Source organism: Diceros bicornis, chromosome 25, assembly GCF_020826845.1.
Source record: "Diceros bicornis minor isolate mBicDic1 chromosome 25, mDicBic1.mat.cur, whole genome shotgun sequence".
Classification (NCBI taxonomy): domain Eukaryota; kingdom Metazoa; phylum Chordata; class Mammalia; order Perissodactyla; family Rhinocerotidae; genus Diceros; species Diceros bicornis.
Genome location: NC_080764.1, coordinates 31385685 through 31457773, shown reverse-complemented (window position 1 = coordinate 31457773; position 72089 = coordinate 31385685).

The window sequence follows — 72089 nt, the reverse complement described above, 5'->3', positions numbered from 1 at the left end:
AACAGGTAGACTTAGTAAAGAAGACTGCCTTCACCAATGCAGGTGGGCATCTTCCAATCCGCAGATAGCCTGAATAGAATAAAAACATAGAGGAAGGGAGAATTTGCTCTCTGCTTGAGTTAGGACATCCATCTTCTCCTGAACTCAGATGTTTGTGCTCCTGGTTCTTGGGCCTTTGGACTCAGACCAAGTTATACCATAGGCTTTCCTGGTTCTCTAGCTTGCAGACAGCAGATGGTGGGACTTCTCAGTCTCCATAATCATGTGAGCCAATTCATATATATCCCTATCTCTGTCTCTGTCTCTATCTCTATCTCTATCTCTATCTCTATCTCTATCATATCTATCTCTATCTCTGACTCTCTCTCTATCTGTATGTCTTTCTCTTTCTCTTTCTTTTTCCTATTGGTTCTGTTTCTCTGGAGAACTCTAATACAGCACCACTATGCTGAGTTTTCCCTCTCTTGTATAGATTAATAACCATTGAGAGAGTACAGATATTCAATGATTGGGACTATGAGATTTTGGTCATTAGATCAATTTAAAAAAGAAAAGAAAAACTAGATCAATGAATATATAATGTCCTTCATAGATGATTTATAATGTAGCAAATGCACTTTAGCAAGGGTTTGATTAGTGACCAAGGTATTTATTAGTGAAATACTCAGAGGTATGAAAATTACTTCTCTTGTCAGGACCACTTAAGTTCAACAAACCAGATGTGCACGCGGTCGCACGCGTTTGTGTTGCTTTACTTGTAAATTTTTTCCTTGCAGTTGATTTGGAGTTATAACTTTAATGAAGAGATAAGCTGCATGTAAGTGTGTAGTTCTCAGCCACGGGTAGAATCGGGTAAGAATATCACATGGTTGCAGTTTTTAGGAAGATTTTAATGTCAATGACAAGGAGTGCCTTCTCACTATTGCCACAATGAACACTGTTGGAATTCAGAGGAATTTATGGAATAATAATTAATTTCTACATTGATTAGGGGAAAATCTCCTTAGTGTTTGAAAACTTTAACGCCATGGTAATTTATTGCATCTTATGATATCAAATTGACCACTTATTAAACTTTTTACTGGAAAAAATTTTCCTAGTCTTTTTAGCCCTTCTGTAGATAATTTATATTTTTGAATCCCTTGTGAACATTCAGAATTAGAAACTTAGTCAAAAGGCTTAAAAACTTGCATCTGAAGGAGCAGCTTCTTTGGAAAAGGAATGAAATCAAAGTTATCCGGCATCAACATTGGTACCACAATTTGCAAGAGCTGATAAAACTCTCTTTCCTTTGGCTGAAATTCATCTCTTACTAATTGTACAATACCAGATTGGTACCTTTGCTCTCTAAGAAAACCTACCTCCGTTTTTAGCGCTTTATTGGTATAAAGCCAGTCTGACTTTGGCATGTTGCCAACCAGTTTGACAAATGCACAAGTCTGAGTGAAAATACTCCAGGAACATTGGCAGATATTTAAATTGCCTAACATCCACTAGTGGGTCTTTCAAAATGTCTCCCAAGTTTTGATTACACAAGTGTAACTGACCAAGTCAGGAATTAATCATTTGCCACTTTTCACATTCTCACTTACAAATTAAGAATTGACGTTTTACGCTAATATATTCCTGATAAACTGTTAGTCACTTTTCTCTCTAATAAATCAAAAATATCTTTTCAATTAAATGACTATTTGAAGATGAGAACTACCAACCCATAGACCCATAGAGCTAGTGCTTTATCTGTCACTATTATTCAGAGGCAAGAAAAGACCTTGCTGGTGTGTTTGTTGAGAAGGATGTACCTATGACACTGCTGGCCCAGTCTACCCACAACAAGTAGTGTTGTGTGGGAAACAGCTGTCAGGCAATGGGCCAAGGTGCCCTTCAAATGGGAGAGCAGTATTAAGGGTATAAGAATGATCCAGAGCAAATTATATTTTATGAGTTTTCTTGCTGCCCTCCATTGCCTGAAATTTTATACAGATGACATCAGGTTAGACCAAACCTTAAGGCAGCCTAAAGGGGAGGAAATAAATCACATATATGAATGGGTAGGATTACTCTCTTCTCCATACTCCCATAGCTTTCTAAAAAACTCACAGTTTACTATAACACACTTCACTTTATAATCAGGCATGTTTACTTGCCTAACTCTTCTATTGGATAGTATTTCAAGATTCAAGAGGGTAGACCATGGCCTCATTTGTTTTTTTGTCCTGAATATGGTTCAGCACAGCATCTGGAGCTTTGATGATGCTCAGTAAGGGTTTATTGATTGTGTAGGAATTGAGGGGGCAGTACCTTCCCTTTGCCCTTTGCCCTGGTCATCATGCAAGTCAGACATTTCTTATAAGAGTCTCTATATAAAAACCACCACCACATATCTACAACCTCTGTTTCTTCTGCATCAGATGTTCCTCCCCCCTCTACCCTCTCTGAAGCTACTGTCAAGCTGCCATGTATGTCAGGGCATTTTGAACCATTAGACTAAACGTATTCACCTAAATTTGCCATGTTTTAGTGGAGTAGACTCCAAGATTCGGGTTAAGAGGTGAAACTTATGGCTTGTATAAGACACACTGGTAAAGAACAATTCAGAAGTACAGGGCAAGAGAAGGGAAAATTAACTGCCAAGGATTGGTTGGTAAAGTGATTGACAGTGGGAAATCAGTTAGGGAGGCACAGAAACAGTGAAATCCTAAAACTGAGAGATGGAAAGACAGAAATGGATGTTCCAATACACATGCACACCACCCCCTGCCTTGCTCCGGCCCCCCAGCATTCCAGTTCCAGGCTGAAACCGTGAGCATGTTCCTTGACATGGCCTCTTCATGCTCATTTTTGCCCCCCACCCCCAGCCTTTAAAAAAGAGCTTACTTGTGCTTTCTTTGAAGGAATATTTTTAAAAATTATTTATTAAAAATAATAAAGATCCTGCCAAACACTATGAGCTCCTCAGAGATAGAAATCATACCTTCCACCTATAAAGTACTTACTTATAATTATTATAAGTGTTAGATAGTGGTCAGAGATAGATAGACATCTAGATAGAGTCTGGTCACTTATAGGCCAAATAAACAACCATCAGCTCCCACATGAGCTGCTTTTTTATGCTTTTAAGATCCCCCCATACTCACTCCCTCCTCCCCACCAGCTATTTGCTGTGACTCTTTCTCCTTAAAAAATTCTTTATGAAGGAACTGAGGGTGGGAGGAGGCCAGATCAAAAGAGGAAAAGGTTTCTTTTACGATCCAGATTTACAAGTAACACATCTTTTGATAAAGCTGTTTATTTAAGGATAAAAGGGTCCATGGACATCTATGAAATGTGAATCTTGCATAAATGAATAAATAATGACATGTGGCTGCTCTGACTAGGAGTATCATCATATGTAAGGGAGAAAGAAATCCTACTGTTTTGAAATAGGTTCTTATATGTGATTTTAAAGATTTATTTCTAAGTACTTTTCATAGGAAGAAAATGTTAGGGTTCATTTTAGAAATTTTATTGTGGTCAATTTTATGATTGGTTAATTTTTGTTATATTTAACACAAATATTTTATTGGAATAAAAAGAAAGGAATATGTGAGCATATACACAAAAAACAGTAAATTCTGAAATGTAAACAATTATGAAAATATTACCATGTATTAGTCTTTCCTAGATGATTACCAAATAATTTTCATTTTAATGCTTTAAGACTACAGTTCTTTTTAAGTAATTGAGACACTTGCCAATTCTCATTTTAAGTGATCCTTCTACCACTATCAGAGGTAACAAACATCTTGTAAACATCCTCTGCACACATTTAATGAAATAAGTCAAATGATTTGGGAAGGGGAGAAGCAAGTTGCTACACATGTCATTTAGAAATGATGTGAAATCTCAATCGGAATACAGTGATTCATAGTTTGTCATTGATGATGATTTTTTTAAAGAATGGGAAAAAGTCAAATTAGGGATTTTACCATCATCAATAGACACATAGAGCACTTCCTATGGGTTCTGAAAAGCATTACTGAGATCAGAATATGTCCTTCGAGTTCATTTTCAACTTCTTTCACTTGCTACATCAACATCTTTGTCACTGATCAGTTAATTCATGTTAATGATCTTGGCAAAGAGGCACCAAAATGTCCTCAAACACTCACAGCCTCACTTACACACACACACACACACACACACACACACACACACACACACACACACACCAAGAATCATAGGTTCAAATATCTACAAATCTAGCACTCTTCAGAGTCCAGAATTTCTTATGTTGGAAAAATACTGCATTATTCTCAGACCATAGTAAGTGTATTAAAGCAAGAATGATAGTTCCTATAATTTTGAGAAACTTTACAAACAAAGATGTTTACATAAAAATTTCCAGATATCCCTCAGTCCATCATAAACGCACAAAGGCACCAGGACATACCATTTTGCAAGCATTGAGGTTTGATTTGACTTCAATTCAATCTTCTGGTTTAGTCATGAAATATGATACAAACAGAAGTAGCAGCAGTATCAAGAGCTGCCACTTTTTGGGTGCTTAATACACGCCAGGCCCCCCCTGCACACATACCTCGTAATGTTCACAATAAGCCAGTGAAGTTGGGGTTATTAATCTGATTCTACAGATGGAGTCAGAGATCCAAGAGGGAGCAGAGCTGAATTTGAACCGAGTTCTGCTTCCCGTTGAGCCTGGGCTGTGTGGTTTCAGAACTGTGGTTCTAAACAGCAGAGGCAGTCATGCCCTATTTACTGAGATATTTGTGCTTTAGCCAACTTTGTTATAAAAGCACATTTTCCCAAAGGAAACTCTACTTTGCCAATAATTTATATTATACAATTTGAGACTGTTCACCAGTACACAAGTTTCATGAGGGCTGGGACCATGTTTGTTTTTTTTTTTATTGCAGACACAGTACCTGGCAGATAGGAGGTATTCAATAAATATCTGTTAAAGGAATTAACTGTGGAAAAAAATTTTCATGTATCTGTAATAAAAGCATAGTTAAGAATTCAGAAAAAAAATTTAGTGTGCATTTTTGGTTCAAGAAAAAGTTTTTAATAAAACAAATATTACTCCAATATGGTTACATATTCAAAGTATTGGTAAAATTCTTTGCTATATGCTAAATAAATAATAAAGTATTTCTGATAATCAAATATAATATATATTGGGAATTTGTCTCTATCATGAAGACTTGCTTTATGATTTTCTTCCATTATAAAGTAGTCAAGCCTTAAAAAATTGAGCGATTTTGATAAGTTTTCATCAGCTTCAATTTGTTTGAACACATATAACTTCAAATTCAGAATAAATTTTTTTACTCTTGCTACCATTGAAATTTGCTGACATTTTTCTACTCTGGTAATATTTTATAAACTCCTTTAATCTCTGCAGGTAATCAGTGACTTACACTCTGAATTTCATCTCTTTTTATGTTGTGCCACCGTCATTTTTTTGTAAGCATCTTAAATTCAGGGACATTATAACTATAGTGTTCATCATTGTACCATGAGGGTTCAGCATGGGATCTGGACTATTGCAGAGACTCAAGAAATTCTTGTGGAGGCCGGCCCCATGGCTTAGCGGTTAGGTGAACGCACTCTGCTGCTGGCGGCCCTGGTTCGTATCCCAGGCGCGAACTGACACACTGCTTCTCTGGCCATGCTGAGGCCGAGTCCCACATACAGCAACTAGAAGGATGTTCAGCTATGACATACAACTATCTACTGGACTTTTGGGGGAAAAAAAAATAAAATTAAAAAAAAAAAAAAAGAAATTCTTGTGGAAAGGGAAGAAGGAAGGAAGTGAAAGATGGAGAAGGGAAGGGAGGGGGAGAAGAAGAGAAGGGAGAAAGGGAAGGAAGGAGAGAGAGAGAAGAGAGGGGAAGATGAAAGGTAATTAGTTCTTGGATTAGAAGAGATAAAGCCAAGGTTCAACAATGCTGAATCCTTGCTTAGAAAGAGAGACCTACTGCAACATCTACTAAGATGTTTATATGTTAAATAACTACCCAGAGTCGAACAAGGATAGTCCATTAATAAATGCCACTGTTGACTAAGATTTGTGTCCTTACTGATACTTCATATAGGACTAATTGAGCCTAGGGAAATGCTCATCATTGTCTGACATTTCCCTAATACCCATAAATTGCAGGTTAGCCAAATCATTCAGGTGACTGTTGCCACAAGAATACATTTATTAATTGGTGGTAATATCCTCCAGATTCTCCAGGTTCTTGGGGATATAGTGAAATATTTACGAGTTCCGTTACACTAATTTTGACTTCGTATCATAGACTCATACTACATGCAATTTGGTAATACTTTGTTCATATGCATCTTAAATACTCTTATCCTGCCAAATCTGAACTTCTGTGTTTCCTATATTTGGATATTAGCAAATATAAGGAAATTGTTCAGAAAAAAAGAAAGGGAATGAAAGCAGAACACAGGGTCTGTGACAACCAGTTCTAATGTTTACCACTAGTTAGAGAATCTTTCTATTCCTCAAAGTCAATCAGGCAGCAAGCATTTATTGAACACCCAAAGGATGAACTGTATTAGGTTCTTAAATAAGAATAATCTTCAGGACTATAGTGTGCCAGGCAAATACTTATTTTCCATGTCACTCAGAAAGGAAGATATATGATGCGTTTCTGAACAGCTGATTAAAATACTTAACACTAATTCACCTGTTATCTAAAGATAAAATAAATTGAATGGGGAATTACTGAAGAGCTCTTCTCCAGCTGAGATTATGCAAATGTCTAGTATTCTTATTTTCACTTTCAGTGTGAAAACAAACAAAACAAGAAATTACTATTACTATTTTACTGAGGAACATTTGCCCTGAACTAACATCCATGCCAATCTTCCTCTACTTTGTATGTGGTTTGCCCCTACAGCATGGCCACTGATGAGTGGTGTAGGTCTGCACCCGGGAATGGAACCCGGGCTGCCAAAGCAGAGTGTGGAAAACTTAACCACTAAGCCATGGGGCCAGCCTCCAAAACAAGAAATTATTGAAGAATCCCTTCCTCAAAAAAAATCGAAGTACTATGTAAATTATATATCATTTGTTGTTTATTCAAGAGTCATTTATTGAGTGCCTAATATGTTGATTGGGGATGTGGGACAGGGACGTTGCAAATTTCACAAGCCCAGAAATCCATGTTTCCATAATACTCTAGATTTTGATGTCAAGCAAGGTTGGGAACCGCTGAACTAAGGCGATGTCAAAGGCCATGATGACAATAGGGGGCTGTCCAACTCCCAAAGAGCTCATGCTTCTGGGATAAATCCTTGAGATTCAGTGAAACAGAAGCATATGTGATTTTGTTATCGTGATAGCTAATTTTATGTTTCAACTTGGCTGGGACACCGGGTGCCCAGATATTTGGTTAAGCATTATTCTAGGTATGTCTGTGCGGGTGTTTCTGGATGAGATTGACATTTAAATCAGTAGATTGAGCAAAGTAGATTGCCCTCTCCAATATGGGTGGACATCATCCAATAGCTTGGAGGCCTGAATAGAACAAAAGGCAGCGTAAGGGAGAATTTGTTCTCTCTGTTTTCAAGCTGAGACATTGGTCTCCTGCATTCAGACCAGAACTTACACCATCGGCTCTCCTGGGTCTCAAGCCTTTGGACTTGAATAGTTGTGGAAAAGATGGCCATTACCTGGCAGAATTTAAGAGTGCTGAGACCTATCTCAGAAGTTGAGGTTTGCAAGGTCAGGGTTGGGAAAGGTGATAGGAGCCTAGAAGATGAAGTTCCTTGCCACCTTAAATAAAGAAGCTCCAAACGGCTGGTATGTTTTCATCTTACAGGTGGTGGAGGTCCTTGTGGAGAGGAAGGAAGTCAGGAAAAACCACCAAAATATTGAAGCACAGCAGAGGAAGGACCAGCAGATTATAGTGAGCATCTCATAATTTGCCATTTAAAGAGATGATGGAGGTCTCCACTGTCCCTACCATGGTGCTACAGAGAAATGAGGGGTGGGTGCAGAGGAAGCCCTTCCCTCAGTTCCCTACCCACTTAGATCTGCTCATCTAACAGGAGGCTACTTCACTTAATGGCTTCATCGTCAGTGAGTCTCTGGAGCACTGCTGAAGTCAAACATAGCAGTCCCCATACAGTTTGGACAACTCTTTTTCCTCTATGCCCTAGAAGAGCATCACATCCCCAGATGTGCTCAGTGGAATAGATGTTCATAGGTGTTGCATTTAAGGAGGTTCTACCATCAACCAAGTTTGGGAAACAGTGGGTTAACAAAGATAAACAAGGTTCTTTATAGCAGGTTTTCTCAGATCTTTTAATAAGTTAGGGCATACTGTGAATCTGCAAGATGCAGATATAGTTTGGAGAATTTCCAAAAACCTTTTGACCACAGTTACTGTATTAGTAAGGACTCTCTTGTTTTTTAAGTGAAAGAAATCCAGTTTCAACAGGCATAAGCCATAAAAGGAACTTACTGGCTCACATAACCAAGAAGCCCAGGCATGGTTGAACCTGGAGGCCTCAAGTGATGTCACCAGTGTCTGTTTCTCTCCACTTCTTGGCTCAGCTTTCCTCGGGGTTGGCTTCGTTCTCATGATGTCTTTCTCTATGTGGTGGTCCCTGGCAGCTCCAGGCTTATGTTATACTTACAGTTACAAATTCAACGTTGGAAAAATCTCCACTAGAGAACAGAACTTATTTTAAGTGAATTTCTTTTGAATTTAGAAGTATTTAAATCACAATCAATTAAGTTACAATAGGGAGATATAAAATGTAATTTCTGAAGACCTTGTTTTTTTTGTTTGTTTGTTTATTTTTCTTTTTGTGAAGAAGATCAGCCCTGAGCTAACATCCATGCCAGTCCTCCTCCTTTTGCTGAGGAAGACTGGCCCTGAGCTAACATCCATGCTGATCTTCCTCTACTTTATGTGGGATGCCGCCACAGCATGGCCTGACAAGTGGTGCATCACTGTGCGCCCGGGATCCGAACCAGGGCCGCCAGCAGCGGAGTGTGCGCACTTAACCGCTATGCCACAGGGCCAGCCCCAGACCTTGTTTTTATATGTCTTCTTGATGACAATTTATGGTATTGGTGCATACTGGCTTAGGATATCATGAAACTGCTTAACAGAAGGTGTCCCTCAGAAGTAGTAATGTGTTTGAGAATTCAGTTTGCTTCCCAATTCCCTGACAGTCCTTTACCCCAAAGTAATGCTTTATAATTTACACAGTGTTTTCTTATTGCTTCCAAAATCATTGGGGACCACTTTGGGTTAAGGAAATAGGTTATCAATACATTAAGGTGAACATAGGATTTTATAAACTATGTACCATAGTATTTAAAATGGAACCTTTAAAAAAAAATCTCAAATTATTGCTCTCTATAATCTCTGACTATGAACCTATTTTAATTGAACTTTGTTAGAAAACTACAGAAGACATACCCATTTGAAAACTTTTATTAGATGTCAACTTTATTGTGAATTTATGACTAGACTCCAGATATATTTGACTGTGAATCACAGGATTCTTCATTAGTGTCCCAAATTGGTTCTAAATCATCAACATCACATCACGACACTGGTGGGAATTGCTGAATAGTCAATATGAAAGACACTTCTCTTTAACTGGTCAACTAGTAATCATTTTCATTTTGAAATGCATAATGGTAATGACTTAATTTTTACATATGGGATATTTTGGGGGATTCTGATTTTTCTAACCTGAGGAAATTATTCCAGCAAGTTAGAAATTGAATTCCCTGGAGATGTGTATTTCTCTTCCTATATATTTACTGTGTCCATACGGCCATCTAGGAAGAGAACTATAATGAAAGCAAAATCATTTGGAATTTTTATAACTGGAATCTCAAACACTTTTGTCAGCTCATTCCATGATGCTACTTGATATTCACCGATGACAATATCTTGAGAGATTTCAAGATTCTTCAGCAGTTTATGAATCGTCAAAAGAGATCATACGACATCTAACAATAAAATAACAACTGAGAACTACTTATTTTATTGCTTGAAAACTAGTTATCCACGTAATATACATGTGTATCTTTTTTGAATTATTGATCAGACAGATCACTTTGCAAGATAATAGGGTTTCCAACAGAATTCTTTGTCTCAAACCTTTTGAATAAAATGCTTAAGCGTTCTTCCACATCAAAAGTTCCTTTTAGGTAATAGCTAACATTAATTGACAAGTACTCTATTCAAATGATCTCATTTAATCCTCACAATGACTTTATAAAAGAGGTAGCAATTTTTTACCCCCAATTTTACAGAGTTAGAAACTGAGGCATGGGGAGGTTAAGTGCCTAATGTTACAGAGCTTGTAAATGGCAGAGCTGGCTAGGCAATCCAACTCCAGAACCAGTGATAGTGACAACTGTAAATATTAATGATCGATCATTTGACCTGTGAGCAGATTACTTGACAATGTTACCTAAGGGCACAAAAACAATGGGAATATTCAGACTTATCTCAAATGTAGGAGAGCCCGAGATTCGGCACATGCGCACATACGCACACGTGTGCACACATACACACGTACACACACACACACGAGATAAGGATTGCCTGATCATTCAGCACATTTTGGTTATTGCAGGGCTTTTGTTTTCTTGACTTGGGTTAAAAAGACTTTAACAAAGCTCCCATAAATAAGAGACCAAGTAAATAAAAATCTCATATTTGTACTGTTACACTAATAAGCTTAATAACAATAATCCACAAACATCTGCAATCATAAAATAAAAACTTCATTACCATTTCAATGCAGTCACTACAAATCCTCAGGTTAGCCAGTACACCAGCTGTGTCCTGGTGCTTCACAACACAAAACAGCAATTCATTCCAAATTACCACTCTCTGTTAGTGACTCTTGCTCTCTGGCTCCCGTCCCAAACACTCCTGCTGTTCAGGTCTATTGTTTCCCCTCACTAGAAGGCTTTTATTTCCTGGGAAAGCTTGAAGGATTGCCCTGATGAAAAACTAGGCTAATCTTCTAACTTCTGATTTCCCACTATATGTCCTCCAATATTCTGGGCTTACTCAGCCTTCTTTTCCCTCTATCCAGTGGCATTTCATATACATTTCTAGAAGGTGTATGGAGTACTTCACCCAAGGAATGAAATTGAAGGAGTTAACAAAACTCATGCTATTTTGTGGCTTTGTAAAACGAACTAGTCCAAGAATCAGATAAAGAGCTTTAGTCTCTATATAGGAGCTGTGGAGTTGAGAAAACTCCCTCTCCATAATTCCTGCCATGGGCCTCTAAGTCATCAAATTCCATATAAAATTACAGAGGATTTCCCTCGGAGAGTTTATAGCCTTGGAACAGCAGGTTAGAAACCAGACTGGTAGAAAATGAAGGATAGTCTTTGAGCCACATGTAACACATATACCAGCTTATAGAAATTTTACACCATTTAAGAAATCATACTTAACAGGCAGTTTATTTTTATGCTGCAAAGTACTTATCTATTCCCTTTCATCTGGAGCTTAAACTTTTTCACAATCTTGAATACAGCTGAAGAGAGGGAATGAGAGGATTTTTGATCTTAGCCATACTGATGATATATAAGATTTCAGGAAAACATTGTTTTTTGGATTAACTCTTCCAGTGCATAAACATAAAGAAATTTGTTTCTTCTAGGATATGGAAATCCAAGTCTATTCACTGTCAAAATATGGGTTATTTAAATATTTCCTCTATATATCATTTCTAATCAGATGCTAGAAAACATTGGGAGAAGTGTACTTTCTTTTGTATTATCTTCTGTTTCGTTGTCATAACCCAGCATCTTGGACAGATGACCTCACATTGTTTTCCTAGGGACCAGGGGACAACTCTTCAGATCTTCATCTGGGAGCCTTTTATGGAGCAGGTGGATATCTTACTGGAGCCATGAGCTTACTCTGGAGACCATCTTCCCCTTGGAATATGGCAGCTGACTGAAAATGAGGTGAACCCTGATAGCATGGACCACAGATAGCTTAACTCTTTGATGATGTACCTATTTTGACTCCACCAATAAAAGAGCACTACTCTGCCTGCTAACATAGAATGTAATTCTGCTGAGATGAAACATGGCAGCCATTCATAACACCACGCATCCTTTTCCAAGCAGCCTGTTATACAAATGAAACATTGTTCTTATATGGCGAATTTATAAAGGCAGGAGGTAAGAGGGTAGAAGAATCTGTCTGCAGGGTTCCATTGTACATTATAGAGATACTATTGGGGAAAAATTGGTAATAGACATGGTAAGGGGTCATTTTCATAAATTGGATATTTCATAAACAGATCCCTTCTCGAGGGCTGCTTTTAAGTTTTGACAAGAAATTTGCCACAAAGAAGTATACGCATTGTGATAAGAAGAATGTCAATGGGACACCCTGAAAAGCTGATTCATTTTAAACACAAAAGCTAAGGGTGAGCTAACCTATTACTTATTACTTGATGTAATCTTCTCTTTGGCAGCTAGCAAATGGTACCTGACTTATTTTGCAAGATAGAAAAATAAAGTGACATCTGTTTATGGAGTTCACCGGCAGATCCACACATTGTGGGTTGTTTTGACAACTGGTTTCTAAAAATAGATTTAGGACAAATGTAGGCATTCTTTGGCAGGGTTAGAGTCATCACAGAGTGCCTACATAATCAACTACCGGCACCTGAATGCCTATTTTTAGGGGACCTCAAGGAGTGGGTTGTGGTCATTTTGGAGACATCATGACAGTCTACTTTGGAGGCTCCTAGTAATTCTTAGATGCTGAGTTTCCACTACGAATGTGAACGCTCGGAAACAAGATTCAACTTAAAGGACTGAAAACATGTACTCTGAAAGTACCACCTTGAACATTGTTTCACCATTCCAAGATATTGTATTATACATAGCACACCATCACAAAGTTACTATACTCACATGGATGGTTTGTACAGGCTGGGTTCAAAATCACCATTCTTAAAAGGGACTAGGAAAGTTTACTGACTCTGAACACCAGCAGTCAGGTGGCTGTGCATGTATCAGTGTCAGCATATGATAGAAGAAGTCAGATTCTGGGAGGCAGGACAGCTTGGAACGGGGATTCAGTCATAATATTTGATGGTTCCAACTCGTTATAAGGTATGACATTCAGCGCCTTGCAGAGACACAGGATAGAAACAATGGGTAGCTGGGCAACTTTTTCTGGGATAGTTAGATACTGAATTAAAAGCTGACAACCCCATAACGGAGAGAGAACCCTCAATCAAACTCTTCAACAGAATATATGTATGTGTGCCTGTATATTTATATACAGGCACACACTGTAAAATATTTTTTTACAGAAAGTACCTAAATACTTGAAATATATTACATATCTCCATGTGCATGGCAATTGTCTAGGAATAGTACACAATAAACCAACCAAATAAAATCTATATTAATTAGAAATACACAGTTTAATTCAGAGGACAGGATGCTGTTAAACATAAAAGTAAAGGAGGCAACAGAACACTTTTTGAAGAAAATTGTGATTTAAATAAGCAAAAAATGTTGATGTTTTATATAAGATAGGATTAAATTCAAATTTCTTGTTTTCATGGTAAACTCTAACAAGTCTTTCTATAGTTTGATACTTGCTTCATTCTTTACTGTTCTCTCTTCACATGCTATCTCAACTTATATTCTTAAAATTGCTGATAAAGACCCTCTGAACATTTTTCATTCTGTCTTCTTCATCAGCAGATTTCTTTAGAGTGATCTCATTTTCCAAAGGCCAGGTAAGTTGCTCTGTCATTAAAATGCCCTTTGATTTCTAGAGATGATTTATTCTAATTTGAAAATCTAACACTTCTCAGAAACTCAAGGGTAGACTACATTGACAGTAATTGTAGAAAGGAAAATGTGTAGATATTAAACTTCTGCTAAAGACAATTTGGAAGTTAGACGTGAAGGCAGAACTGGAAATGGGGGTCAGAACAAGGGGATAATTAAAACTACTCTGATTAAATTCAGCGTATTGAATATTTCAACGAAATGAGAATGATCATTCATACCCCGAGGGAAAATTGCCATTCCATTCTGGATGGAATTCCTATTTTTGAGAACTGCAAATTTGCTAAAGTAGTAGATTTGTCCAAAATTAGCTTGTAAAATGCTTGCAATAAGCAACATCTCCAAATCATGGTCAAATGGCATTTTGCACAGATATTCAGCGACAAAATATCTTACATAGGTTCAAGTACAATTATGAAAATGTGTTCTATTTCTTCAGAGTTTTATTACCAGGTTTTACAAAATTAATATCGTATATTGAGCTGATATGAGCCCCAAAATAATAGATTTCCATGTCTGGCAAGGATACCCACCTTCTGTACTTGAGAACCAAGGGAGGCTGTCCTCAAAAATATGTGAGATTTTTCACCCAGTGAAACACTGCTAATGCCATGGTTGATCACCATAACTTAACTCAGCAAGTCAAATGAGAACTATTTATTAAATGCCTGTAGTGTGCAAAACCCTGTATGGTAATGATTAAATGACAGTGTACTGGTTTAACAAAAAAGAAAAGAAATAAAATCCTAGTACAGTGGGTGACACAAAGGAAGAGCCCAATAACAATTAGTTTCTTTCCTGACTTTTAATAGGGGAGGGGGGTTGGGATAAAGAGAATTAGGAAGACGTAAGTGGCATTGGAGGGAAGGCCCTGTGGTTTGAGGTGTTCTCAGTGTCAAGGATGGGGTAGCACTGACCTGTCCCCTCTCTTTCAGATCCATTGGTGAATCAAGGTGCAGGTCTACAACATGGCCAGCTTGGCTTTAGAGGTATGATGGAAGTGAAGCTTGACTTCTCTCATGGGAACCGAATCCATAATCCTGTCCTCTCTAATTGTATATTCTAATAGAGCTGAAGAACAATACAAATGAGTGGTGATTTTAGAAATCATCCTTAAATTTAACACATTGTCAGACAAATCAACGAAGTCCTTTTCCTCCCAACAATTATACCTAAGTGGCCCACTATGCTTTCATTTGGCAGAATCTGTTGGAAAATTATTTGGGTTGTTTTTGCATTTATACAGTTCAAGGTAAATCCCACATAGGGTTATAAACTGCAGGAATTTTCAAGCCTACATAGCGTCCTGAGCTTTTAAATAGTCTCAAGGTGCCCTAGGCCCCCTTGAAATCAGAATCAAACCTGAGTAATTTGAGAAATTCTCACTCTATTCGTGCCTTAAAGAGGATCCAAAAGCAGTGAGTCAGTTTCTCTGATCCCTGTTGGGAATGAGTCTATTGAGGGAAGGTTCCTTACACACAATGATGAGATTAGTGCCTTAACAATAAAACCCTTGGTTTGCTTTTCCTCTATAGATATGATGAATTTGGATAGTGTGATGGATCATGAAGAGACAGTCTTTTTCCCTTCCCCTTGAACTGAGTTGATCTTGACATATTTTGGCAATAGAGTATGGTAGAAATGATGCTGTGTAGTGATACTTCTTGGAACCCTGTGAGAAGCCCAAGCAACACGGAGAGGTGATGCGGAAGAGAACCCAGGAGCTCTAGTCGACAGCCCCAGCTGAGCTTTCAGCAACATGTGAGTTAGCCATCTTGGATTCTAGCCCCATCTGGCCTCTGGAGGAGTGTGGCCCCAGCTGATAGCACATGGAGCAGGAGAACTGCCTAGCTGAGCCCAGGTAGCTCATAGCATCTTTAGGAATAAGATACTGATTGTGGTTGTTCTAAACCACTAAGTTTTGGAGTGGTTTGTTATGTACCAAAACCCATACAGACATTAATATTCTCTCCAAATTTGCTTTGAGTCTAATAGGACTTATGTGCAAGACGTCTGGCTGGGGGAGATCTATGTTTTTGAAATATTTTTTCTTAAATGTAATTGTTTTGAGTGGATAAAAATCAAAGTTGGGGCAAAAGCACCATACATACTTACATCACTGGAAAAGGGGTGAAACCAAGGGTTGTGAAGACAATGATTGGTGTTGGGGAAGAGGTGTCTGTGTGGGGGGAGGGCCGCATCAGTGTCATCTGGTCACTGTAACATGCCAGTACCCCCTAGGGGAAGCTCTTGGACTTCAAAATTCTGCCCAGATCTTTTGAGCAGCACAAGTAAGCTTTCATTCTTTTATTATTTTCATATTGAATTAGAAGCTCTTTTACATAAATATAATTTTCTTCAGCATCTGTTGATTTTTTTGGACCATGAAATTTAGCAGGAAATTAAAAGCATGAAGACTTGCATAGCATAATGCTGAGTTATGCAAGTTTGAAATAAAACTTTATCTAATTCTGTCACAAAAATCTGTTTTTTAGAAGCATAAGGCCTGACAAGCTCACATTACTCACATTCGCATTTGTGAACACCACCTCACACTCCTCCCGAGAGGATTCTGTTGCTCACCAGTTTGATGGGCCAGTCGAAAATGCATTTGCCAATAGCCTGGGTCAGGTGCCAGCTGCTTTTGGTCTCCTTTGATTGCCATTTCCCTTCTGGAGAGGACAGGATGCCAAGGAAGTAGCAGGAGTCAGAATTGAGTCAAGGTCAGGAGACAATAGACATGGCATCAACCCTAGTGGAAATTGGCAGAGTTCACCGTGGGATGCAGGCGTTAGGTACAAGGCCAAGAATTTGACCAGAACCATTCAGGCTGATGTTAAATTTTAGGGCCCTCAGTTTTCTATTTATCCTATGGCAAAGCAGTTAAATTCTGAGAAAAGGAACTGGCTAGAAAGTTGATGAGGTTATTTTTGTGCCTACTTATAAAGCAAGAGTAAAAGGCCAGATCTCAATTAAGGGTGCTGGTCTTTGGCGCAGGGCATTGAGCCAAAAGTACTGGTGCTAAAGGACAAAGTGAATAAAGGACAGGTAATAAAGGGAGGTGTCAAGTGTCAAGCCCAAGGAAGCAGGCAGGGAGCGAGAATGCAACCGATCATGAAGGGATGCAACAGAGAGAGAGTTCAGGTTTGGGAAGCAGAGCATGGAAAGATTCCTGGATGCAAATCGGCACAAATGGTGGGAGATTTTAAAATGTTATCTGCAGTAAAACGTGTGGAAAAGGAGGGAGTAATAATAAGCCCCAGAAAGATCACTGGATTAAGAATCAAGAGGCCTGAAATGTAGACCTACTTTAGAAGCTGGGTAGCTGAGTGACCTTTAGTAAGTCATTTCATGCCAAGAAATGAATGGTAAAATGACAGGATTGGTACAATCAAGGGGCTGTATGGTAACAACCATCGGCTTTGAGTGTCCACTTGCTACTAGAACATGGGCTGTGTTCCACAGGGATGAGCTTCTGAGACAACTGGACTATAGATTATGTGTTCAAATTCTAAACAGAGTTCCATCTTTATTGTCATTAGAATTTTCTGAGATCTAAGATCCCATTTAGCTGTGACTCTATATGCTTCTTTTCTTTCAGTCTTGAACTTATGAGTCAGAGTTTATTTTCATGGTTGGGTTGGCTGTCAAACTTCAGTCTATAAGAAACTATTAGAAAACCAGCTATCTGTGGTTATTGACATTAGAAATGTGGATGCAACTCTTGTCTTCACTCTGGACCCAGATTATTAAGTGTAGGGAAGAACTTGGGCATAGAGTCCTTGAACCATCCTTTATGAACCAAAATGAGGGAGGGCTGCCGTGAGTGCGGGACAGAGGTGGGGGGTCCAGCAAGTCTGGGGGATCAGAGTGTGTGGACCTCAACTCTGCCTCTTGACACTCAGAGTGAAGAGACTTGTTTGAGGGTGAAGGACTGTTTATCTTTTGCTAAAAGGCACAAATTTCTGCAGGACAGAAGCCCTGGTATGTCAGAGTTCTTAAGCAGTTCCCTGAGACAGAAAGGGAACACAGAGGGCAGTTGTTTTATATAGACTAAAAATGTATCGTCCTACACAAGCCATATACATAGCATAAGTCTTGACAGTTATTTGTCCTCTGAGAGGCTAAAAGTATTTTGCTTTTCCCTCCCAAATGCTGCATAAGAGTTCTGGGATACATATCATAATGAAACAGTAGAGTCCCCCTTTCCTCTTCTCATGGAGAGGCTAGAAATATACACCCTGGACACTGATTAAATTTTGCTTTTATAATTAACAAATATACTGTCAGTCTTATCAATATATACGTCTGACTAAATTGCATCACCACCATTATTGCAACTCCAATTAAGGGTGCTTACTTCATACCAGGCACTGTGCCACGTACCAACGTACTGTAACTCATCGAATGCTCCCAAGAATGCGATGAGTTTGGTATTATAGCCCCTTTTTCATATATGAGGATTCTTTAGGCTGGTGGGTAAATGCAAAATATTTAACGACCAGTTCCACAAGGTCAGTGACAGATCTGAAGTGGTGCACAGATATTCTAGCGTTAACAGGTTGAAAATTAGCCCCCATGTCTCTCCCTACTCTCTCCCTGGTTAAGATCAACTCTTTCTTCAAGTCCCAGTTTAAACACTACTTCTTCAAAGAGGTGTCCGTCCCCTAAGGGCCTGGGCTGGTGCTTCCTCATCTATGCTCTCATTACGCTGTCCCTTTGAGTAAAGCTCATCACACCTATAATAACTTACTTTCTGTCTGTCATCCTCACCAGAGCAGCATTCTAATCAAGTTCCTCATCCTACCTCTCCTTGCAAAAGGGATGAACAGATGTATTCTTGGATGGGGAGGGGGTCTATCAATGATCATGGTTACTTAAATTTTATATTTTCATTAGGATTATAATCTAAGAAATATATTTTTTTTCAATGATGTCGGCACCAAGTAGTGGCCCTTTAATTGTCATGGGTAAATGAGAGTAGAAGTGAACCCAACATGTAAATCATACATTTGTGCCAAGTGAAGATCAAATAGTGTCACAGGTCCCACGCAAATGAAGATTTACAGGTGTTCCTATAGAGAACACGTGCAGGGACATAGCACACTTCATTATGGAACTGGAGCACGTGTGAGTCACAGTCGGTTTTAAAAAAACGTCTTTTAGGATACTTGATGCTAATTTGAATTTTACTAGTGTTGAAGTTCTGCTTGTATTTATTTTATAATTTTGACATGTTTTTATAACTGCCTGAGCTAGACGCATAATATTTTCATATCTAGTTTTATGTTTATATACTTTTATGTAACATTGTAATAAAATGAAGTCAACACTAGGTGTCTGGGAGAATTTGTTTTTGCCCACAAGAAGGAGACCTTTACATTCCCCAAGTTTGAGAAATGCTGGGTGAGACAGTAATTTCCTTGAAGGCGGGACTTGTGTTTCTCTCGTTCACAGCTGTATCTCCACATCTAGTAGTCTGCCTACTGCCCAGCACATAGCACATCAATAAATACTTGGTGAATAAATGGGAGGCTAAATCTTTCATCTCATTGATGGACTCTTTTTTTTCCTATTCTGTTTTCCTGTGTGAGTTCCATTCTCTGGGCTTCACGAAGAATGAGCATTGGTTTATCTGACTTCTTTTCTCTTCCTGCTAACTTAATGCCATGCCCTGTATTTCATCGGTTTCTGACAACACCCTTGGTATTCTCCACATCGCTGTCAGTCTTCCTGGACCAGTCTTGCAGATTCCTTAACAAAAAACAGACATGTTGCTTTATAAAATGAGTCATTGCTAGTCTTCTTTTCATATCAAACATTTTCAGAGCACTTTGTAATACGATCCAATTTTCCAAGCATTTCCAGAAACTTCCAGAACACACCTTTGCATGAACATACTTAGAATATTATATCTGATGAAAACAGAATGTAATAACACAGGAGAATTCTTTGACACCAAGTCATTTAAACTCCAAAGTAAGAGAAAAACAAAATAGGCTTAATGTTTTTTAAATGCATTAACATTGAGATAACATCTCAAAAATATTTTACCAGGAAATAAAATGTTAGGAGAGACATAATAAAAAATGTTTTTAAACGAAAAATGTTTTCTCCTCTACTAAATTGCTAAAATAATCCAGATTGAAATAATCATGTATCTTGTGTCTCTACAGAATTAAAAAAATGTAGAGATATGGAAATTCAGTGGGCTTGGGTTAAATATTGGTGTGCCACATTTCTAGACAATTTCTTTAAGTCTCTTATTTAATTCTCACAGGGTTGTTGTGAGATAATATACATGTGGAAGTTTTTTCCGACTGGAAAAGACTATACTTATTACATATGTTTTGAAAACAATTGGTTAATTGGTTGAAGTCACTTGATTAGCTAGCTGGTAACCAGACCTGCTACTAACTGGTTACTTTAAAAGTAACCATTTGAATTACTTTCCTACCACCTTCAAATGGATTTAATAATTATACCCAGCCTGAATGACTGTCACAGTGGTGGCCAGAGGGTGAAGTGTATTATGGTGCTCGTTTCTCTGGGCTTTCTCATTTAGTTGGAGTAATGCATGTGTAGTTGTGTACTTGTCAGTTTGAAATCCATTAAAATTATTTTGAAATTAATATCATTGTATGACATTATCTAGATTATGAAGGATTAAAAATACGGAATAAAGTATCAATGAAATAAGGCAACAGAACATAATATCACATATAAAGACTTTTTTTTCTAAAATGTGTTATTTCTCATTCTCTATGAATTAGGTTTGTGACAGATGGGAAATAATATGGGTCATCTGGTGGTAGGAGGCTGCCATTATAACAAACACCTGTTCTGGGATATTATCCTTCTCCCTCCCCTTCATAGTAGTCGAGAAATCAGTTCAAAGGAAATATTTCAAAAGAAAAAATAACAAACAACAACTACAAAAGAAATGCAGGGACAATGGTATTCATCATTGTATTTTTATGTGGTTTTTCTTGTACTATCTAGGGCACAGCTGTGGCGTGGTGAGACCAATAGGGTCTTTTGACAAGGGAGAGTCAAAAGAATTTTGTTCTGGGTCACTCTGCCATTTACTACCAGAGATCTTAGGCAATCACTTAATTTTTCTATACCTCAGTGTTCTTAACTGTGCTTTGAGGGTTCACTGAGAAAATATATACGAACTTTATAAAGCAATGTACAAAACCATTAAAGAACTTTATTGAAGGATTCCCTAGGATATGTCCCGGGCTGGTAATGTGTATTTTGAAAGTCAAAGACAACATAGGATTGAGCATTTCTCAAACTTGTTTGCCCTGGGAACTTTCTCATCTATTATAAGTTTGGTATGATTGTGTTCAACTGAGACTACATATCAAAATCACTTGAGAGGGCATGGCAGGGCTTGTCCAGACCCTTTCCACATCTTCTAAAGCAAAGTGGGTAGTGCAGAGGTTAGGGCAGGCGAGTCTCATCTCTTTACTTCCCATATGTGCCCTAATTATGAACATCTGCTCTCAACAGAGGCTTTTCAGAACTTTGTGTAACTAAGAATTACCCGGGGAGCCTGTTAAATACTCAGATGCCCAGGTTCCATCCTCAAAGATTCTGATTAAGTAGATCTAAGATGGTGGTCCAGGAATCTGCACTTTTACAGAGCACTCCAGATTTTAGAATTTCCAGATTTTTTAACGTATGTTACCATAAATTAGGTCCAATAGTTAGAGTGTAATATGCCTCTGCGTCTGCGTATGTAGTTCCAAAACATTATGGAAATGCCCATAGACATTCTCCTTCTTAGTATATTTAGAGTCAATTGAAATATCTAATTTTCAGAAACAATGAACAAGATTGATGCTGAACACATTTGTTTAAGGATACTTTAAGTACTAAGCATTCTCAGAGGAATTAATAAAGTTACACTTATCTGATATGGGATTGTTTATGATGAACTCTCAGAGTTTGCAAAGTAACAAAATTGGTTAAAAAGTGTGAAAAGGTTAAATCAGTGATTCAGTTGTGAAGATGTTTCAAAAGTTCTCTTTTAGCTTTGAATGACTCCATTGATTTGGCTATTTAAATCCACTGCAGGAGAGCACCTCCCATATAAGCAGCCCTTCCCTGGCTTCTCCTTCCTAGTCCTCACTCCCAGACTACCAACCCCTCTTCCCTTTTCTCTCACCTTCCCAGGTTTATTCTCTGATCAGCTGGCGGCTAGAAATGATAAACAGTGGTGGCAAGCAAAATGCTGTGCAAATTCCATGAGGAATGCACTAATAAACAGAGCTGATGATTAAGTAAATACAGGATGTTCTAATAGATGCTCCATGTTTAATGTCAAGTATTCACCAAGAATCCAGGGAGAAGGGACCATTGAATTGAACGTTTTCAGCGGTAGAGGGATTCAACCACAAAAATTGTCCTTTTTCCCGACTCAGCTGCAGTGGTTGGAACTTGGACATATGCTTCCTCTTGGCCATTCTCTAGTCCTCATCCTTTCCCCCACTTCTACTTCTGCCAGCCCCCCTGCCCCCAGAAAAAGAGCGTTATCAAATCCTTCCAAAAAGGCTTGGATCAAAATGGGTGACTCTGTGACGCCCTGAAGTCACAGGCTCATTAGGAAAGAATCATCTCACAGATGGCCTCTGCAGGAGCCCTGAATGCTATTTTCATCAGTTATTTAGACCTAGTTCTATTTATATCAGTTATGTGGTCTGTGCAGTGTTTGGAAAACATTAGTGGAACCTGCCAGGCCCACCATTATTAGAAATGTGAAGGACTGGAAAAATCAGGCTTTTTTTTTTGTTTTAACTCTTTTTTGGTTTCTAAAGATTCCCCCACGTGAATATTTTCCAATTTTGGGGTGGAGGAAAAGGAAAAATGTAGAAAAAATTTTCCTGCCATATTTTTACTCAGTCTTTGGGTCACTAATCATAATGCAGATTATGTAGCAGTAACACTCCCAAAAATTTCCAGGGTAAATACCCTCAGTGTGTGTGCATTTTCTGTTTAAGGTCAGCGATGTTAGCTTAGGTCTGTGGTTTCAGGGCAAAAAGCTGTTTTTAGAAAATACCAGATTCAGCTTTTATGTTAATTGATAGGAAATATGCTTAGAGATTCTGTTACATCTGACAAAACAGTTGGCTACAGCTGTAGACTAATTTGTATAGACATGACAAGTCCAGTTGAGAAACTAAGTGTAGTAGGTTGAACCTTGTTGAAAAATAAGGGAACAAGACATTGTAGGGAAAATTCTCTGCTCCTCTGTTCACTGGGTGACCTTATTGAAGTCATATTTTAGAAGATATACCAGTTTTCTCTCTTGTTACTGATGTTCCATTGCTGTGGATAAATATCAAATATGGCCCACAAATTCCTTCTTGGCATTTTACTCTACTTTCTAATTTCTCTGTCTTCACTTATCCTTGTGCTATATACATTTTTTAAAGGCATAACACCTCAAGAATGAGAGGAGTCTTAGAGATTGTCTACTCCAATACCTGTACTTGACAGAAGAGAAAACCAGGTCCAACGATGGGCAGTGACTTGCTCAATGTCACACAGTTAGTTTGTGAAAGGAACAGGACTTGACTCCCTGAATTGGATCTCTGTCTCACATATAAAAGCTCTTTCCTCACTGAGACATTGCCATGGTCCAACTCTGCATCCTCTAGCACTGTGTTCGCTCATCTCCCCCTGCCAGGGAGGCAGACACCAGAGAAAACATGTAGAGTGACTGTGAGAGGACAGAGGAAGATAAGGAACAAGGCGACTGCTGTTTACCTGGCTGTAACAAGGACTACCTTTTCTTATCAGCCTTAAAGAAAGAACAAGGGTTTCTTTCAGCAGGAGTTATTTGTGGAACTCTGAAGGCCCTGCCAGTTAGAAGGGGGTTCCAGTATTGAGTTTCCCTCCTCCTCCTCCTCCTCCCCTGTATTCTAAAAATGGATTCTATGTGTATGATAGTTAATTCATGTGGATCCAGTGTGGGTATGGAGCAGATAGGAAGGTGGGAAAGGCAGGCCACTGGAGCAATGATGTTAGAGAAATTTAGATCACACACATCGAGTACGTACTTCTAATTAGGGAATTTCTACTAGAATGTAAGGTCCTTGGGAGTAGCGACTGCGTTCACTACTGGATCCCCTGGGCTTAGAACACTGCCCTGGGATGTAGTGGATGTTAATAAATATTTGTTGAGTGAATGAAAGATACAGCCCATGTGTAAGGATACTCATATATACATACCTAAACAAATCTGAACACAACCAGAACATAGACTCCTCTCCCACCCCACTTATTCTTCTCTTCCCTCAGTTACTCAGGTAATAATACAGTAAGACGACAGTGATGATTAACAGCATGCATTCTTTGGTCACCGAGATGCCTTCAGTTCCTCTGCAGTAATGCTTCTCTGCTTACATTTTAATTAAAAAATTATAATTCCTCTATAGCGGAATTGCAGTCACAACTGATGAAGCTCTGACTTTCATCTGTATGGTCTTACATTTTAGCTTCTACTGCTCAAGCCACTGAGACACTGATTTTCTCCCCTTTGGGTCATTGTTCCATTGCTTTGATAGGAAGTGTATTTTCACTTCTGCACCCAACAGACAAATGGAGAAGTGACGAGACTTCCAGTTCAGTTTTGGTTAAGAAACTAGTTCATGCTCTGGGAAAGTATGCTATGAGTATAAAGGCCAGATAGCTCATGAAGCAATTTCAAAAGTGGCCACCAGAAAACATGTCTGCTTTAGCTGACATTGAACAAAGCTTTAGTAAAAGAAGAAAAAAACTTTCTTTACTTTTGATACTATCATATCAGCATTTGGGATATTAATTGTGCATATTTAGAGCAACACAAAGATACTTTTCTACTGTGAATTAGAAATAATTTAAAACCTACAAGGACATAGACATTTTAGAAATTGCCAAAAGCCAAGAAAGAGAGTGAAGACATTTGATTAGTGAGCAAATGAGGTCAACAATGGGCAGTTGTTCTGGGGTGACCCAGCTAGCTTAGTTGACTTTCATGGTATCACCTCTGCCTCTATTTTTTACTAGCCTTCTTGAAAGTGTAACATTGGTGCCCATAAATGTGTAATAGCACAAATCCTTCATCTCCTCTTGTACAAGAGTTGGAAAAGCCATCCGAAGTGCCCCTTTGCAAGGTATTCTTGGCACCAAGACCCATGGCAACATGTTTTTAGATGCATAAGAAGCTGAGAGTCCTTTTCTAGATCAGTAGAAATAGAAATATAATGTGAGCCAAATATGTAATTTAAAATTTTCTAATAGCCACATTAAAAGAAGTAAAAAGAAATAGGTGAAATTGATTTTAAATAATATATTTTATTTAATCCATGATATCCAAAATATTATCTTCATGTTTTCAACATAAAAATTATTAATGAGATACTTTGCATTCCTTTTTCATATTAAATCTTTAAAATCTGGTGTGCATTTTACATGTATAGCACATCTCATTTTGGACTAGCCACATTTCCAGTGCTCAATAGCACCTGTGGTGAGCGGCCACCATATTGGACAGCTCCGTACTAGATAGTCAAGGCTCAGTATGGCCGATGTAAAATACATAGTCCTTTCACATTTATACAGAGGTATTATCTCTGTTGTTCTGCTTGAGTTGCACAGCAACTCTGAAAGTGGTCTTATAAGTGAAGACACCAAGTTTAGAGATAGTAAGTGAATTGCTCAAAGCCTGGTGGAGATATTTTCCTTCAGTCATACTACCTTCCAGTTACTCAATGTCCAAGAGAACTGCCATATTACCTTAGGGCCTCTTTGGCACAACAGGGACTCTAGAGAACAAATGACATTGGTACTACCGACAGGTAAAGATCACCTTTACATCTGGCCAGTTGTAGGAAACTATAAGAAAGGGTAAGTATAACGGTCAGTAATCCATTATAACAAACAGTCCCAGTTAGGAAAGATGGAATGTGGGTTCTGTAAGAGAAGGAAATAATCAGCTAGTGTTTGGGATTTATAAGCCCATGGACAGAGAGAAAGCGATGACCATAATTTCATTTATTTATAGAACATGTCAGCCACACGATGACAGACATTGTGTTGGATACACAAAATGATCCAGCGCTCACTGATGCTGCTCAGTAAATAAATAATTGCGCGTCAATTCAGTAAATTTCATTACAAATGTATGAACTAGGTTCTAGGGGAGCACAGAGGAGAAAGTCCTTGTTTTTGCTTAGAAAGGGGAGGAGATATTTGAATTCAATCTTAAAGAAGATAAATTTTACTAAGCAGACAAGGTGGGAGAAGGTTGTTTCAGGCAGAGAGAACGGCAAGTAATAAAGAGGCTGGCACTTATTTAGTGCTTACATGTTCCAGGCATTGTTCTAAGCTCTTTAAAAATATAATCTAATTTTACTCTCCAAGCAACCTTATTAAACATTTAACTCTAAGTGCAGTAGGAAGCAATTGGACAATTTTGAATATGACCTCCTTTACATTTGAAAGAAAGATCGCTCTGATTGCTGTGTAGAGACGAGCCTGAAAGTGGGCAAGAGTGAAAACAAAGAGGCATGTTAGTGCGCAGTTTCAATGGTCTAGGCAAGAGATGATGAGGTTTGGATAAGGAGCTTCTACAAGAATGTCTGGATTTTCTTTCTTGAGCAGGAAAATATGAAGTCAACAGAGCTACACTGCATAGCTTAATATTCGGGGGGAGGAAAAGTGGTGGATAAAATTCAATGTTGGCTGACCAAGGTGTGTTAATAAATTAGGGGAAAAATCACTTAAACTCTTCTTCTAAGATTTTGAGCTATCACCTATGTCCTAGCAAAGGAGTCAAAAGAGAATACACTGTTCTTTGATGTTCTCTAAAGCCCATATGAGGAAAAGAATTTAAAAGAAAACAAAACCAAAAATATTTATGTTGTATTTTAAATGGCCGCAATAAATCTGCTAGAAATAAAGCATGTAGTTGGGGTTGCTGAAGCATTACACCTCCCAGTCATTCATTAGCCTACAGCAGTCTTATTTCTGTCGCCCTCATTTTACTGAAACAGTTTCTGCAAAGAGATATATCAGTTTGGATGCTTTCTTTTGAAAGTATCAGCAGATCTGATTTAAACAGGCCCATGAAATTAAAATGTTCAGAGGTATACTTGCTTTAGGAAAGGCTTGATCCAGTGGCCTATCAAGGTGACCAAGGACCTGGCTTCTTTCTGTCTTTCTGTCTTGAGATGGCCACCAGCAGCTCCCAAGGACATTTGCTTTCTTCTTCACATCTGGAGCCTCTGTGTCCCAGAATTTCCAGTAAAATCCTAAGGTTTTCCTAGACCATCTTTATATGCCCATCTCTGAACCCATCACTTGTGGCAGAGAGATGCGGTCCTCTGGAACTAGGGCTTGGGTTAATTCCACACGATTTATATGGCTGAGAATGGGGGAAGCAGGGCATTGATTTCTCAGAGGAAATTTGGAATTCTCTTCCCAGAAGGCAGAAGAATAAAAAGTGGGCAACAAACAGCAAGTGTCCAGTAATGCCCAAACCCAAATGATGTCTTAATCATCATCTTACTCTGTCTCTCTGCATTGTGACCCCATGTCCTCTTTGAAAAAAAAATCTTTCCTTGATTTAATTACACTGCTCATGCCCATTCCTTGCTACCTCTATGACAGTTGTGCTCCTTCTTCTTTGAAGATCATCTCCTTCTGCTGGCCTCTTAAAGGCTAGCATCCTCCCAGGCTCTGTTCTTAGCCATTTCCTCTTCCTACTCTGTCTCTGAATGGGTAGATCTAACCCAAGACTCAATTATCACTGGTATAGAGAATCTTGATCTGGGTTCTGAAAATTCTTAAAGGATACAAGTAAGACTTCAAGAGGTTAATGAGCCTCTCAGAAATTGTATGCCCACATTTTGTGTATATATATACAGGGAAAAATCAATAGCTTTCATTAGTTTTTCAAAATGGTTCATAAGCAAAAGTTTAAAAACCACTTTTACTTATTTCATTATCTCCGCACAGTACTATCTCGCTTCAGACCTCTCTCCACAGCTCTAACTCTGCCTTTCCTACTCAGTCTCCTTCCAGATGTTTAATTCAGATCGACACACATTTTTTATTTAAAAAAGCTTTTTTTAGGTATGGGCCAGTCACTCACTGTTTTAGGTTATTCAGGACAAAGAAATGTTCCCTGCTCTTCAGTGTTTTGCAGTTTAGTGAATCATATTCGTTCACTTTAAACTCAATATTTAATTCTCTAAACCTCTTTTCTTGTATTCACCATTTTATTTAAGGACCACAATTGACCTTTCTGCCCAAGCCGGAAACCCAGGAGCCATCCTAGCACATCAACTCTAGTGGGGGAAGGGCGAGACTAGTCTCTCTAGATTATTCTGTAGATTGAATGTTACTATTTTATAAAATGTAACTTTATATTTGAAAAAAATTCCTATTGTTTTGTAATACGAAGAATAAAAATAAAGTTTGACAAAATATTTCCTGGTCAGTAGGGATAAACTAAAGAGAGGTGATTTTTAAGTATGCTGGGGTGGGGCGTGTTCCACTAAGGGGTACATAAGAATTTTGTTGAGGGGGCAATGTGAAGTTTGCATGTTTATTAAAAAGGTATCATGGATTTAAAAATGGAAAAACATTCTCCTAGAATACCTTCTTACCCCTAAAGAGTATATGTAATTTGCCACTAAAACCTGTCCTTCCTACCTTCCAGATCTTTTTCAAGTTCATCTTTCACTCTTCCATTTCACTGCTGCTGCCTGAGTCCTGGGTCCCTCTACAGCATCATTTCCCTGGTCTATTATACTATTTGCAAATAGCCCCCTACCCTCTTTTGGCACCCAGTCTCACTCTTTCCCTTCCCCTCTCTTCATCCTACACAGGAAACTAGAAAGATAATTTTTTTTTTGCTTGTGGAAGATTCGCCCTGAATTAACATCTGTGCCAATCTGCCTCTATTTTGAATGTGGGTTGCCATCACAGCATGGTTGCTGATGAATGGTATAGGTCCGTGCCCAGGAACTGAACCTGAGCTGCCGAAGTGGAGCACGCCCAACTTAACCATTAGGCCACGGGGCCAGTTTCCAGAAAGGTCATTTTTTTTTTCCAGCAAGATCATTTTTAACCAGAAATCTATTTTTTTTTTTTATGCCGGTCACGGCAGCATAAAATCATTTAGCAGTTTCCCATTTTCTACAGGAAAATATTCACCTTCTTTAGCACATTGGATGGCTTTACAAACCTTTTATAATCTGGCCTCTCCTCACCTTTCCAGCTTCCTCCTCTCTCTTCTTTCCTTCCCCATTTACCATATATTCCTGAGCTTTTGAGATGCTCTTTTCAAAGGCAACCACGGTCTCCAAAACTTGTCTTGATCATTTTGTCCTCTCCCCATGACACCAGTTCCTACTTCTTCACCTCATCGGTACAAGAAACCAAATGCTCTCACAACACAGCCTTGCCGGTGGTGATCTGGCAGCAATACACTCATATATAGCGAGAATGTGAGCATCGATTCTTTTACTGAAAGAGGTCCTCCCTGGGCTCTCATCTTCTAACTACACAGATGTTTCTTTACCCTTTCTGGTCTGCAATAATGAGCACAGGACAAAGTATTTTTTTTCATTATTTAGAAACAAATTTCCGCCTCCTGAAATTTAAAACAGAACTAAAGAACATTATAATTTAACTGACACCAGACATTTTTTTCTTCTCATTAATCTGAAACTCTGAAGAATTTACTGAAGCCTCATATCCCTTGATCTGACACTTGCAGAGTTAGGAAGAGCCTCAGAGACTACAACTGGGAGATAAGATGGAGATTAAAAGAACCGTTAACTCACAATGGCATCAGAAAACTCTAAGTGTTGAATTCAGTTTGGATGCAGTTCAAAGCACAAGTAGAGTGGGAGGAAGAGGCTGTAAATAGTTTTTAATGCCCTGGAACTCAACTTTTTCCCTTGGAGCAGCAACAGAGGAATCACGTTGCTAAAGAGGGGTAATTTGTTAGCCACTCTCTCCTTCTTCATGAGCCACTAAATTTCTGCTGCTTGATTCAGAGAGACCGTCTGTCTAGCAGTTAGGAGTGCATCCTTGGAACCACATTCTTGGGTTTCCATCACTGTATCTTGACCTCACCGTGAGACCTCTGGCAGGTGCGTAATACTCTTGTGCCTTACTTTACTCATCTTTAAATGGGGGTCATAGCACCTGCCTCAGGGGCCGTTGGGAAGTTTTAATAGACAATGTGTGTCGAGTCCCTGAATGATGCCTCTCATGCACGTGCTCTACAGGTGTAGCTATTGTTATTTTCTAATGAGAGTTATGCCTTTTTAGGGGGCCTTGTCAATTACATTAATTTCCCCAGGAGTGTGAGGGGACTAAACATAGTAAATCGTTATGAAGACTTCCCATGTGCCAGGCATTGTTATAAGCACTTACACACACACACCCATCTTAGAGATGAGGAAACTGAGGCACGCAGAGGCTAAGCAAACTTGCCCAAGGGGACACAACCTCAAACCCGACTGTGGAGTCCATGATCTTAACCACTGTAGGGAGGGAAATCAGGAAGGGCCGTTTTACATGAGAAGTACTAAAATTTTGAACTGGTCTTACTGTTCTCGTGATGTCTGATTCCTCCTCTTCAACATATTGAGTTCAGGTAGCTGGACTTGAGGGCGTAGGATATTGTGGCCATGGGCACGGGTTAGGATGGCTGACAAGTTGCATGCCCCTGAGAGTCGAGATAATCTATAGACCAGCATGCGACCCCCACCCCCAATGGTAAACACCAGAATGAGATTCAGGTGGATAGTTCAGCTGTGTCCTTGGTTTGAAGGGCTAAGGGGTGGGAGGATGCAGGTCTACAGCAGGCCATAGTGACAGAGGTGGGCAGAGGAGCCTGGAGCAAGGCCCTGGGCCAGTAGAAGGCATCATTTATCATTATGAGCAGAGAGAAGCCCAGGAGGGACCTAGATTTGGCATGGAAAAATGTTCTTGCGCCTGTGCAAAACAAAACACAGCCATAAAACTTTCTTATATTTTTGAGTCATAGTACTACATTGGGGTTAAAGAAAAATCACTGTTTCCTAACATCCACAAAGACAAAATGCAAGAAAAATGTATGTTCACAAAGATTCTCACTGTAGCATTATTCAGCAAACCAGTGAAAGAATTGGAAACTGCCTAAATGTTCAACAGTTGTGGCCATGATAAGTAAAATAAGAAAATACCTCCTGATTTAATACTATGGAGCCATAAAAGTGACAATTATAAGGACTATGGAATAGCAGAGAGGCATACTTAAAAATATTTTAAGTGAAAGAAGCAGAGTATAACATTGCATCTCTATTATGGCTATAACTATGTAAAATTATGTAGGTAGACAGGCTTTGGAAGGGAACACAAAAATATGTAAAATGTGAATTTGGTTGAGGTTGTGAAAGATTTTTTCTTTTTTATTAGTATAATTCAGGAAGGTGTTAGGTGGAATTCCAAGCAGCAGCACAGGGCGAAAGAGAAAGTTTGCATGTAAATCCAGCATGTCCCAAACCGAGCTCTTCTTTTCCCCAGATCCTTCCCTCTTGCCAGGGAAAGACATTATCATTCATCCAGTCCACTATGGTGCAAAACTGGGAGTCATCCCCGACACTTTCACCGAACATCCGCGTCCAACCAGACACCTGATGGTGATGCTATCTCCTTAACTGCCTGGAAATCAGTCCTTTGTCTCTTTCCTCATTGCTGTTGCCTGAGGTCAGGCCCACATCAACTTGTGTTTAGATATACTTTTTCCCTGCCACCAACACTCCTCAACTCTCATCCAGTCTCCCCAATGTTACCGGAGCACATTTTCCAAATAGAAATGGGATTATGTCACTTTCCTTCTCCAAGTCCTCAGCGACTCCCCTGGGCTGGGCAGGAAAGTGGACAACTCATTGGCATGGCTGAAGGCCTCACCTGATATGACTCTGCCTTCCCTCTCTGGGTATTCATTCCATCACAAGCCAGGAGGATGCGCCATGCTTCAGGGCTTACTCTCACTGCTGCCTCTGCCTGGAATGTTGCCCCACCCTCTTACACATCTTTATTCACCCTTCACACTTGATTAACAGTTTGTCTGACTCTAGAATTCCAGACTGGATGTTTTTTCCCCTCAAAATTTTGAGGGCATTTCTCCGCAGTCTTCTCCCTTTTAGAGAGACAGTTGAGAAGTCTGATACCATTTTGATTTCTGATTCTTTGTATATGCCCTGCCTTTTTGTTCCTCTCTTTGGAAGCTTTTCAGGTCTTTAACCCTAGTGATTCAAAATATCACAGCGATATATCCTGGTATGTGTCTTTTTTCATTGATTTTGATGGAGATATGGTGGGCTCTTTCAATCAAGAAACTCAGTCCTTTAGATGTGAGGAATTTTCTTTGATGATTTCTTCCCCTCTATTTTCTCCAGTCATTCTTTCTTGACTCCCACTCTTCAGATGTCAGAACTCATGGATTGCTACCCTAATCTTCTTGTCTCTATTTTCCTATTTCCCTACTCTTTGGTATTTATTTTATTTTCTAGATTTCCTCAATGTACCTTCTAAACATCTACGGACTTTAAAACATTTTTTAAAATTATATATTTAATTTCCATGAGCAGTTTATAATTTTCCTAATGCTTCATTAAAAAAAAAAAAATCTATCAGGGCCTGCCCAGTGGTGTAGTGGTTAAGTTCATGCATTCCACTTCGGCGGCCCAGGGTTCATGGGTTCAGATCCCACGTGTGGACATACACACTGCTCATCAAGCCATGCTGTGGCAGCATCCCACAAACAAAATAGAGGAAGATTGGCACAGATGTTAGCTCAGGGCCAATCTTCCTCAAGCAAAAAGAGGAAGATTGGCAACAGATGTTGGCACAGGGCCAATCTTCCTCACCTCAAAAAAAAAAACCTATCTGTTCTTAATTTGTGGATAGAATATCTCTCTGAGAATATTTAGCAGAGTTTCATCTCTGTTTATTTATTTTAGTTCTACCTCATGTTCCCTGTGTTATCTCTGTTTCTCTATTTTGGTTTCTCTGTTCCATGTTAGAGGTCTTCCATGAATATCCATTGCACCTTGAATGAATCCAATGCACCTTCCTATCTTAGAGTGAGGCACTATAAAAAGCTGATTACAGGCTCTGTGATTATGTGTTTATGGGTGTGTGTGTTTGGGGAAGAGTTTGTGTTTATTGAATGGGCAGCTTTGCTGCAGGGTGATTGGGCCTGTTCAAGTATCAGTGTCCTTAGGTTTTTTCTCTTGGGCTAGCTATATTTCCCAGAGGGGACTACTCCATTCTTATGTTCTGGAGATAAAAAGAGATATCCTGGGGGTATAATCCTGGCTGCCAGCAAACTGGGAGATGATCAAAGGAAGGGGGATAGGGGATCCCATCATTTCCAATGTGGAATTCCCCTGTATTCAGCATGATGCCTCATCTTCACTCTCAGCTTGCTGATTCCTGAGTGGTAACTGATACCTCCTTTCCTGAGTTTTCCCGGGGTTTGGCTTACTCATTGCTAGTCTCCTCCATAAGCACTTCTATTTTCACTTTTCTCTGATCTTCTGTCAGCTAACATGTATCTATTCTCTTTTCATTTTCCAAAATTTTGCTGATAAGCCTTATCAATTATTGTCTCTACTCGTATTCTCTTTGCCTTGTGGTCTTTTGCTTTTGTTTTTTACTTTAAAAATTTTCTTTACTGTCATTCTAGATGGATTTGGGTGGGGATGGCGATAAGGATGTGTATTCAATTTGCAATGATCCTTGAACCCTTTTTTGACCTCTGTTGTAGGCCATGGTCAAGTGTGATGTAGACCTGATGATGCAGTTAGGAGGAATGTAATTGTGGTCCAGCGAGAATTTTCTTGTATGGTGAATAGGTGGACTCATGGGTGATGATACTGTCCCTTCTGCAGCCTGAAAGTCTGAACATCTGAGAACCCAGTGTTCTGGCTCCTCTGACCCTGCAGTTTCTTTTCATCAAGCACCGTGATTTTAAGGGAATTTCTTGAGGAACAAGCAGTGCCTCGGGATCAGACTCCACTCATTTGTACCTTTGATTTTGTGCATATCATTGCCCTGCCAGTTTAAAGTTTTGGTAGCCAACCAAAGGGAAAGCAACCTTAAACTGAGTGTCCATTATCCTTCAGCTTTGTGGCTCTGACCTAACTTAACCTCCCATCCCTAGGGAAAAGAATTGACTGCTATATTTTTTGTTCCCTTTCTGCCTTGGTATGTTCTGCTCCAAAACTTTTAATATTTATCAGATTTATTAGTTTTCATGTCTTTTCTCTGTCCACCAGAGTGTAATCTCCTTGAGGGTAGGACTGAATCACATCTATTATTGTATTCCCAGTGACATCCTTGGCACATTATAGATAGTCAATATTTATTTATTGAATGAATGAATACAGAGTTCAGTGACATGTCAGGTGAAATACATAAAATTAGCTCGGTTGTTCTGGTCATCTACAATGACTTGCAGAAAAGTCAATATTGATGGTTCTTATTAGGAAAGTAAGTAATCCCCTCAAAGATTGAACAGCCTTCTTTGATTCCTTTCTCTCATTAAGAATTAAAGTCTCCGTTTCTGGTTTTTTTTTTGGGAGCATATTGTTCCTTTATCTGTGTTAAGATTTATTTCATTCTGCTTGGTGTTGTAGTTGGCTATCCATCTGCTTTTATAAGATTATAAGCTACTTGAGGACAGAGGTTGTACCAATTGTTTCTGCCTTCCCATCATGCAAAGCACAATGAACAGATACAATGAGTTCAGTCCATGTTTGCAGAATTAAATTGAACTGTCCTGAACTTGTCACATATGCAAAGGTAGAATATGTGCTGATGAGGGTGTGAGGCTGTCAGTGAGCAAGGGAAGAAAATTAGCAGAGATTTCCTGTTGGCTCTGAATCTCTTTACTACTGGAAATTCATCAGCTTAAGTTTTACCTTATTGAGCAGACTCATACTATACTCCATTCTATTCCTTACCTTATCTCCCACAAAGAACCTTTTTGATGGCTCCAAATTTTAAAGATTTGACAGATAAGTCAGTAATATATCAAAATGCCCCATAAAAAATTAATAGATGGTCTCCACCAGAGTGGTCAATAATTTGAATAATCTTAAGGTTATTATCCTGATATATATTCTCAGATCTACAGAGAAATAATTTTCTATTTATTTTAAGACAATACCAGGGGAAAATCCAATTTTTTTCTCCCACTTCCTTCTAAAAAGGAGGGAGCAAATTGTGGAAAGCTATTGGTGCTGATTCCTTCAAAATGCTGAATGACAAGGAGAATGCAGTGACTAGAATGAAGTGATGATCATCTGCAATGATCAATCAGTGCGTTCAAAAACTCAGCCAAATGGGTGGCATGATTCAGCTCTCAAGTACAGTGTAGCCCACGCCCCGTGGCATAAACACAGAGTCTAGCTGCTTGGACAGATGCTTCTGGAACAATGTTATAAAGTTCCTTCAAACATTTAGAAAGTGTATTTATTTTAATCACTGTAATCATAACAGGGATGTGTATAGGTGCTTCAAATAATACAAGTGCCACCTATATGATACAAGTCCCTGAGCAGTGAAAATGGTTTCCCAAACTGCAAATAACCAGGATAACAAATATATTTCATGTTGAAAATCTGGGTCACTTTTATACCAAAGAACAATTTAATGGTGACAGTAAAAAAATTAAACTTTAAATATAAGGTCTAAGGTTTAATCAGATGTCTGAAAATAGTTAATAGCATAATCTTTAAAATGCCTCTCTCTATATATAATATGAATTTTGGGTCAGGTATGAACTGCTCTGAAAACGCACACAACAAGAACCAATATTAGTAATGTGAGGATGATTCATAAATTGAATACTTAAATTTAAAGGCTCCTGGAAGTTGTAGTGGCTAAAGATTTAGGACAATCCAGGTCAAGACAAAGTAGAGAAGTAAGTGCACCCCTGGGCTAGGAGTAGATCAAGTGAGAGCACCAGGTGCCATGGTCCCAATGTCATGACTGCCATTCAGGTAATAGACTCAGCAGGTGTGCTCTCGCCTGTGACACTTTTCCTTCTTTCTCAAGCCTGCGTTGCCTCCTGCACCTAAAAATGGCTTGTTAACTGGCGCACACCTCCCGGATCCTCACCTAACTTCTTGTATGTGCTCACCCCAGTTGTGTTTTCAACTCCAGGTTGGTTACCTGACCTAAATCATGATTGTCTGCTTTATCTGGTAAGTTTACCTTGGGTTACACTTTAAGCCCATGAAATCTTTTGTGATTCAAGAGGACAGGTCTAATTCCTTCCTGGGATGGTCCAAAGATTGCAGAATTTTTTTATTTTGTCATTGAGCAAAAAGGGGAAATTTGAATAAATATGGAATAAAGACAGGGTCATATTCTCTGGGCGAAATTTAGCCAGATAAAATGCAATTTTTGGGGGGAGTTATTTTGATTTTTGATTATATAGAATGAAAAATACTTTTGATTTCTTCTAGGGCCCTGATTCTTGACTTATGAAAACTGAGGGAAAATAAGGTTTTTTTTATAACTCTCAGTTTCCTAACAGTGAAAATCAACAAAATATTTGGCCTTCATCTTCCCTGACATTTCCCAGGATTGGCCTCCTTTCTTGCTTTTGGTGACACTTCATCTTCTTAACCCCTTCCCCCTCTTCTTTTCTCTTTCAGGATTTTACTGCTCTCTAAATATGATCATTACCCATGGTTCCATTCTCTGTTCTTTTTCTCTAGTTTGTTACTCTTTGCTTACCTTAGCTACTCCTTTAGCTTCTACCGTCACCCCACAAGGGATGGCTTAGATTTGTATTTGTAACCCATTCAAAAGTTCCAGGCACCTATTTCCACTGCCTGCTGAATATCCTTATGTCTATATCCACCTATATTTAAAATTCAGTATTTCCTTACAAATTCAACATTGTCTCACTAAAACAGTCACTATATTTCTCAGTCACCTTTGATCATGCTTTCAGCCCTTCCACCTAAGTAGTTTCTGCCAATTTTTATCTCCACAGTCATTCCCCTATGTCTTCTAACTTTTAAAATCATCATTGTCCTCATTTACCATTTGGTTACTGGTAGTACACTTCCTAGAGCAAAGACAGGATAAATGGTTTCTTTTTTACTGTTATTTATCACCTTCATTGTCTTTTACCTGGATTATTCTAGTAGAATTTTAACTGGCCTTCCCACTACCATTCTTTTATCCTTCTGATTTACACTGTATATAGCTACCAGATTACTCTTCTTAATGCACAGGTCTGACCAATTGCTATTATCCAATTATATCCAAAGCAGTCAAGGCATTCCTTATAACCAAATGTGATCCTACCTTTCATCTAAATTTCCAAAGTATTTTTAAATTACGTTTCTAAAGGCAATTTAAAATTTTTTTGCTGCAAGGTTTTTTGATATAGATGATGATAAATAGGATGGGTGGACCATATCTTACAATAAGAGCCAAACTTCTAGTGCCCGCAGATTGCTAAACCAGTTAACTCCCCTTCTGGAATTAAATCTTAAAAAGATAAGGCTTATTTCTTTATAGGCATACTATGGATAGCATTTATACTTGGTAAGAATGCAATTTGTTAATTAACGAATGGATTCAAGCATTTTAACAGTCTAGGTAATCAATTTTTTTTCAGATGATGTTACTCTCCTAGAGTTACTTGTAGTAAAAACAACAATAATATGTGATTAAGTCATACAAAATACATCATTGAGTTTTGGGTAGAAAAATCTGTTATACTAACAGTTTTTTATCTTTATAGGAGTAATGCTCATTGTAAAAATTCTAATAATATAAAAGTGTGGAAAGTAAAATGTGAAAGTCTCCTTTCTCCAATCTCCCAGCCAACAGTTAATAACTGGATTTATATCCTTTAACATTTTTCCTACGCACACACAAACATTTGAAATAAATGAGCACTTACATTATTTCCGTTGCAGGACTAGGAACATCCTGGTAAAGACACTGTCTGTGTTTCACCCAGATCCACTTGGAGCCTGTTTACCAGTTCTGGGCCCATCTGCCAGCTTCTGGGTGTTTGCTAGAGGCTGCCCTTGGGCGACTGGAGGACCTTTGTCACACACGGAGGGATAGAAGTGCTTGGTAGTTGATGACCCACTAGATCAGGCTGTAGCCAAGACTGACTGGTGAATGACTAATTCACCTCCAAAGCTCCTTCTGGGATCAGGCTGAGACTGAGACTTTACCTAGAATCACGCCCTATTTGATTGTCCCTTCCAGGTCCTGCTTGCCCTACTCCCTCTCAGTTTCTGCTGGAGCTCTTCCTTAATATGTCACTTGAATGTAAATTCTTGTCTTAGGAGTCCCTAAATTCCTGCTGGGAACCCGGCCCAGGACAATCAGATATGTCAAACCAACCTTTCTCCTTTGTCAATAATGAGTATTAGGCACTTATTCTTGCTGTACTCTTTCCTAGCCTCTCTGCTAAATATCTTCATGTATTTTATGGACTCACTTTCAAATGTGAGAAAAATGCTACTGACCCATCACTGCTTTCTTTTGTTTTTAGAAAAGCGGTGATAGAATTGCAAATGTCCATTAGCATTCTCTCTCACACATTAACTAAACATCTAGCCAGGAACGGGGGTAAAGTAAACAAAGAGCAGAACAAAACTGACATATGTAGGGGAGAATTTGTGACTCTGTCTCAATGTGCTTCTCTAAGCAAATGACCTCAGGCTTTAGGTAGGGCCAATGAAATTTCACAACCAGAAATGCAGTTAAAGACTTCTCAAGACTCTCAACATTTAAAAAAGAGATTTTAAATTATGATAATTAAGACAACATCAAACATAATGTATAGTCTTGCAAGTGTTTCGTTCTCTGGATTTTACTAAAGGAACAAGTAAACAAACCACTTCTTGTTGTCAAGGTCCTTCAACTGTTTGCAATCCAGGGGGAGGCAAGTTTATAAAAGAAGGCAGCTAGAAAAACAACACATGATATTCTATAATCAGATTCACATGGTCCATGTTGTACACATTTAGAGAAGTATGTAACTGCTCTGTACAGAAGTTATCAGGAAAAGCTTCACTGAAAAGTTGACATTGGAATTGAGTCTAGAAAGTGGTAGCAACTAGATAATGGAAGATCAAGCTTTCCAAGTAGGAGTTCATGGATAAAAACTAAGCCTAGAATAAGCATACTTGGTGTGCTTTGGGGAGAGAAGGAAGCATTAAGGGGAACTCATTGGCCAAAGCAAAAGATATGGATTCAGGAATCATGTTCTAATGTGGTTTTATATGGTTGGATAGGGAAGGTGAGGTCAGATAATGGAAAATCTGAAATGCTGTACTGAAGGGTTTGGGCTTGGTTAGAAAGGCCACAATGAAAGAGTATAAATCTTTAAGCAGGTAAATGGCATGATATTAGAGGTTTTATAAAGACTAACTTAGCTTTGGTATATGAGAGAGTTTATTGTAGAGTTTAGCATTTAGCATATCAGAGAGTTTATTGCCGAAAATTTGTTGGAAATTGCAAATCTGTATGAAGATAAAGGCCTAGATTTGAAGGTATGACAAGGTAGGGATAAATACTAGAGACCATATAAAGAAAAAGATGGCAGAACTTGGTAATCGATTCTGAGGGGTGGGGTAGAGAAAAGACTAGAAAATGAGTCTAAGATTTAAGCTTTTTGGAAAATGTGGTGGGGAGAATGGAGCTACACATAAAGATAGCCTATTCAGGTGGGACTGAGTCTTAGCTTGACTTTTTAGACACTTGAAATTAAAGCAGGATGTTCTGGTAGAAATGTCCTGTTGGCATTTCATTTCCTGGAAATAAGTATGGAACTAAGCTTGACTGAAAAATTAGTGTAGGAGATACAAAATTTGTGCTGATTAAGATAAAGATGAGAATTTAAGCATTGGATGGAAGTGAATACATTCCTAAGAATGGGAATATGAAGAGAAAATAGCAGAAGATGGAAAATTGAGCCCTTTTAACAGCCCATTTGAGTTATGCTGAGAGATTTCATTGCATCTGAGTGGTAATTGGAGGTTATATGCTAATTTGCCAAAAGACATAGCCTGTTTTTGTTAGTTTAACACTACACTAAGCCCAGAAATATAACCTCCTTCTCCATGGTTCCTTCCTTCTGCTTTGGCTCTTTAGAATTCCCTCATTCCTCCTTTGGGGAATGTGGAAGAGGAAAGGCAGAGGGGAGAAAGGTAGTGGGCATCTGTATTTGCTCCTTCTCCCCCACCTCACCCCCATACTCTGTTCTCTACACAATTGGATCTGGAATGAATTCTCATTGTATTCATATGTCAAGACCTGAAATCCCTCTGGACTGGGGTAGTATGTGACTTCAGTGGACGATCTCTCTATCTTCTGTTTTTTGCTTTTTGGTTTTTTAATCTGATGACTGAAGATAGCACCCCTGCTTCCGCTTCAGGGGACCTCGTAAGGACTAATGAGCAAAACTCAAGAGGGCGCAGGGAACACACACCTATGGATGTTTCACAGTTACTCAGGCAGCTTATTGTCTTTAGTTCCAGTAAAAACAGCCTATTGAGGATAAGTTCAAAGTCTATGGAACCTGGTGTTGCAAGGGAATATGCTTTTGATAGCATATCTAGAACTCAGATGTTTTATGAATATAGTGATGATGATGATCATGAAGCTAATAATTATAAATAATAAGTCTATGTGTTAGAAGTTTGTCTCCCTGATGATACAACTGTTCCCATGCTATTCTCCTAAATTTTAATTAGAACATGCTGCTTCTTTAAATTGGATAGAGGCAATAGTCTGATAAGACAACACATGTCTGAACTGTCTTCATTTCATACTTTCTGTGTCATTGGCTTTCTTCTCTTCTTGTTCCAAACCAGATTGATTTTCAAGAGGGAAATTTCCCAGGTAGCTCTTGGACCCAAAGAAAAAGTGGCAAATGATAAGACTCCAGTTGTAACTTCCATGGTAATTTGGGCACAACCCTCCGGGAAAGGCTGTACCATTTGTGTTAGACCACTCTGGTATTAGACCACAGAGTATTAGACCACTCTGATATAACAAAGCCTTTTCAATCCTGTGATCAGTGGCCATTTAAAAAGAACAAGTGCACAATTTAGATGGTCATTCAAGGACTAAAATACCAAGGAGGTGATTTGAGATTTGTAATGTCTCCCCAAAAAAGTTATTGTATAATAACTTTAAAAAATCTGATGCAGAATATATTTTTTACTTCTCTGGGGCAAGAACATAGTGAATCAAGAATTACAGTTGTTGATAAGGTACAGAAAAAAACTTAGCATATAGAGTTAACGTCTATGTTTTGGCCCATTTGTTCAAATATCCTCTACTGACGAAGACATTTTTAATTACGAAGGAGGCACTATGGGGAAGTAGAAAGAGCCTGAGCTACAAGTTAGTCCTGGATTCAAATTCCTACTTGGCCACTTTCTGGTTTGTGGCCTTGAAAAAATATTTAATATGATTTTCATTCTTTTTATTTCTTGATCTGTAAAGTGAGGAATAATAATGACCGCTTAACAAGGTTTGTGTAGACTAACTAAATGCATGCTTGGCACATAGTAGGCACCTAATAAAAAGAGAGTACAGTATTCCTTTGCTTGGAGATATAGAAGTTTATACGACATTGCTGTACGATTTCTTCTCTGAATAACTCCCCATTTTAGAACCTCAGCTAGAGAAACCATCCAAGGATAAAAGAGCTAGACAAGGAGTCAATGTTTTTTTTTTTTTTTGTGAGGAAGATCAGCCCTGAGCTAACATCCATGCTAATCCTCCTCTTTTTTTTTTTTTGCTGAGGAAGACCGGCTCTGAGCTAACATCTATTGCCAATCCTCCTCCTTTTTTTTTTCCCCAAAGCCCCAGTAGGTAGTTGTATGTCATAGTTGCACATCCTTCTAGTTGCTGTATGTGGGACGCGGCCTCAGCATGGCCGGAGAAGTGGTGCATCGGTGCGTGCCAGGGATCCAAACCCGGGCCACCAGTAGCGGAGCGTGCGCTCTTAACCGCTAAGCCACGGAGCTGGCCCAGGAGTCAATGTTTGAATAGCTGTAACATCACACAGCACAGGTACACTGATTTTTGGTGAGTTAATCTTTAAAAAAGATAATGGAAAAATATGAATTGGTAAAAAATCTCATCATACGTGGCTATTTAGTTTTCAAGCTGGGCTGAGTTGTCATAGAAAACATTCTGACACTCAGGATTTCTGTAAGAGTCACATATCCCTGGTCGATTTATGGGTAGATACTTGTCCCCATAAAGGACTAGCACAGTCCTACTCCACAAAAGTTCTCTTCCTCATAGCCCCTTGTCCTGCCGCCTCATCCTCTCAAACTAATTGCAGTTCATGTTCAGGAAAGAACATTTTTCTTTGCCTCCTTTCCTCTCTGTTATTATTTAGGTCATACATAGCAAGGCATCCAGATGCTTTTCTTGCTTTTTTACTAATTAAATAATTGATCTTTATCCCTTTGGGCCTCATTTGCCTTGTTGGTATTAGATCAGTGGCTCTCAAATGCTGGTGCCTGGACATGGACTTCATTAGAATCACCTGGGATACGTGTTTAAAATACACATTCCTGGACCTTACCTCAGTCGTCTGAATCTCTGGGGGTGGAGTCAGGATCAATAGTTAACAAGCTCCACAGGGGATTCTGATGCGTAGCGGGGTTTAGGAGCCAGTGGAGTCTTTCTTGCTTGGAGATTCAAAGTCTCCATCAAATACTTGATTTCCCAACAGCCTAAGTATTATGGGCATGTTTATTCTCCCAGCTTCTGTGGGAAGACGAGAGGCCGGTAGACCTCTTCTAGGGGTTGTTCAGGACAATCTGGGCCACAGGAGACAATTTTGTGAATCAAGTTGGCACTGAATTCTCTCTTTGGGTGGCCTCCAACTCTTTCATATGTCAATTTTTCCTCAGTTCATAAGAGAGACAAATTAGTTTTAAAGAATTGTGGCTTGAGGTTTTCCCACATACGTACATATTGACAGTGCGTAGAAGCCTTCACACTGGTCATATCACTTCTATTAATGGTATAGGGACTTCACTTGACTTAGTCCTTGTTCCAATTATATATATATGTGAACAATTGCTTTTCAATTGCCTTTGGGTGGAAATAAAAGTGTTTAATTTATTTGGGGAGGAGATTCTGTCCTATTCACCTTAGATATGCTATGGTATTCACTTTGTAAGCCCTCAATATGAAAGGACCACATACGAATATTTAGAAAGTATAAAAAATTATAAGAAGAAAAATTGAAATTATCCATAATCCCACTACTCAGAAACAACACTCAAGACTTTGATGCAATTTTTTTCCCATAGTGTATGCAACTAGACATACGCAAAAAGAAATATTTGAGACATTTGCCAAATATGTAATTTTAACCCTTCCTCCTATGCTTAATATTTTATATTGAACATTTTCTCATATTACTTAATGTTCTTCAAAAACAAACATAATTTTAACTGCTACATACTATTTCCCCCAAATGAATAGACCATAATTTATGCAATCATCTTCTCATTTTTTATGTGTAGATTGTTTCTAACTTATTGCTCTTATAATCATTCTATAATGAGCATTTCTAGAAGTAATTCTTATTTGAATTTCTTACTATTTCCTTAGCATTTCCTCCTAGACAAGAATTACTAACTAACTTTTAAAGTTTCTTGATATGTATTACAAACTATTTTTCAGAAAATTTTAGAAATTAACACCAAGACTGTATGAGAATATCCATTTTTCATAATACTTTTCTTTAGTAGAGTTCTTAACATTGAAAAAAATCTTTGTTAATTGAAATCATTGTTGTTTTAACTTGCTTTTTATTTAAATATTAGTGAAGTATAATGTTCTCCATAGGTTTTTTTGAGCAAATTATATTTCTTGTACTATAAATTGTCTTACATTCTTTTCCCATATTTATTAGAGTGTTAATGCTTTTCCTTATTGATGTATAAGTGCTTTCTCTATATTAATTATATTGACTTTTAATGTCATATTGTTTGCAAATATTTTCTGGTTTGCTGGTAGATTTTTAGTCTATTTGTGATGACAACACAATTTTTAATGGTGTTAGTAATGCTATGTTACCACACTATAAATGAACACATCCATGGTAAAAAGAGGTGGAAAAATCTAGATAGTGCAGATCTTTGGTACATTTTAAATATATTTGTGTGATGCACGTGGCCTGTCTTTTTACAAACATAGGCCTCACTGAGCTAGAAGAGTCTTCATGGATTGTCTCACCTTCTCCTCCCCATCTGTCTGGTGAGGAGACCGAGGTGAAATAGGGCATGCCATATCTTTGCAGGTCAAGCATTATTTTGTGTTTCACTTTCCAGGGAAAGAAAAAGAGACATTATGTCCTTCCTCTGATTATGAAGCTAATAAAAATCCTGATTCTTGGGTCTCATCACAGGCCTATTAAATCAGAATCTTGGCAGGTAGAGCTTGAACTCTGCATTTTAACAAGTTCCACCGGTGATTTTTAAGCATTCTCAAGTTTTAGAACTACTGGTCTCAGGGAGTTCAGACGATCAGCGGTGAATTTTATTTCACACTAATAGCTTCAATGTTCTGCTCCTCGGTGCTCAGGTACTCAGTTTGCATTATATTAGGTTGTACATTTCATATGTTGGTTTACAAAAGTTTTTAAGTGTGCCGGGAATCTGAAGCTAGATTTAAACTCGTTCAAGGCAGGAGATGTAACAATTTTTTGTTTTTATCTCCTTAGACCACTTTGCAATGCTGCAAAAGTTATATTGACTCATAGGGATTCAGAGTGTCAAGGAAATGGAGATATCCTAATATTTAAAAAATATAAGCCTATTCTCGGGCCGGCCCTGTGGCTTAGTGGTTAAGTGCGCGCGCTGCGATGCTGGTGACCCGGGTTCGGATCCCGGGTGCGCATTGAGGCACCACTTCTCCGTTCATCCTGAGGCCGAGTCCCACATACAGCAACTAGAAGGATGTGCAGCTACGACATACAACTACCCACTGGGGCTTTGGGGGGAAAAAATAAAATAAATAAAATCTTTAAAAAAAAAAAAAATATATAAGCCTATTCTTTATATTAGGAAATGGAGGCATGACGTTTTATATGTCTTTCGAAGTTTGTCAGGTTTCATGGTTTTTGATTTACGGTGTTTTTGAGCTTCTGAATGACGCCTCGACTCTGAAGAACGACTCTGTACTACTCCAGTGATATCTTAAAAAGTTTTTTTTTCTTCTTTTTCTTTTTTTTTTTTGCAGGGAAGGATTCACCCTGAGCTAACATCTGCTGCCAATCTTCCTCTTTTTTCTTTTTGTCTTCCCAAAACCCCAGTGCATGGTTGTATATCCTAGTTGTAAGTCCTTCTAGTTCTTCTATGTGAGGTGCTGCCATAGCATGGCAACTGACAGACAGGTGGTGTGGGAAGCAAACCTGGACCACTGGAGTGCTGAACTTTAACCACTAGGCCATCAGGGCTGGCTCTTAAAAAGTATTTTTATAAGAGATTTTAGAGGCATCCTTTTTGTAGCAAAGAGACATGAGATAATAAATTAGAATCTTTATTCTATTTAATTCAGCAAGAATTTATTGAGAACAGTACCAATCATAGAGAATCAAAATATATTTTGCTTTAATCTGGAGTGTTCCTAGCTCTGTTCTTGGAACTATGAATCTATTGCTGTGGGATAGAGCATGGCCTTTGTCTTTGATGAACTTGCACTTAATATTTGGTGTTGTTTTATATATAATTCCATATAATTTTATTCTCTATAATTATATGTAACATAATTATATTTCTGAAGCACTTGCATTGCTTGTGTCTGCTTTAATAATACTATTGCTGATTTACATTTGTATATAATTTTATGCTCTTTTCAAAGCACGTTTACATACATAGTCTTAGGGAAGATTTAAGACCTTAGCATAATATCAATAGGTAATTTTTATTGAGCGTATACTACATGCCTGACTCTGAGCTTCCCATGGATTCTATCACTGGATTGTCACAACAGAGCTATAAGATATGCTGCATTATCTCCCATTTATCAGGCATGAAAACAAAGCTGAATAAAATTAAGTAATTTAGGTGACAGAACCAGATTTTAGAAGCCAGGCATTCTGACTCAAGAGCCCACAGTCTGAACCATTAAATGCACTGCCTCCCCAGCAGCATAGGTAATGGTAAAATAATTGTAGAGATAAGAAATTCTTGTGAAACTATTTATATTGCTCAGATAGAAGGGGCATATTCGCTGAACTCGTTTGCAGTGTTCGGTAGAATATTCTCTGTGTGTGAATATAAGCCCTGGATAGTGGACAAACAGTGGCCAGGACTTCTTTGAAATCTCCAAAACCAGGAGATACATTTTTATTCAGTTACTTTTTTTTTTTCACCTGAAGGCACCAAACAGCATAGCTACTAAATATACAAAGCAAGAACTATACGGCAAAAGAGTGGGAGAATATTCAAAATTAGATCAAGTAAAGAAAACAAAAGTAATGACATAGAAGAAATGAATAATCAACAAAATCTATTAATAGTCCAATACAGAATCTTATCTCCTTCAAGTAGATCGTATAATTTTTTTAAATGTCCCTGGGATATTTACAAAAATTGATCATGTGCCTGGCCAAAAAGGAACCTTAAAACTCAAAGTGGAGATCTGACAATCCATGTTCTCTGATAGCTATACAATAAATTTTGAAAATTAAGAAGCAACCCTCAATAACTCTTGGGTCAAAAAAACCAAAACAAAACCCAAAAAACCAGAAATTACAAACTATTCCCAAGGCAGCAAAAATGAGAACACTTCAACTCAAAACTTATAGGACATAGCAAAAGTTAGACTCAGATGTAATTTAGAGCTTGAAGTGGCATTGTTATTAAAGGATCTCTAAAAATGAAGGTACATTGTACTCATCCTAAGAAATTAAAATATCCACGCAATAAATCAGAATATATTAATCTAAAATCTAAAATTTATAAAATAGAAAATGAACAAAAAAGCAAGAAAAGATAAATAAACCTGGAACCTGGCTATTTGAAAAGAGGAATAAAATAGATAAATCTCTCATAAGCCTGACTAAAGAAGAAAAGAGAAGGAGCATATACAAGATTAGAAAAGAGAAAGGAGTCATAACTATAGATGTGGAAGAGATTAAAAGACCTAAGAAAAAACTTCACGAAACTCTAAGGTAACACATTTGAAAACTTAGGGAAAATTGATGTTATAACAATTGTAAATCACTAAAATTGATCTAAAAGGAGGATAACTTTAGTATACTAAATGCTATAGAAAATACTGGAAAGGGGAATAAAAATAAGCCATTAAAGAAGTTAACAGGACCAGATGGCTTTGTGGCTGAGTTTAATCGAATACTTAGAAATCATGCAATTAAAATATTTAAACTATTTAAGATCACAGGAAAAGATGTAAATCTCCCCACATATTTCATAAAACCAGCATCATCTTAATACTTCATAAAGGTAATACAGATAAAATGCTACAATTCAACCGCTTGTAAATACAGTGGCAAAAAATTAAAATTAAAATATAGTCAAACTGAATCCAGAATTGTATCAAAAAATACAAACTATGATACACTATTATTAAGTAGGATTAATTGCAGAAATGTAAGAATGGTTCAAAATCAGGAAAATTATTAACATGATTTTATATGTTGAAGGAGAAAAATCATGTGATTTTACCAATAAATGTAAAATGCTTAGAAGGCATTTGTTAACATTTATCAGACATTGCTAATGAAAACTATGTAAAATAGGAAAAGAAGTTACCTGCAGTTAAGACATAAAAAAACCAACAGCAAGCAATTAAAGTTGTTTATGCTAACCATTCCCTAACACAAAAACAACACAGCAATACTCATTTTCAACAAGAGAATGAAATAATTGGTATAAATTTGGAAGAGACAAAATTTCATCTTCTTGGAGATATGATTATGTATCTAGAAAAACTAAGAAATTCCAGTAACACCAAATAGAAGAAGAAAATGTGGTAAGTTGATTGGTATACTATATTTCAAAGAATATAAGATGCCATGGATTTCAAGATATTTCATTACTTTATGTATCCCCAAGAAGGAAAAAGTTGCCAGTTATAATTAAGATGCCATCATTATAGGATACATCCCATTTTCAGAGATGTTAAAATGTGTGCTTTAGAATTGATGAAATGAGTAAGAAAAAAGCAATAGTTTTTCCGCATATCATCAATAATCACCTAGAAACAAAATTTAGAAAATGTATTACCTTCACTATAGTGACAAAGCCTATGAAATACTTAGGAATAAATTCATCGAGAAAGATACAGGATCTATATGGAAAAAAACCCCCATAAATTCTTATGTAAAAGACATAAAACTTTCTGAACAAATGGATCAATATGTCATATTTTTAGATGAGAGGAGTTAAACTGGTAAAAACATCCATGATCTCAAAGTTAATATATAAATTCAGTACAAATGCCAATAAAAACCAGAGGCTAGTTTGAGAGGAGGATTTGTCAAGACGATTAAAAAATTCGTATTGAAGAATAAATATTTAGAGTAGCCAATAAAATTAAGAAAACAAGAATAGTGAGGGGGGATTAAGCATAATAGATAATAAAACATTCTATAAAGCTACCATAATCCAAATAGGGAGATGCTGGTGTAGAAATTGACACACTGATCAGGAGCAGAAAAAAAGACACTGTATTTGAATTCAATGGGAAAAGGATGGTGTAGTTCACAAATGGTGCTGGTAAAAGTGGCTTTCCATTTAGAAGAAAATAAAATTTGACCCTCATCTTTCACCATAAAAATTTCTGACAGATTAAATCACAACATGTGAAAAATAGAACAAGAAAATGTAGGCGGCAATATGTAAAAATCAATAGTTGAAAAAATATTTACAACACAAATGATAGTTCAAGTGATCTTACCTGTAAGATAAAATTGATAAATCATAAGACAAACACACTAAAGGCAAGTGGACAAAAGAATAGATGATTCATCAAGGAACAAGTCCAGAGCAGCAATAGACAAATAAAAAGCTATTCAATTTGTTTACTAGTCAGCGAAATAGAAGTTAAAATAAAAATGAAATAACTATTTTATACATCAGTTTGAAAAATTTAAAGGAAGATGACGCCCACAATAGGCGGGACTTTGGGGAAAAGGATATTCTCATGCACGATTGGTAGAATGAACTTTTTGCGAAGCAATCTGGCCATATTTTTTAAAATAAAAAATATATATACCATTTGACTCAGCCGTTCTACTCCTGCGATTCTGTCCATAAAAATAAAGGGGCTAGTCTGTCAGGATGTTTATTGCAGTTCTGTTTGTAGAGTCATGATCCTGAGGAACAAAGTGACTAACCATTGATAGAAGGATTGGTGGATAAACTGTGGTGTATTCAAAACATGGAGTATTTTAAATCTACTGACAGAGTAAGTCAGACCTCTATCACCTAACTGGAGAGGATATTATGCACTGTTAAGTGAGAAAAGCAGGATGTAATTCTTGCACATAATATGATACCATTTTGGTAAAACAAACAACAATTTCCCTCTTCCCTTGATGTGCACAAGACATGAGCATGGAGAAATATGAAACCAGATGTTTAACATTTGTTATCTACGTGGAAGGTGGAGAGAGAAGGAAAGGAGGGGAGGAAAGAAGGAAAAGAAAAAGATGCAATATATATAGAATCAACTTTGAGCAAGAACATGAGAAAAAGAGAGAAAAAAAAATCCCAAACAACAAACAACTCTACGAGCTCAGAATTAAATGCCCTGATAAAGAAGGTGTCATTATCTTGGCACAAGGATTGGAATAAGCCTAGAGTGGGACACACAGAAGAGAATTTAGAAAACTACCAGAACCTCTATTTAGTGGTGCTAGTTAAGAGTTAAATCTAATCTCCTTGGCAGATGGAATTAGAGAGAGATTTCCGAACCCACAACTATGATCTTTACCTTTAGTTATATATCTTTGAATGAGTAATAAATGTTTTGGAGGTCTCAAAGAAATTAAAAATGTGGTAATTCCTTAGTTTACCTACAAACTCAATGTCTGTCTTCTGGTAAAATTAAATAAATGATAGAACATTTTTCTCTCACCATTTTAATATTTAGATCATGGTGTATCATATTTTATTTTGTAAACCCCTTGTACTCTCCAGGAATGAGAGTGAATATAATTGGTTACTGATTTTCATTACATGCCTGGCACATAGTAGGAATTCAATAAATAATTTGTTGAACAGGATTGGATTCCACTTTTTTTGAGTGCTTTCCAGTTGAGATAAATTGCCAATGTCTGATAAAAAAGAATTCTCTATCCCAGCGTACTTAACATTCCCTCCTTCTTCCTTCTGATGTAGGAGATAGACCTTTTATTTAAGTGCCAAAAGAGCTGCAAAATGCAGAATGTCAGTCACAGTGAATAAAAGCAATTTCACCTTCACTCAAGTGTGTGTTTGGCCAGTAACAGGTGATTAAACCTATCATGGTATTACCTTGCTGACTAGAGGCACTCACTACATTCTCCCAGTTTCTAAGGCAACTGATTAAAGAATTTAAGAACTGAGGTCTCATTTAGGCTGATGCACTTGGAAAGGTAGAATTTCTTTTCCAGGAGGTTGTACTGGGAGACAAGGCTTATTTGTTTTAATATTTTCCATTTCTCTGAATTTCGCAACACAAGGTGCTCAGATACCTTTTGGTAGAACCTACTGGAAAATGTTACCAATATAAATATGTACAGCTCAGTTTTGCCAATCCAAAAAAACACGCAGTGGGGTTACTGGTAAATAGGAGGCAACTCAATGAAAACTTTGTTTTCCTTTTAGCCTCAGTTTTTATTTACTTCTTTGCAGCACAAGCTGTAAACGGTGATATTGATGATGTTGGGCCAACACCTCAGTGAAGGACTCTCCCTTACAAAACCCATGGTGTTGGACGGGTCCAATACAGACAGGCTTTTCATGCAATTATGCTGTTCAGCATTGATACCCATCGTAATAAACTGCCATTGAGATAAATTCAGTGGTTCTCTGGAATGAGCTCTTTTGGGTTACAAAATGGCCTCCAGGGAGAGTCAGGGCTTGCTTCCAACAGGAGGTTAAGAGAATTCTTCTTTTTAATCAGGAGGCAGTAGCTATTCTGAGATCTAACCAGCAAATTGTCATGTACTTTTACAGTACTCCCAGCCTTGGCCACAGCCTTACGTTCTCTTCATGGATTAATTACCCAAATCTCTGAAATGAAGAGATTTTTTTTCATTAACTCACTGAAGTATAATATGAGCATTTCATCACCACATAAAAGTTACTACCTTTGTTCTTTCCTCTTGTAAAAGAAATATTAAATCTTAGCTATCAGATGTGAGAGGCAACACTTGCCATTTGGGGCAAGAATAATGTTGATCACATTTCCCCACATTTTAAAGGTAGTTTAGTATGACTCTCGAGGTCTTGAGGTAACTTCAAAACTGCAATAAATTCACACATCTTGTGGAATGACTCTAGCAGACAAAGATCCCACCAGAACATAAGCTCTGAGATGTTACCTGTTTGGCTCACCATTATATCCCTGTGCCTTTTAGAGTGCCTGGCATATAGAAGGCCCTGAATGAATGAATGAATAAATGAATGAATGAATGAATGAAGGTGTAGTGCATTGGGAAATGGCCCATGGTGAGGTTAACGTGGTATGCCAACTGAGAGTGGTGGGCACTTGGAACTAGACTCACCCACTGAAGTGGAAATTGGAGGGACAAATCCAGCTGAAAGCTCTGGGAGGAATTCCATTTCCGCAGGAAGAATGCGCTGTTTAGTTGTGTGGATTAATATGAAAAGCAGTAACGATAATAAGCTACTATGTGCTACATACACTATGATTAATCCTCTCAAAATCTCGCAAAGTAAATGGTATTGTTTCCATTTTACAACGTGAAAAAGGAGCCGCTGGAGGCTTAATGACTTTCCTAATATCACGTAACTAGTAAGTGGTCGAGTTGAGATTCAAAATCCTTGCTGCTTTCAAGTTCACACTCTTTTCCTAAATTTATATGAATAATAGGCATTGGATGTGGGCATGTATTTAATATGATCAGGAAGGGGAGCCCAATGATCAGGTATCTCCCAGAATATGAAGTCAGAGGCCAGGGATTTCAGGAATCTGGGCAAGCCCATAATCCCTTGGGTAGCAGGGACCCAGTCACTGGGCTGGGAATTTTGATTAAGAGGCAGGAGGATCTGATAAGAGGAAGGTAGGGTCCTGGTCTCAGAGGAATTGGGTTACTGGATAGGCCACGGTGATAGTGACTCAGGCACAGGGTATATTGGCTTTCTAATGCTGAGTAACAAATTATCACAGATTTAGCAGCTTGAAATAACAGCCATTTATCAGCTCACTGTTCTGTAGGTCAGAAGTCCAGGTAGGCTGCCCTGGGATCTCTGCTTAGAGTCTCACAAGGCCTAACTCAAGGCGTTGATCACTCTGGGAGCTTATTTGGAGGCTCTGGGGAAGAATATGCTTCCAGGCTCGTTCAGGTTGTTGGCAGGGTTCGGTTCCTTATGGTTATAAGACTGAGGTCTCCAATGTTTTTTGCTGAGGACGATTAGCCCTGAGCTAACATCTGTTGCTAATCCTCCTCTTTTCTTTGGGGGTGGGGGGAAGATTAGCCCTGAGCTAACATCTGTTGCTAATCCTCCTCTTTTCTGCTGAGGAAGATGGGCCCTGGGCTAACATCTGTGCCCATCCTCCTCTACTTTATATGGGACGCTGCCACAGCATAGCTTGACAAGCAGTGCATCGGTCCACATGTGGTATCCAAATGTGTGAACCCGGGACTGCCAAAGCAGAGCACATGAACTTAACTGCTATACCACCAGGCTGGCCCCCCAATCCTCCTCTTTTTTTGCTTGAGGAAGATTAGCCCTGAGCTAGCATATGTGTCAAGCTTCCTCCACTTTATATGTGGGTCGCTGCCAAAGCATGGCTGACAAGTGGTGTAGGTCTGCACCTGGGATCCGAACCCACTAACCCAGGCTGCTGAACCCAACCACTACACCATGGGGCCAGCTCTGAGGTCTCCATTTTCTTGCTGGCTGTTGTCTGGGGACCACTCCTAGAGGCTGCTCTCAGGTCCTGGCCTCTGGCCCTGTCCACTCAGCAATGGAGAACTTCCCTTGCATCAAATCCCTCTTATCCTTTGAATCTCTCTGGCTTCTTCTGCTACCAGCTGGATACAACTCTCTGCTTTTAAAGAGCTCACGTGATTAGAATAGGATTATTTGAAAAATCTCCTTATTTCAAGGTAACTGATTAGTAACCTTAATTGCATTGCAAGATTCCTTTTTTCCATGTAAAGTAATATAATCATGGGCATGACATCTCATCATATTCATAGGCCTGGGGAATAGAGAGAGAAATCTTGGGGGTGAATCTTAGAATTCAGCCTAGAGTGCAAAGGAACTGTTAGAACAGAGTAAAGGCCACAGTGGGGATGCTGATATCCAGTATGTTGAGCTCTTTAAATTTCTCCTGCTTTAGATCAATTAGATGGAACTGTGGAGATATGTTGGCTGCAGCCAAGTCACCAATCCTGACCCATTCTGAGCCTTTCTCAGCAGGCTCACCAGCAAGGTGGCTTAGAGAGTGAGGAGAAAGCTGCCCCAGAGCTTACACACGTGGAGCTCATCTGATTCTGACATCCTTCAGGAATGGTACAAGAAGCCTGTGACTACATTTTGCCATTGAGAATTTCACTGGTGAAAGGGAGGTGTATGATAATGATGAGGAAGTCTTTGTCATCTCTGGCCTTCTCTGAAACCTGTACCTGTTCATGGAAAAAAAAAATATGTTTTTGCCCAAAGGCCTGTTCATCTGTTCCCAGTTGTCCTTTTAGTGTTAGGAAATAGGCAGGGGACTCTTGCCTGCAGAGTGACTTTGTAACAGCCCTCACCTAACAATCGGCTCCACAACTAGACACCCTGACACTAAGGAATGATGATTTACGAGGCCTTTGCTATTTTTATTTCTTTATGTGGAAGAAAAGAAAACTCCGTTTTTTTAGAATAAATTCCCTCCATTTAGGCAGAGAACTTTTGCCAAAGGCAACAACTAAAAATAAGATCTTCTTTTCATGCCTGTATTTCTGGGCTTCCTCACTTAATCAGAGGATCCTACAGGGACAGTGAAATAGACCACAAGCCTAGAATATTTTAGAATCACTGAATTACCCAGCTAGTACAGAAACTATATTGTATTGAGTGTCTAGCTCACCTATTTATATTTTAATGGCTTAAAAAATTTGCATGAGACAATTTAATATTCTCGACAGTATTAAATGTCAGCATCAACCACTGGGCAGAATTCAGATTTCCTTCCTCCCACCTTCAAAACATGCTTTTCTCGTTTTTAGAGAAGACTTAAGCTCTGTATTTTCACTCATAATCAAATGGAATAGATTTGGCTAGTCAGTTCCTCAGAATAATTGCTAGACTCTTTAAGGAAGCAGCCGTCCCCAATTAACCTGTAGGGGATGTCAGAGAAAGGCCCAGTTCTCTGGGCAGACAGCAAGCTAACAGGGATAGTTCTTCACAAACTCGATCTGCATATCTGACAGTGAGAACATACATTGCTTTCTTCTCAGTCCTGTTATTTAATTTCCACCGGTGAACTGATGAGAATAAACTTCTTCTTTTTATTTTACAAAACTTTGTTGATAAGAAACCAGCAACAATACCTATGTTGGGGTAATGCTTTTGGCTTAAAAAACCCACTATTTTAATATTTCATCTTCACAACACTGGAAGGCAATATCTTGGGAAGGTGATCTGGCACAATTTCCTCTGTGAGGCCCTGGTTTTCCCAAGCAAATGTCACTTTGTAATAAACTTTTAGTCACCAAACTGTCCCATAGAGTGTGTGAAAGTTATAGTTCTGGAGGCTAGAAGTCAGAAATCGAGGTATCAGCAGGTCCATGCACCCTCAGGAGTCTGGGTAGAATACGGTCCTTGCCTCTTCCTAGCTTCTGGTGGTGGCTGCCAACCCCTGGCATTTCTAGGTTTGCAGCTGTAGTATTCCAATCTCTGCCTCTGTCATCACATGGCCTTCTCCTTCTGTGTCTGTGTCTTTACACGTTATTATCCTCTCTGTGCATGTCTGTGTCCAAATTTGTCTCTTCTTAGAAGGACACTAGTCTTATTGCATTATGGCCCACCCTACTGACCTCATCGTAACTTGATTAAATCAAAGACCTATTTCCAAATTAGGTCATATTCACAGGTACTGGTAGTTAGGACTTCAACATATCTTTCTGGAGGACAAAATTCAACCCATAATACTCACTCTTCTGTCAATTTGGTATACAATGAACTGAGCCAGGAATGGTGAGAAAAATGTAACACAAACCCTCTCTTTGAATAGAGATCCTCCTCTTCCTTCTCCAAAGGGTCTCTGGAAGACAGGAGTAGGACAAACTTGCTTGTTTGTATTACATTTTCTATGAACCAGTGTTTCTATGTAATGGCTCATTCATTAAGAGAAAAAAGAACTTCTTTCAATTCTACTTTTGGCATGAGAAAATTTGTCTTCAGGGGATTCATGTGAGTGCTCCTACTTTATAAATGAGAAAATTGAGATACAGATAACTTTAAACATGTTGATCACACCTATGTTTCTATTTAGTTTATTTCTAGAGTTAGCTAGCAGTCATGTGACTTCCTGTAGCTCACATACCTAGGAGAGAGAAGAAAGCAGGTTCCTTGGGCTTTTCATCTGGTGGTTTGGGCCGACACATTGTCACTTCTGACCGTGTAATAGGAATATATTTCCAAGGCTATAATCTCTGTTACACCCTTCTCCTCTGAGTTTACCTCTCCAACCTGTACTGGTGTTCTTTCTTTCTGGTAAAATAACTACTCATTATTTGACATTAGTCATCTTTTATCTTCAGAATCACCTAGGGGCTTGATAGATTCCCGGATCCTACCCATTGGAAAATCTAGCTATGGGGTGTGGGGCCCAAGTTTCCAATTTTTAGAGAGCTTCTCAGGTGTTTGTGATGGCGCCAGGATTTGGGAAGTACTAGACCAGCTGCCTGTAACATATCTTCCGCCTCTAAGCATTTACGATGCCTTCTGTTTGGATCCTGCCATAGTCCCCTGGCTAAGGTAGCAAGTACTCGAATTCCACTGACCACTGGGAAAATGGTTCCATGGCCCTGTGAAAATTCCAGTTTAAGTACACTATAGGCACTAGCTTAACATAGAGCCTTGACTCCTTCCTAACTCCTCCAAATTTCACAACTTTCTTCTTTTGTCATATGACTTTTTCTTTAGTTTTGGATTTTCCTGGGACACATCTTGCTTCACATCCTCTGAAAATGAATACACCTGAGTGCACATACACACACTCAGGGCAGAGGCCTTCTGCCCTCATTGAGATCTTCTGAAGAAGCAGGAGGCTTTTCCTCACAGAGATGGACCATAGCAGCTTTCCCACCAAGAACTAGAATTCAGACACACTATCATCTATGCAGGAAAGTGAGGGTTTTACAATGCTTCTTTGAAACTGTTTAGTCAAGGATGACGTAATTGTTGCAATAATCAAGATGGCTTTTTTTTTCTCTCCATAGAAGGTCTCTGTTTGGGCTTTTTAGGCAAACAAAATGCCATTTTAAGGCATATTTATTCCCATTGGATACATCTGGATGTTTGGGTCATAGTGCCTACCCATTGCCTTGCTTATAGTAAGTGCTTAATAAATATTTGTGAATATAAGAACTAGTTTCTAAACAGTTCATTGATAGAAATCCAACTTGTTTCTCATCAGCTCAATTCCCTGAAAGTCCAACACAGGACTTTGGCTTATGGGCAATCAGCACTTTTTAAAATATTATCTGAGGTCAGAAAGTTTAATAAGGAGATCTTTAATAGGCATTAAAATGCCTTCTACTGATAAGCCTTACTACACCCACCACACCTTGTCCTGACCTCTACTACTCTCTATCTTAAGGGCAGGGAAAAGCAGGCAGTGATGAATGTTGGCAATACTTAGTCAACAACTTATTAATAAGTGGGTAATTCACAAGTCATTAAGTATCCATTCTGTTCCCAGTCCTGTCCTAGGCAGCATGTGAGATAAAGAAGTAAAAGAAGTGGACCCTTACTTGACAGAATTTACAATCTAGCTCGATTTCTTTATAATTAAGGAGTTTATAAGTTCCAGGCCTTTCTCTCTCCCCTTCCTGTTTACTCTGTCACTCCCATGTGCTTCTCTCCCTAGTTTCTCTTCCCATCACCCATGATTCATCACTTCAGGCTTGCCTAGCAGTTTTTACCGAGCTGAAAGCCAGTGTGGAGGACTAGAGAAGGTTTTGTAGATGAAGAGGACTGGGTTCAAATCTCATTTCTGTCACTTGTTGAATCTGTGACCTTGGGGAAAATCAGTCAAACTCTATGAGCCTTAGTTTCCTCATCTTTAAAGCTGAGATAATAATAGCCCCCTTGTCTGTTTACTATAAGGATTAGAAATAATTTATACAATGTATATAAAGTGCTGTGTGCATGATAGATGTTTAAAAATGTTAACTGGAGGTACAACTACTGTGAATGTTACATGCTAGCTAGAGAAGCAACTAGTAGAAAATGGCTCAAACGCCAGGAAATACTTTCGAAATGTCATTAGGCAATAGAATGCTTGTGTTTGGTCATAACATTTAGGCTGCTCCTGTCCATACTATTATTTCTATTAGCTAATACTATTACTTATGGTCATTGATGACTTCACCTCTCATCCTTACACCAAAAGGAGAAGAATTAAGAAATAACAGGAATATGTTCAGAGAAAACACCTATCAGGTCTCTATTAATAGCCCAGAAAGTAAGTTCGACTTTGTTTATTCATTCAACAAACATTTACTGAGTCCAACTCCAAGACTGAATGTGAAAAAAAGCAGGGGCATGGAGGAACTAGAAGGTGTTTGATATGGCCGAGTTGAGGGTAGAAAGTGATGGAAAGAAGGCTGGAGATTTAGGGGAGTTCTAGGGCATGTTCTAAATTTGGACTTTATGCTAGAAGAAAACTGTGACATAAAAGGTTTTAGTGGAAGAGAAGATTTGCCTTTTTTTTAAATTTTTATTTAAAGAATGATTATTCTGGTTGCAGGTGGAAAACGGATTGGAAGAGGCGAGTGCTGACAGGGGGGCAGGCAGTTGGGGAGCTGTTCCTGCAATCCAGCAAGAGATGACAGTGGCCTTATCTAAGGGGGAGAGAGAGAATGAGAAGAACTTGTGAGCTATTTGGGAGGTACAATTTCACAATCCTCAGGGTTTGTTGAGACCAAATTTCTTGGATTTAAGAATTTTTTAGATATTTCTAGAAAGGTAATACAATGTATATAAAATATATTACATAATACTCTCGGGAGGCAGTAATCAAGACATCCATATTTCATACAAATATTCACAACAAATGAGATGCATTAAGACTCTTAATAACCCTCAATCTCTTCAGAGCTGGTTTTGCTGCCAAGTGAGTTATGGGAAATCTTTGAGTTTTTAGAGTCTTTTCTTTTGGAATTATGAGTAAGTAGCTGGTGATTAATTGTACAAGGTAGATGGAATAACCAAAGGGTGAATTCAGGTGGATACTCAGGTTTTTTATTTTGGGAACTAGACGGATGGCGGTACCATTCAGACAGAGAGGGGACAAAGTAGGAAGTGCACATTTGTGGCCATAAGGATGGGCTCTGTTTTGGGTATGAACTAGCAATATTTGTGGGACATTTAAGTAAACATCAATTACCAGCATTTCAAGAACAAGGGAATGGTCATCAGTGTCAAAAGCCAGAGACAGAACATGAAAGATGAGTACTTATGCGTCTCTTGGATTTAGCAGCTACAGGGCTGTTGGTGACCTTGAAAGAATAACATCAGTGGTGTGGCAGGAGAAAGAAACCCAAATGTAATGGACTAGGCAGTATGAGGAAGGCAAGAAAAGAGAATGAACAAATGCAGACACATCTAAATTTACTGCATACTTTTTTGTCTTGCTAGTTAAAATGGGATCCATCTTGCATGTTAAGGACCATTAGGGTTGGTAACTAGTTATAAAAAGTATAAAAAGATATATAAGCCATATTCCTTGACTTTAAGAATCTAGTGCAGAAGACAAACCAAGAAAGAAAATATTATACTATATAATTAAGTCTCTCAAAAGAAGTCATTTTTTTTTTTCCTTTTAAACCTGGGGTACACATCTCAATTCCCGTGGAATTTTTAAAATAAACTCAGGCTCTATCCTTGAGCATTTTGATTAATTAGGTCTCAGGTGGAGCCAGAGATCTGGTATTTAATAAATTCCAAGGTGATTCTGATAAGAGGAGATGGATCAGAACTAGGAATATAAACTTAGGATACAGCCATAAAGAGGTGAAATTTTAATCATAAAAGAGAGTGAGAACATGGAGAAGAGACTGAGGAAAGCTGAGAGCAGAACCTATATGTGTCCTATTTTACTTAAGGGGGTAAGTGGGAAGAGGATAAGAAATAAAGACCTTATAAGGCTTTGGGAACTACCGAGTGCCATGCAAATGTGAGGTGGCTTTATTGTTAAGACACGAGAAAGACTTTGAAAAATATTGAACTACAGTGGGGTTATTAAAAAAATACCTTCTAATGTTTTTGTTTCTGATTACAAATATGTTACAGAAAAGTGCAATGAAGAAAACAAAAATCCCTTATAGTCCCACATTCAGTGACAACCACTGTTTTTTATCGAGTATATTTCCTCTCTTTTGGCAAACACTTTTAAGGCCTTTGATGGAAAGAGTAACCATTTATTTAGGTCGATATTAGTTTTAGGCCAAAAAGATACTTTAAAAATAAAAGTTTAGGACAGATGGATTGTTTTTGAAAATTACATGTGGTGAGAGGACTTTGGAACCTTTCTGGGTGGAGCTATAGCTCTTCTGAAAAGTTTTAGTGGAAACTATAGACCATGGGTTGGCAAACTAGGGTCCTTGGGCCACATCCAGCCCACTGCTTATTTTGTAAGTGACGCTGTATGGGAATATACAGCCACACCCATTTGTTTATGTAATGTTCATGGCTGCTTTCCTGCTACAACTGCACAGTCGAGTACTTGTGACAGTGACTATTGGGCCCACAGAGCCTAAAATACTTATGATATGGCCCTTTACATAGACCGGTATTTCCCAGATGTCCCAAGGTACATTAGTTTCCCATGAAATGTTAATAAACATTCTTGAAAAAGGGCTCTGTGTTCAAATAAGTTTGGAAAATGCTGGATTCAACAAAGTTAACCAGGTTTCTTTACAGTTGGGTATCTGATAACATTTAACATGCTCATTGATAATAGACAAGAGCAGGTATGTTATATATAGCATTCCCTAAAATTATTTGGTCATAGAATCCCTTTTTCTTTTTCCAGGAACATTTATTAACGTCATACAGTTTGGAAAATTTTAAATTTGTCTGAGAGGCTTTGCCAAGGTCATAAAATGGCATAAATTTGAGGCCTTGATGTTTTAATTCTAAAATGTCTGTCTAGAAAGCCTTCTTGGTTCCAGAGGTCAGAAAACCACCCTCTACTGCTCAGTCACCTGAGCTCTCTTTGCTTCTGGACTTCTGCAAAGGAAATTTTAGCCTGAAGAAAAATTCCCAAGAGTGCTATACAGAAATGGAGACAAGTGGTAGATCTACAAGGCTTGTGAGGTGGTAACTGGGGCAAATGAAGCATTCAGCTTTCTCTGTTTGGGGTAGCATTTCCAGAGCCACAATACGATTTTCATGGTTGCTGGGCACTTTTGCCTTCGTGGGACTCTTTCTCCACAAAAAAATAGAAAAAATGATATTTTCTGACTAAGTTGGTATAAAGACAAATATAATCCAGGCTGGATGTATTCATTTTTTTCTTTTGATTTGAAAAGACATTGAAATTGAAACATTTCATGGGGCTGGCCTGGTGGCGTAGTGGTTGGGTTCACACACTCTGCTTTGGCATCCTGGGGTTCGTGGGTTCGGATCTCGGGCTTGGACCTACATGTCAAGCCATGCTGTGGTGGTGTCCCACATATAAAATAGAGGAATATTGGCATAGATGTTAGCTCAGGGACAATCTTCCTCACCAAAAACAAAACAAAACAAGAAAAACATTTCATGGCCCCTAAAAATATTGTGAGTCCTAGATACTGCCTATTGTAGCTATGGGGTAAGTCAGCCCTGAGAATTGCCAAGGTATAATATTTTCCCTGCCAGACTGTAACCTTCCTGAGGGCAAGAGCAGGCCTTATGTGCTTTGTATCTCCCTGCCTCTTAGCCACTTAGAATCTCTTGAATATAGCAGTGGTTCAATTATATCTGTGAATGAATGGCTGGTGATTAATTGTAGGGTTGTCAAATACTTGTTAGAGGATAAAAAGAACAGCATCACTAAAAGACCTTTAGGTTTCCTCCAAAGACTTAACGAAATTAATACAAATTACTAAAATATATCTAAGTATCACCATGTGATAGAAAAAAAATTCTTGAAGTTAAGTTTCTTGCTAAGTAGCAGGGTAGCTAGTCATTTCATAACTTTGGGCCTCAATTTCTTAATTAATAAGAAAAAATTAATTAAAATGAGGGAGTTCTATACATAGTTCTAATCAGAAGCCAGAGCAAATAGTTAAAATTTTCATAATAGTTTGGTTATGAAATACCTAACAGGCTTTAAAAACAGTCCCAGTGGTAAGCTTCCCAGTCTATTTAAAAATTAAACTCTCTCAAAAATGTTAATCATGGAGGATACGGTTACAGACTACATAATGTGCTTTCAAAGGACAGTGGATGGGCCCTTTCTAAGAGCAAAACAAATAAGAAACTTCTTAAAATTCAATAAAAACTCTAATAAGCCACTTAATTCAATTTTCTTCCAACAGAGGCCTCTCCTTACAGAATATTCTTACCTGGGTTTTTGTTATATCCTACTTGAAAACTGTAATACCCCTGACCACAATGCTTTGCTTTTACCAAGAAATTTGTCTAATCCAACACCCAATTAGTAGAAAAGAGGTGGGGGAGTTAATACATCACACAGTCAGCAACACCCACACAAGTCTGTATGAGCAGAAAGATTTAACAAACAACTCACCAGATATGCAGACTGCTATCTGTTTGTTATCAAATCAGGGATGAGAGGTACTATTTTATCTGGTACTTGTAACCACTTGGGAAAAGAAAACCCATCCCCATGAAGAAGGGAAGTTGGGCCAGTCACCTCTAAATTGTAGCAATTTCTTAGCAGCGCTGGGATGTCTGGTGATGAGAGAAACCTGGGAGATCTGAGTCCTATAGAAGCCGTGTGTATCTTCCCGGCACAGGACCATAAGGGGTCTGGCTTAAAATGACCTTCCCCGCTCTGCATCAGGAGTGCAGTGATGGGGAGCCGCTGGCCCAGAAAGACGGCCTGCTGGGCTGGGCCAACCCCTGTTCACACAGGCCTAGAGTCCCGGGATGCCCGAGCGCAGAGGGTGGGGGTGGGAGGTGCGAACTGCGCATGCGTGTGTCATGCTGATTTGGCATCCAGGATCCCTGGGATCAGTCCTGGGTCTGGGCCGTGTAGAGATAGGCCGGGTCACAGGCTGGGGAATTCTAGGGGACACCCTGGGCTGCCAGGGTCCATCCCGCTCCAGAACTGAGTTGCTAATTCCCCTGAATCCAAATCTCGTGGCTTCTCAGATACCATTCCGCACCTGACTAGGGCTAGTTGGGATGGGAGACCCCTGGGAATCATGTTTGCCAGACTGGCCCCAAGTCCAATAAGGTCGTAGGACCATATGGGGTATGACGGTAAAAGAAAAAAAATAAGAAATTTCTATCATTTTCTCCTATGGACTAATGCATAACTCAGGAAAAGGCCAGGCAGCATATTCTGAAATATAGAAATGGATATATGTACTATGACTTTCATCTCAAGAGTAGGCAGAAGAAGTAGAAATAACTGAAATTTGTTTAGTTTCTTCCACAAATCTCCTTTCTTTGCAGTGAGTACTCTTCCTAGAAAAAGAGAAGAGCTGTGTGGGCGTGCAAAGTCCTCTCCCAATACCCTCATCCTGTCTCTGCCATTTCCTCCCATCCTGGGTAAAGGAAGAGGGCAGATTTATCGGTAGGAATTGAATATGGCTATGGAGGGCATTTTACCCTCTACCCCTCAAATGTCATTTTATAGAGGGATCCTCTCTGGTATGGAGATTATATGTTTTAGATATTCCAGGAAAGTTTGGATTTTATATATTCCGGACCACTGTTGGGCATGTGTTCTGGTTTTGGGTTAGGGAAAGATCCATTTACCTTGGACGTTCTCTAAGCACCTTGGGCATCCTTGGGTGCTAACAAGCCTTGGCAATGAAAGATTTGGGGGAGTGCAGCATCTACCAAACGTCTAGGACATTTTAAGAAGAAATTTCTCATATGTATGATTCTAAACTGCATATTCTTGAATAGGTTTACTATTTCAATTATCAATGGACTTTATTGACATAGTCTATTGCATGAAGGCTCAATGTGATGTTGTTTTGAAACACTCAAGGAGAGCCTTAGTGACATGCATTCTTGATGTCCAAAACAACGCTGAATAAGAGCTTCTGTCCTAAATGGATCCTTGACCCTGTAATCAAGATTACCTGGTTTTTTTTTTTTTCTTTCTTTTTTTTCTCTTGAGGCAACAGTTGTATTTTGTCATGGAAAAAATGAGAACAATTAGAATTTTTTCTAGATTAGATACCAGGTGTCAGAAAACAAAAGATGTCTTTTCTAGCAGACTGATTATTTCTACAATACCAAGTACAGTGCAAAGTTTCTAGTTTACAATCCCCACCTTCCCAGGTGCCAGCTTGCTTTCCTTGAAAACTCCCATCCTTGGAACCTGAAGTGCCATTTCAATACAGCCACAGCATGTGAGCAAAGCTTCATTTCAAAGGTCAATCTATAATCAGACAGGAAGAACCAACTTCTAGAAAAGTATAAAATCCTCTTAGGGCCATTTTTGAATGGTTCTCAAACTGATATGCTGAAGGGAAACTTTCTTCTGTTTCTTTTCCTGACTTTGGCTATCCAGGAGATGAGGAGTCCTGGCCTCACATCAGAACGCAACCTGAAGTGGCCTTGGAGATTCCATAGTATAGTTTGGGTTCAGGGGATGTAGCTGGCCTGTGGGGGATCTGGAGGAGGTGTCACAGATGGTGCCTTTACTACGTGGCCCAGTTCTGATGATCTGGTGTATTTTCAGAAGAACATTTGAGCATGGGGCTAATCATGGAGATTTTAATTCATTGGGCACTAGCGGCCTGATACATTTAGAAAGCCAATGAAAATATTTGAGATCTGAAAAAGAAATTATAGTCTACAAAATAAGAGCAAGAAACCTCAAAATGAAACAATTTCAAAAAGAAGATGATAAAAATCCTTTTGTGGTTTAAAGGAAAAGGTTATATTTAGGATGAGATGTGGATGTGTATTAATATGTTTGCTATGATGTGGGACAGAACCTCCAGAGTGAGAGGGTCTGGGGCCTGTGGTGCTCTTAGCATGGTCCTGGGCCTGGGCATATCCAGGGCAAACAATAGATGCTTCTTGGGTTTAAACAAACACTTTTTTTTCTGGTTAAAAGTTCATTGTTTCTGTTTTTGCTTCCTAGCAAGAGATGCTAGAATACCGGATGAGATATAAAACTTCCACTTCACGTAACAGCAACTTAACAATGTCTTGAAATTCCCACCATTGTTAGACCGGGTGTGACCACTCCAGCTGAACCTGCCTCTTTTATTAAGAGGATTGGCCTGTGTGCCTTCAGAGAGGAATTTTGGCAAGACAAAAGTGCTGATTCTAATCCTGGTAGCAATCTCTGGGCTCTCAACAACTCTTTGTGTGGGTTTTCCCCCTTTCAAAACTTGCAATTAACCCTGGGTAAGGAGCCTTTTTATTGAAATTTACTTGAGGGACCCGTAATATAAATGTAAATTGGGAAACAACAGAGACAGAAACTAGGAGTTTTGCCAGGCACCTGGGAACAGCTCTATATTATCACAGACTCTTCAAGTTGGGAGGGACTTTTAGAAATCTTCCTGCTCAGCCCCCACACTCTACAGATGAAGGAAGGAAGGCTCAGATGAGAAATGACTTACTCAAGGTCTTCGAGGTGATTTGTGGCACAGCAGGGATTATCAAGCAGACTCTTGACCTTTTCTCTTACTCCGTGCTGACTGAGAGTAGAAGGGACAATGAATTCCATTTTGGTGTGGAAACACTTTCTACTAAGATTAGAGGAGAATGAATCATTGCTTTTTTTTTGAAACAGTGATTCAGAGCAAACTGCGCAGAGTATGCAAGATGCAAGGGAACAACAGAATTCTGGGGCTGAGCGATTATATCCTGGCTGTTTACCAAGTGCATAGGCATGGAGCCTTCAGGTTCTGCCTGTTTAATAATCGTACCTGATCTTAAGATCTCGCCAGCCGTACTCGGCTAGGTTGTGCGCCTTACGGTTTGTGAAGTCTCCATTTGTTAGTGTGGGTAGAATCCTGTTGTATGTAGAGAAGAGCTGGAAAATATTTTGCTAGGGGAATCTCCAAGGTAAACATAGTTTAGTCATTTATATATGTTGCCAATAGGAGTAGTGATGCTATAATGCTATTCTAGAAACGAAAAGCATTTTGTAGTATGACATATTATTGATGGATGCATGGATAAAGAAAATGTGGTATACATATAGTGGAAAAAAATATATTTAATGGAATAATATTCTGCCTTAAAAAAGAAGAAAATCCTGTCATTTGTGACAACATGGATGAATCTAGAGGGCATTATGCTAAGTGAAATAAGCCAGATGCAGAAAGACAAATATTCCCTGATCCCACTTATATGTGGTGTATGTTAAAAGAAAAAGAGCTGAGTTTATAGTAATAGAGAATAGAACAGTGGTTACCAAGGGCTGGGGCATGAGGCAAAAGGAAGGATAAAAGGATAAAAGGAAAAAAAAAAGGAAAGTAGAGTGGTGGTTGCCAGAGGCTGGGGAGAGGGGTCCTGGGGAGTTATTGTTTAATGGGTCCTGGGTTTCAGTTTTGCAAGATGAAAAGAGTTCTGAAGGTGGATGGTGGAGATGGTTGCACAGCAATATGAGTGTACATAACACCACTGAACTGTACTCTTAAAAATGATTAAGATAGTGAGTTTTATGCTATGTGTATTTTAACACAATAAAAAAAGAAATTATCATATGCAGTTTTCTTATATTTAACTTGAATTTTTAATTTCAACTTTGCAATAGCAAAACCCAAGAGTGGGTAAACACTTAAAACTCTTCTGTTGAGGATAAAATGGTTACTAATGGAGTGAACTTTAATTTTAGGACTCTCAGGGAAAGATTTTAATATGTGGCTTTCAGCTCACCTGTCTTGACGCCATCGCACCATGTGGAAAGTTTGTAATCCAGCACTTTATCGGCTGGTTTGTTCCAGTGGTTCTGCACTTTTCCCATTAAGTGTGAAATTGATTTGGATGCTGCACTTCTGCCTTTTCCTAAAGCATATCTTTAGATTGCAGTGATGGAAAGCTCAGAAATTCTCTGCAGGGGCATCCTCTTGCTTTCAAGCCCCACCTGCTCTTTAGGCAAGGAAAATATAATTCAACGGAGGGAGATGTTACCGGGGGTTAACAGTCTGCTTTTCAGAGATGTTACTTCTGAGATTGACAGAATGCCTTCCAACTCCTGAGCAAAGCTTGAGGAGATGGATTTCATGAGAGGCAGAGTGTTTTCTTAAAAAAGCTCTGCAACGAACCCAAATTATCTTTTACAGACTGGAAGATAATAGTTTAACCAAGATAAAAAGCTCTAAATTGTTATTTATCTACAATGGCTATTACTTTTGCACCAGGACATGATTTTCCACTAAGCCCAAACCTGTTCCAGGGAACTTTCTGATTTCTTTCCATTGAATGAATGTGCAGGGCTGTTTTTGCCAATGTCACAGTGCTTCCTTTTCAACAAACAGTAGAGCAAAAGCGCCTGTTGTTTGTCCTCTTGTCTCTCTGTAGCTTTGCTTTATGGCACAATGAATGGCACGTTTTGTGCTTTTTAAAAGTCACTTTTTCTAAGCTGCTAGGAACTACCTCAATTTTAATTTACTTTATAAATTCCACTGAAATAATGGAATTGCTGTTTTATCTGTTCTTGAGGGACTTAGGGTCCTTGTAAAAAGCACTTACCATCTTTCTCTGTGACCTTAACTTCAATTTCCTCATTCAAAAAATGGGCATAACAATAATATTACTTCAAAGGGCTATTGAGAGTTTTAAATGAAATAATGTGTGCTGGACAAAGGATATGTCAGTTTCCTATCTCTACAAATGCATGAAACAATTTGCTCAACTGAAATCCATGTTGGCTTAAGTTCAGCCCTTGATTGTGCATTTATGAATAACCTCTTTTTCTTTCTATAGACTCATCTTGTAAGTCTCATGGATCCAGATGTTCAGTATTTTGCTCCGTATCTATGTCCACTATCCAGCAGCTCTACGTTTGTAGTCCTGTTCTGTAGGTAATTTACAATTATCATCATCAAACGCACTTTTATAATTCCTTTTCACTCCCCATGCAATGGGAACTAAGCTAAAAATTCCATAAAGTTCATTTATGAAATGATAAAAGAAAGTCATCGAATAAAATAAAGTGGTGAAATCAAGAGACTTATTTAAACTGTTTATAGCCATGCAAATAAGATAAAAATGATTTGATGGAACATCTATATTGAAGCAATAAAACCTTTAAGCTGCCATTTGCACACGAGATTAGACCCCACCTAAAAGTAATTTGGAAAAGAATGAATCAGATTTACCTGTTGACTCATAATCTGGGCAAAAGACTCTCAGCCTTTCCTTTCCTGTAGTTTGCTGATTTCCCTAGAACAGCTACTGCCCTTCAGAGCAAGCAGGCTCCTATGGTAACCAGTCAACCAAGTGGACCCTGTTGCCAGGAAAGGTATATGAAACAAAACCAAAACAAGGCAGACAGGAAGACAGGGGCTTCCCCAGTGGTTGAATTGAGAGATGTCAGGGGAAACACAAAAATACAATTATGAAACAGCTCAGTGCAATGTTTTAGCATTGATTGACATGATAATAGTAAAATTTGTATTAATATGTGGTAAAAGCTGCATTGTTTTTTTCCCCTTTTTCTCCCCTTTTACTTTTGATCGTGTAAGCACAGATTTCTATGACACTGTTCAATTAATGGCGTTTATTGACAACCCACTATTTGCCAGGAATTTTACATTTGTTTTTTAAAATCCTTACAGCTGCCTTCAAGGTAAATATGGTTACGCTAGTTTTACAGATTCTCACAAACTCAGTTTAATTATCAGCTAATTACTAAGTAATCAGCTGATTACTCTCTCTCCACTGGTCCAATAAAATTCCCCTTATAGCTCTTAATACATTTGTAATTATGCAATTAATGATCATAGCACTTAAAGCATAAAGTTCATGCCTTGCTGGCTTGTAGAGTGGGGCAGGGACCTGCCTTGTTCACTGGCTTACCCCCAGAGCCTGGAAGGGTACCTGGCACAGAGTGAATGCTTGATAGACACCTGTGGAGTGACTGACATAGAAGACCAAGGCTCAGGGAAGTAGCTCAATTATTCACAACTACTGAAACCACAGCAGGAGCCTTTCCACTAGACACTCTGCCTGGGATATTTTTTTTTGCCCTAAGAACTCAGAGTACATAGACATTCTCTACTATTGGATATTAATCACATTTCAGTAATCTAAAAGGGAGGAATGGTATCTTTCCTCCATTTTAAACATACAGTACTTGCCAAGGGTCACATGTGCTCTATAATAATAATTTGGTTGATGGTAATAATAATAATAGTAATGACTTACAAAGATATCGTGAGGCTGGGCTCCTGACTTCCAGTTGCATACTCTTTAGACAAAGATTCCTCCAAACGATCCTTACTGTATTTGACTGATTAAAATACAAAAAAGTTTTTCCAGTCAAGTTCTATCGTAATTGTTTGTATATTTGTCGTTTTTTTTTTTTCATTTGACAACAAGCATTTTGAAGGCAGTGACTTTATTGTCCTTCCTCTATATTCCCAGCTTAGATCCTGGCACCTACATAGCAGCAACTCAATAAGTACTTATTGAGTGAATGAATTATGTTGCTAACATCCCTATGACTGTGTGAGTTGGTTAGTCTCTTTCTTATTCTATCTATATCTGTCAGAATAGTGCAAGTTATGCTGTGGTAACAACCCCCCAAATTTCAGGTTATTTCTCACTCATGACGTCAGGGAGAGCTTTGCTTATCACTGTCACATAGGGACTAAAGCTGAAGGAGATTCCACCATCTTATGACACTGACATTTAGTCACCAAGCTTCAGGGTTTACCATAGCAGGAGAGGAGAAAGAGCTGGTGAGTTAAGCACAGGCCGTGAAAAGCCTGATCCAGAGTGTCATTCACATTCTTTTGGCCAGAACTTACCACATGGCCACATCTAACTTCAAGGGGGCATGGAAATGTCTAAGCCAAAATAAAAGAGAATTAGATACTGGTGAACATTAATAACTCCTATCACTCAGCCATAACCTATGGCCTCAGGCTTTGTGAATTATAGCCCTCAAGAAACCAAAGTCTAGTCTTCTCGATGTCTCTCTATTGCTCATCCACACTACTCCTTAGTAAGTTGATTGTTTTTGTGTCATTGTGGATCATGCTTCATTGAGAAAGACAATTGCTAAGGTTTCCTGGATCATCTCTCACGCACAAGGTATAGATTTCTGCCTTCAACTTGAGGTTGGTGTGACAAATAGAAAAATAAGAAACAGAGGTGTCTCTGACACTGGAATACATTGGACATCTTCCTCATCTTTCTCTGTCACTGCTTAAAGACTCTTACTATTTTCTTGCCTTACTGGGATACACACCACAAAGGAAAGAATTATGGGTGTCTTATTTATGGTTACATTCCCAGAGTCTGCAAATACAAGGCACATAGTTAGTGCTCAATAAATATTTGTTCATTGATGACTTGAAAGGGACAAGGAAGATGAGCTACAACTCTTGCAATTAAAGGTTCATTTCCTGAAGTGGGCCCTTTGCAGAATTACAGAAATACTGAAGTTGCCATCATCTGATTATTTGTGATGTAGGCAAGTTAAGCGGGGAAGTTGTTTTTAATCTTTGGGTTGGTCCTTGGCAAGATCCGCTCAGTCATTTTCTTTCCAGTTGGTAGTTTGGAAGTCCTAGCAGAATAGCTTATGGCTGACAGTCAATTAGTTGTGAATTTATTTTGAATCTTTAGCAAATATCCCTTGTGAACAAGCACAGGATGCATCATAATTACCATCAACTACTATCTCTTCAACTCCCCTGTGTGCCTGGCAAAGTACTGTGCAAAATGGAGACAAAATATAGTTCTAGTCTAAAGGAGCTGACAGATCAAATGAAAAAATAATTATTTTGTGTGGGGCAGTGATTTTCTTATTCTCTGATAAAATGCTTCATGGAGGGCTAGAGTTTTAATGAAAGCTATAAAAGAAAGAGGAACAATGACAGAGCGTACAAACACCAAAAGGGATCCTTTGGTAAATGTACAAATTTAATAATTAGTAAATAATATGATTGCCAGGTGGTGGTCATGGTTTGTTGAGGAAAAGATCAGAAGGACATTTTCGGTAACATACTGGTACTTTTGCCCGCTCATTTAAGTGTCCAATTACTTTAGAATAGACCTCAAAAATATATTTGATAGCCAATGTATAATTGTGAGGCTCTTTGATTCATTAAGAAATGAAGAAAAGGAATAATATCTATGTTTGTTATTTACAGAAACCCTTTTCTCATTCCCCAATCAGAAACAAACATCCACCTTATTGTAAATAAACCTTTGAAAACAGACCTCTACCTGATTGAAAATAATATTTTAGTGACATTGACCTCTATCGATGAATAGACATTCTCCAATTTAAACTTTTAGTGAAACTCAGAGAGCAACTGGGTATTTGATTTTTAACTAATTTCTAATCTTTGAATAGAGGATTAGACAATCTGTTTGGTTATTTTGTGTGTGGAAATGGACTAAATTACTGGCCGATGAGAATGATAAACTCTGGGTATCATTATGATATTGTATCTGCCTTCACAGTCCAAAAGATATTTTTTGGGCAGAAATATATGGGAAACGTTAATAACTAGTAAAATGTAAGTGGCTTAAAAAAAAGAAAAACCACCTTGCTAATAAAGGACTAGATCATCACCATTCCTTTCCTTTTTTTTATACCCCTGAAAATAAGGGCCCACTTCTGCTAAATGCATGGGAAATACCTGTTCTTTCCTTTTCTGCCCCAGAAAAACAATCAAACTGAACCTAACCATATGTATCCTATGAAGAACAGGCAAGCCTGAAATTGGGTCCATGGACAATTTGAAACTCTGGAAAAACCACGAAAGTAAGAAGGAACAGAGTTACTATGTTTAACAGTCCTAGAGAAAGAAAGACATGAATAAACTGTCTCTCAACCTGAGGACATAATAAAGAAATATTTAGACTCACTAGAGTCTTGCATTTCCATACTTTTAAAATAAGAAACTTTGAGGTGCACTTTTCTATGTGCAGCTGTGATGAGATTTGATACAGAACACAATGTTCTGTTATTTAAGAAATGTGACTAAAAAGAGAGAGAAAAAGATCTGTTTAGAACAAAATAAAGAACAGAGCCCAAAGCCACACAAAGGCAAATGTGTGTCAATGTGAGCACATTTTAACTTTTTCCTTAAAATTAGACTAGTGATGGCTGGGAGTCAGCTGCTCTGCTTTAGGGGGCAGTGCCCTTGCTATGGTATGTGACTCTAAGGTCACCTTCTCCAATTTGTAAAGGCAGGATCTTCCCACCAGCTTCTGTTTTTCTTCACCCTTAGGCAGATGGTGTAACGCTCAGAGGCAGGAGGCTGGGGTGGTGGAAAGACTAAGAGTTCTGGAATCTGTCAGGCCTAGATTGGACTCCTAACTGTACCATTTCCTCACCATGTGATCTTGGGTCAGTCCCTGGGGCTCTCTGAGCCCCAATTTCCTTATCTGTAAAACAGGAAAAATAATAT